We start from the raw sequence: 68,273 nt of genomic DNA on the forward strand, positions 1-68,273 counted from the left end.
AAGAAACATATAACAAAAGTTTTACTAAACATTCTATTTCAGGGAGTCTAGATAATGTAGATGGTAACTACAACTATCTAATCTTCAACTCCATTAAAGACCTGAGAAGTAAAATAATTTTACTCAAGCAGCCCGTAAGTATAAGCGGGAAACTTCCGAAGTGTGGAACGAATGGAAGAGACAACTGAATACCTGGGCAATCACCCAAAGTCTCATATGCAATGTTGAGTCAACCAACTTTGGCTAAGGCCTGATGTAACCGACATGCCATTTTTCAAAGGCAAGAAACCTTTTAGGACTCTCTCACCCTGTCTTGGCAAGATAAGACAATCCTGCTTTTATCCATTTACGGATATTTTGTAATTCTGTCAGTGTTTGAGGTATGGGCTTTTTCTTTGCCCAAATACCAGTTCTGCCAAGAAGAAGACAAGCTCCAGGTGGAGTATCTTTGGTGCTCAACTTTCTCTCAGGAGTAGAGTGGTGATGCCAGGAGCGATTGTGTCTCACTACTATAGAACTATGAGTTAGATTAAAGGCCATTTTCCATAGCTCTTCGAAGAGGTTGAAGATTAAACTATCTATACTAAATATGACCTCTATGCATCTAAATAACCTGATTAGCCTAAATATAAATATAATAAACATATATGACTATGGATTTCTATCTATCTAACTTGAAGACTAAGAGAATGAACAACGGTGCAATGAGTGAGGACAATGACCTCCAAATGTAAACAATGTACATAAATATCTTAATCAGAGGTAGGAATGTAAATATATGTATATATATATTAATGCAAATAGAGGTAGAAGCATACTCACATACAATATTCAATATATCAATGTATAAAAATCAACACCAATACAGTTTTCTAAAACCAATAACTCACAAATACCAATATATTATTATTATTCCAACCAAATTACATAAATATCTTAATCAAAGGTTTGTAAATATATGTATATATCAATGTACAAAAATCAGCACCAATACAATTTTCTAAAAACAATAACTCACAAATACCAATATATTATTATCCCAATCTATCCCCTCTTTTTTTTTTGGTAAACACCCCTGAGCTTTCAAAATACCTCCCCCATTCCCTCATCCCTATATCAACTATAAGCAACCTCTAAATAATGTCCCTAAACCTGAGGGCAAATTCTACTGGGAGAGGGGACGTCATCCTCTAAAATTGCTTCCAGCTGTCACGGGGGCGATGTTTCTCTTAGGGGGTCCTGTGAAAATAATTGATGGTAAAATTCCCATATAAACATTTGGTGTGAGAGAGTTGTAGTCTCTGAATAAGTTGAGTAGGTCTGGCCAGAGTGTTGTCAAATATTGTACATCATCCGGAACTGTTTTGTGTAACTGGTTCCAAAAAACAGGTCTAAAAAATAACACTATCAACATTATGATGTCACAGTAACCAGGTGGAGTTGGTGTTGTGGGGTCCCAGCTTCATCCTAGAAGCTTTAAAGATTACTGCAGGAAAATTTATTGTTTGTCATAAGAAAGTTAAACATTATCTATGAAGACATATGCAGATTATATATATATATATATATATATATATATATATATATATATATATATATATATAAAGATAGAAACAGATGTGGGGAAAGGGAAAGAAAATTTATCAATTATAGTTATTCTGTCCCGTATCTTGGCTCTTGACATGAGACAGAAACTCTGGGATCTCTCTTATCAACAGGATTGGAAATGAAAAGGGACTGAGCCACAGTCCAACTCCAAAACCAGCTCTACATATTTATAAATAAATGCACATTAGTACATGCTAAAAAACTAGTAATACTTACCTACACTATTTGGATTCATTGTTGATCCTCTTTTGGTCGTAGGCAGTTTCTATATTCAATTATCCAGGGTCCCTTGGATCCTTTGAAAATGAGCCTTCTCCTGTGGAGACAAGAAGAGAACCCTGCCCCCAAACTATATATTTTCCTTACCTTTGGTGTGATTATTATCCTTGTAAGTGAGTTATCATTTATCTCTTCCAAGAGGCTTCTCCTCTTCAAACTGAACCTTTATTAATTTTGATGGTATCCACAATTTTTCCTCTCCTGTGGAAACAAGAGCAAAACCCCTTCCCCAACGTAGCACATCTCCTGGCTTCCACTGTGAGGTCAGCACATCCTTGAAATAAATTGGTTGATTTAATTCAGCAGACTTTTCCAATATCCAATGTCTTTCTGCAGCCATTGTCCCCTTCTCATTAGCACTGAGAAAATTCAAGGTTAATAAAGCATTATGTAACCTATTCCTGGGGGTATTTTCCACCCCTTTCTGTTTGTTCAGCATATCTTTTATAGTTCGATTTGATCTTTCTATAACTGCTTGACCTGTAGGATTGTATGGTATACCTGTAACATGCTTAATATTATAATAAGCCAAAAATCATGTCATTTTTCTAGAAACATAAGCTGGACCATTATCTGTCTTTATCTGTGTAGGTATACCCATGATGGCCATAACTTCTAATAAATGAGTGATTACTGAATCAGCTTTTTCTGAGCTTAAAGCAGTTGCCCATTGGAAACTTGAGTATGTGTCAATGTTGTGATGTACATATTTTAATTTGCCAAATTCTGGAAAGTGAAACACATCCATCTGCCAAATTTCATTTCTTTTAATACCCTTTGGATTAGTCCCTGCAGGCAATGATGTTTAGTTATAAAAAGAGCAAGTAGGGCATTTCTTTACAATCTCCTTAGCTTGTTGCCATGTAATAGAAAACTCTTTTTTCAATCCTTTGCTATTGACATGATGTTTTTTATGAAATTCAGATGCCTGCAGCACACTACCAATCAATAAGTGATCAATATCTGCATTACCTTGTGCTAGAGGACCTGGCAGACCCGTATGGAATCAGATGTGTGTTATATACATAGGACAAAGCCTATTCCTAATCATGTCTTATACCTGGATAAGCAATGAGGTCAGTTCTGTATCATCAGGTATAAATTCAGCAGTTTCAATATGCAAGATAACTCTTTCTGCATATTGTGAGTCAGTAATTATATTAAGAGGTTCTTTAAAATCCCTAAGCACCATAAAAATGGCATATAATTCTGCCTTCTGGACAGAATCATAAGGACTTTGTTCCACTTTACCCAATTCTTCTGATTTGTAACCTGCTTTCCCTGATTTATTAGCATCAGTATAAAATGTACAGCCTCCAGTTATTGGAGCATCATGGACAATTCGAGGAAGGATCCAAGAAGTTCTCTTTATAAAGTTAAGTCTCTTGCTTTTGGGGTAATTGTTATTGATTTCTCCCAAAAAATTAGCACAAGCTCTTTGCCATGGTTCATTGTCTTCCCACAAGTTTTTTTAAATCTCATCAGCAGTGAAAGGCACTATAATTTCTGCTGGGTCTATACCTGCTAATTGTCGAAGTCTCAATTTTCCTTTTATAATCAATTCAGAGACTTTTTCCACAAAAGTTTTTAATTTTTTACTTGGTTTGTGTGGCAAAAAGATCCTTTCCAAGATAATATCATCTCTTTGCATCAAGATTCCTGTAGGAGAAATTCTGGAAGGTAATATAATGAGAATACAACTAAGCTTTGGATTTACCCTGTCCACATGAGCCTCCTGTAATTTTTCTTCAAGTATTGTCAGTTCTTTTTCTGCTTCAGCTGTTAATTCTCTGGGACTGTTCAAGTCTTTATCACCATCCAAGGTTTTGTTTAAATGAATTATTAGATCGGGTGTTATCCCAACAGCCGGTCGTAGGCTGGAGATGTCTCCTAATAATCTTTGAAAGTCATTAAGAGTTCGTAACCAGTCTCTCCTGATTTGTGCCTTTTGTGTCTTAATTCTTTGTAAACCTATTTTATAACCTAAATAATTAACAGAATCTCCTCTCCGATTTTTTTCAGAAGCAATTTGCAATCCCCATTTAGGTAACACTATTTTTACTTCTTCAAACAGCCTTTCTAAGGTATCTTTGTTTTAATCAGAGATCAGGATATCATCCATATAGTGGAATATTATAGACTTAGGAAATTGTTTGTGTATAATATTTAATGGTTGGCTTACAAAATATTGGCACAGGGTGGGAGAGTTTAACATTCCCTGTGAGAGGATTGTCCACTGGTACCTCCTTGCAGGCTGAGAGTTATTATAAGTGGGCACTGTGAAGGCAAACTTTTCTCTATCTTTTTCTTGTAAAGGTATAGTGACGAAACAATCTTTCAGAGCAATAACTATAAGAGGCCATCCCTTTGGTAACAGGGAGGGCAGAGGAATTCCAGATTGCAGAGAGCCCATTGGTTGAATAACCTTTTTGATAGCTCTAAGATCTGTCACCATTCTCCATTTACCAGATTTTCTCTTAACAACAAATACAGGAGAATTCCAAGGGCTGGTAGATTCTTTTATATATCGAGCATCTAATTGCTCTTGTACCAGCTGTTCTAAAGCTTGTAACTTTTCCTCAGCTAAAGGCCATTGTTTAGTCCATATTGGTTTCTTAGTCAACCATTTTAGAGGCATGGCTGTTGGTACCTCTGAAGGGCCATCAATTGTGTTGTGTTCTTGTATAGTTCTAATGGCCGGTTTCTGCCATCTGTAATATCTTGTAATATTTTCCTCAGAAATATATGCTCTAGAAGCAGCAGGAATGTTAATTTGAGTATTCCATTGCTGCAATAGGTCACGGCCCCATAAATTCACTGTAATATTGGCTACATATGGCCTTAGTTTTCCTATTTGTCCATCTGGACCTATACAATTGACCCATCTTGTGCTTTGTCTTACTCGAGATAGAGTTCCAATTCCTAGGAACTGAATATCTACCTCCTGAAGAGGCCAATGCGGATGCCAAGATTCTGGAGTAATAATACTTACATCTGCACCTGTGTCCAGTAAACCAGTAATAAATTTGCCATTTACACACACTCTTAGCTTTGGTCTTTGTTCATTTATAGAAGTCTGCCAGAATATCCGTTTACTTTGTCCTCTTAGATTTCTTGATTCATTCACCACATTTAACTTATCCTTCAGGCCGTTATTGCTTTTAACAGCAGGCACGGGGAATTGTAATTTCCCTGAACAGGCATGTTCTCTGCAGTGATCAGAAATGACTTGACCACATTTGCCATGAGGGCCTGCGTGAGGCCCCCCCATTGAGTTTCCCAATGGCAACGGGTTGCCCTGTTTATCTCTTGTTGACCTACACTCATTCATCCAATGCCTGCCCTTTCCACATCTCCTACGTAAACCTGAAGGCTGAGTCCTCCTATTCCTGTTATTCCTAGAAGAGGCATTATTCCTGGAATTTCATTGTCTTTAGTCCCTTTTCATGTGTCCCATTTTGCCACAATGAAAACATTTTGTAATCTGATGTCTCCTTTTACCTTTGGAAATTGCTTCTTGCAACCATGTTTCATTGCCATAATCAAATGTATCAACATTCATTATATGTAAAACCCATTTATCCAAAGGGGCTGATCTGATCTTTAAAGGCCCCAGGATCATTTTGCATTCTACATTGGCATTCTCATAAGCCAAAGACTCAATTACTATATTTCTTGCTTCTGAATCAGGTATCCCAATTTGTACAGCCTTAGTTAGTCTTTGTAAAAAAGTCACTAAAGGGTTCTCTCTGACCCTGTTTGACCCTGATATATGATTCTACTCTCTGACCTGAGTCTTGAACCCTGTCCCAGGCCCTTAGAGCTGCTGTGGCACATATGGATAAAATGTTTTCATCATAAAGAGCTTGTTCCTGAGGATCAGAGTAAAGTCTTTCACCTCGAATTTGATCTAGAGAAACCTCAATTCCTTTCACTGATTCTTGTTGTTGTAAAAGTCTGGCCTCTTGCTTGAATAGGCATTTGAAATTCTATAAAGGTCCGTTCTCCAAGACAGCTGACGTGAGCTGGTTCCAATCTTGACGGGTGGCCCTGCTTCTAAGAGCCCAGGATTTTTACATCTCTCTAACAAAGGATGAATGTAGTCCATAATTCACAATTGCTTGTTTAAATTCTTTCAGAACATTCATATGTATAGGCTCCCATGTATGTTCTTTAATGACCTTAGGGTTTTTGGAGCCGGTTATCTTTTCTGATGTTATTACTGGAAAGGCAGGTATAACTCTATGTAGACTGAGAGTTTTTTGAGGTGAAGGTTGCCTTTCTACCTTTTGCTCCTGTTTATCAGAGTCTATGATTTCCTCAATCTTATTAAATCTGCTCACCATTGCCTTCTGTAAGTCCTGAATCTCCTGTCCAGTATTATGCTCCAAAGCCTTCATTAACGATTCTAAGGCATGGAGCTTGTCCATCAGAGACACTATTTCCTCCTTGGACATAATCCTCATGGCATGTACTGTGCCTTCTTGTATGGAAATCCTGTCAATTAATCTATCATACCCTTTTGATAAAGTCCAGTTTTCACATTCAATGATTTTAATCCTCTCAGCTAATGTTTCAGCACTTACAGTCACGGACTGGAGGTTACGAGTCATTTTGGTTGTCCCTCCTTGAGAACCCCAGACTCTAATCTAGACTCCGCCTTGAAAACTCCACTCTTTTTTGAGGAGGTTGGTGTCAGTCTGAATTGTCCTTAAGGTTTTAATCTCTGCCCTCAGCATTGCAGATTCAATCTGGAAGGACTGCATCATCCTTATAAAATATCCAAACACCAGAAAAGCAACAAGTCCCAGAAATAACCAAGTAAGAGGAATATCAGTAACCTCATGGAGGATATCCTCCATGGCGCAATTAAAAAGGCCATTGAATTTTTGGATAGTAATATTTTCTGACATGTTCAATCAAAAGAAATTGTATTTATTTATGTGTTTTCCTTCTTTGAGTTGTGCTTGTGAAGGGTCGCTAGTTGTCTGAGTTACTGTAGGCGGTGTTGGGAATGTTGGATTCCTTGGGTTGTGATTTTCCTTCTAATATTCTCTTTTTTTATTATCATTTTTTATTTGTTTGTTTATAAAAATTTCCACTTCCTCCTCTCCTCCCCATCCCCTCCCATTCCCCCCACTCCCTTTCCTCCTCCCTCTCCAGTCCAAAGAGCAGTCAGGGTTTTATGCCCTGTGGGAAGTTCAAGTTCCTCCCCCCTCCCTCCAGGCCTAGGAAGGTGAGCATCGAAACAGACTAGGATCCCAAACAGCCAGTACATGTAGACAAAACAAAACCCAGTGCCATTGTCAATGGCTTCTCAGTCAGCCCCCATGGTTTTATCCTGGAATATTTTGTTTTCTCCGTTGATAGTGAATGATAGCTTGGCTGGGTATAGTAGTCTGGGCTTGCATCCATGGTCTCTTAGTTTCCTCTATCCAGGACTTTCTGGCTTTCATGGTTTCCATAGAGAAGTCTGGTGTAAGTCTGATAGGTTTACCTTTATAAGTTACTTGACCTTTTTCCTTTGCAGCTCTTAATATCCTTTCTTTAATCTGAATGCTTTGTGTTTTGATTATTATATGGCAAGGGGATGTTTTTTTCTGATCCAGTCTATTCGGTGTTCTGTATGCTTCTTGAACCTTCATAGGAATATTGTTCTTTAGGTTGGGAAAGTTTTCTTCTCTAATTTTGTTGAATATATTTTCTGGACCTTTGATCTGCAATTTTTCTCCTTCTTCTACCCCTATTATTTTTAGATTTGGTTTTTTTTATTATGTCCCAGATTTCCTGAATGTTTTGTAATGAGAATTTGTTGGATTTGCTGTTTTCTTTGGTCAGAGCATTTATTTTCTCTATGGTGTCTTCATAATCTGAGATTCATTCTTCTATCTCTTGTATTCTATTGGCTTTGCTTGTTCCTGAAGTCTCTGTTTGTTTACCTAGATTTTCCATATCCAGCCGGCCCTCAGTTTGTGTTTTCTTCATTGTCTACATTTCAGTTTTCAATTCTTGAACTGATTCCACTACCTGTTTGATTGTTTTTTCTTGGTTTCCCAGGGTATCGTTTACGAATTTACTCATTTCTTCAATTTTTTTGTTATATTTCTCTTCCATTTCTTTACTCATTTCTTCAATCTTTTTGTTATATTTCTCTTCTATTTCTTTAAGGGAGTTATTCATACCCTGTTTAAGAGACTCTATTGCTTTCATAATGGCACTGTTTTCCACTTCTTCCGGAATAGGGTATTCAAGTCCTTCTGTTGTAAGATCACTGGGATCTGGTGTGTTCATGTTGTTTTTCAGATTGTTGGAGGAATTCTTGCCTTGGCGCCTGCCCATCTCTTCCTTCAGATGCTCTCCAATGGCTCTTCCCTCTGCTGAGTCTTCTGCTACAGGATCAGTGCCCCTTGCTGGCCAGAAATCTCCTTGCCTGCATTCCTACCTTGCTACAGCCAGGCTATTAAAACAAAGGAAATCCCTCCTGCCCATTTGCACTCACCGCCCCCTCCTGGCAGTGCCCATACAGGCTGGGTTGGAGGATTTTATGCCCTGAAAAAGGGAGAGAGGAGGGGAAGGGGTTCCTGGCTGAAAGCGGGGATGGGGTAGGAGGAGAGAGGGTTTAGCTGGGGGAAGCCAACCCTTCAGAATGCCCAGGGAGATAAGGATGGCAGGAAAATTGTGTGTTCCCTTACCGGGCTTGTGTGGCGGGTCAGGAGCACACTTACCCCTCCATTGTATCTTCTGCTACAGGATCAGTTCCACTTGCTGGTCAGAAATCTCCCTGTCTGCCAAGATATCTCCTATTTTTAAAGATACCTTTTCCAGATGGATTAAAGTTTTCCTCACTCAGATGAAACAGCATCAACAGTAGTTTAGAAGATCATCAATGAACTTGTTCTTTTCTAGTGGGGCAGCTTACATCTTTCTTCTCTGGTGGTCTGGGCAGAAACTTGATATTTTTTTATTTAAAAATGGTTTGACAATAGGGCTAGGAATGAAGCATTTTTCAAAATGGTACAGTCTTTTCAGACAGAAACCACACTTCTCAGGAAACAGGTTGGAAATCTGAATAAGGATATAGCCAATTTAGCTAACAAAAGACAGTCAACTGAGATACTTTTGGAAATGGAACAGACTGATAGTAACTTATTTCAAGGAAGATTTAGCACTCTAGGGAAGAAAACAGCCAATTTGGCACATAAAATCCAATCAATGACTTTGGGTGCTGAAACATTATTTGAGAGAATTTACACTGTTGAATGTCTTAATCAGATTCTGTCAGAAGGGTATGATAGATTGATTGTTCAAATGTCTCTCCAGGAAGGTAATATGCATGCTATAAAGATTATGTTCAAGAATGAGACATTATCTCTACTGGACAGACTTCATAACTTGGAATCTTCAATAAGGGTATTAGAGCACAACACTGGATCCAGATATTACAAAAGGCAGTGGTAAACAGATTTGAAAAGATTGAGGAAATTATTGAATTTAATGACCAGGAACAAAAGGTAAAAAGGCAAAGTTTAACCTCGTCAGTACATAAAAATCTCTGAGATAGCTTCCCCTGTTCAACCTGCCTTTCCAGTAATAACATCAGAAAAAGTATCTGACTCCATGTACCCTAAGGTTGTCAAGGGAGCCTAAACATATGACTGATCTAAAAGAAATTAAACAAGCAATTGTAGTTTATGGACTACATTCATTTTCTTTTTGTTAGGGAAATGGCCAAAATATGGGTTTTCAGTAGCAAAGCCATGCTTCAAGATTGGGCTCAGTTAAGCTCAGCAGTCCTAGAAAGTGGACCACGATTGCTTTGAAGGTGCTTTTTAAAAGAGGAAGCAAGAATTTTAGAGCAACAAGAAAAAGCAAAATTACTTGAAATTTCCCTAGATCAGATTCTAGGTAAAGAACTTTACTCTTATCCTCAGGATCAAGCTCTTTGTGATGACCACACCCTGTCCCTATGTACCTTAGCATTTTTAAAGGCATGGGACAGGATTCAGAAGCTAAGAAGGAGAGTTGAATCATATCTTAGGGTTAAACAGGGTCAGAGAGAACCTTTTAGTGACTTTTTTGCAAAAACTAACTAGGGATATACAATGAACCCTGGAAAAGGGCTCATGCTAACTCTTTGGGAGAAATTAATAGCAATTTTCCCAAAAGTGATAGACTCACTTATAGACTTTCTTATAAAGAGAACTTCTTGCATTCTTCCCCAAAGTGTACATGATGCACTAATATCCTGTACATTTTATTCTGATGCAAATAAAACAGGAAAGGCAGGTTTCAAATCAGAAGAATTAAGTAAGGTGAAACAAAGCCCTTATAATTCTGTCCAGAAGGCAGAATTATATGGAATTCTTATGGTACTTAGGGATTTTAAAAAAAAAAACCTCTCAATATAGTTACTGATTCACAATATGTAGAAAGAGTTGTCTTACATATTGAAACTGTTGAATTTATACCAGATGATACAGAATTGACTTTATTGTTCATCCAGGTGTTCATGTTTGTTGTGCATACAGTTAGATCAATTAGTTTCTTTAGATACATAGAGATTGTATTTCTCTAGATAGGTATACTTCAACCACTTCAAGGATCTATGGAACATGACATTTAAATAACTTAGGGATCTGTTGACATGAGACATGATTGCTTCTGACAGCACCAATCTATTCCCGAGAGATTGTTGAGCACTGAAGACATTCCACTTTAAGCTTGTTTTCTTCTTGGCAAAACTGGCCTTTGGCAAGGAAGTGACAATGTCTCAACCACTAACAAGTTACATAGTATCCAGAAATGGATAAGCAGGAGTGTCAAATCTTGCCAAGACAGGGTAAAATGGTTTTGAAAATTTTTCTGCCTCTGAAAATGGTCAGTCAGTTACACTAGGCCTTTGCCAAAGTAGGTTGCAAAATGAGATGTTGGGTGATTGTCTCTATCCTATATTGCTCACTTTGGAAGCTACTTGATTGTACTTCCTGCCTGCTCAAGTAATGTTATCTCCCTTCTCAGGCCTTTGATAGTGTTGAAGATCAGAGAGTCATAGTTATTGAACTCTCATGATCTAGCCAAGCCATTTCCTATACACGACTTAGACTCCTTAGGATAGAATGTTTATTAAAACATTTAACATATGTTCCTTGCTTAACATTGTTTATGCTGGATGTAATTCTAATTATACTTGATATCTGTTCCTAGTGTATATAGTTTTGTATTGGATTTGGAACTCTGTTAATTAAACAAAAAAAAAGGAGGTCATGTGGGAGTACATTCTGCTCCTTCAGCCAATAGTCTTTAAGATTCCAGTCCACTGGGACATAGTCTCTTCTACTTTAAAAAGCAGCAGGAACCTTGTGCAGTCTCTCTTGCTTCCAGCTCCTGTTATGGCTATTAGACTCTCTGTTTCCTGTTTGCTACAAGAGGACTGTTGTTTGGGATGGTGATCTGTCAGTTTTTTCCCTCAAATAAATAACACTTTTTAGTATCCATAATTCTCAACTGGTGTGGGATTGTTTTGCAACTTCAAACAACTTTTTAGTGAGCAGTCTGCCTCGAGGACTCAAATATTACTACCATCATGAGCATAAAAATCAAACTACTGTAACATAATAATATTAACTAAACACAATATAGAAACACTAAAAACCATCTAAAGACTATACCGTCAAAAACAATGGCCATGAAATAAAAAAATAGAAAAAAAGCCATAAGGGATTAAAATTATTTAGAGTAAAAGTATATGTAGTAAATTAATGGAATAAGTAAAAAGGTTAAAAAAAGAGAAATAGAAATGTTAGTTAATGCTTAATAAAGGAAAGAAAAATGATTATAGAAGAATATCATAAGGATCTTGCCCAAAGGGTGAGAGATACATAACTGATCAACAAAAATGTGTAAGAAAAATAAATAAACCTAAAAAGAATGAACACAAAAGCATAAACATTTTTAAACAACAAAATAAATTAAAATAGTACAAATATATAGTAAAAAGAGAAAGAGAAATACATTAGAAAAGAAAAGACAAAGCATTAGTGTTCTTTCTGTACTGGACAGGAGAAAGATATTTAAATTTAGAAACTGCTAAGGATATGATGTTTTGGGAAAGAGGTTCTATTTTCGTCTCCACGGAAAATGAGAGCCTAAGGGTATACTTGGGATTTATGTGGTTTGAATCACCGAGACCTCCTGAAATGTTGTAATGTATACCCCTAAAATGCAATGGCCCAATTCAGCAGGAAGCAGCCAAAGAGACTAACGGCGCCCAAATTCCCTAAAAGATTAGATGAGGTCCTTACAATGATTGCAGAGCAGCAAGCCTGCTTCTCTGAATTCCGCTTTGCTCCGTACACTGGTTTGGGCTCGGAATGGGTGCAGCTATGGCTGGAGGGCGGCTGGAGCGGAGCTTTGCTGGGTGGCTATGGTGGGGGACACGTTACACAGGCTCAGTTGGTGCCTGGCCTGGAGGATGTCACGGCAATACCGAGAATGAGAGCGGTGCCACAAGCAGCCAGGCATGCAGAAGGCTTACAATGTACCTAAAACTGTGAGGGTCTCTGAGGCAAAATGGCTCTGGTTCCATTTGGCTACGCTAAACTATGCTGACTTCAGGCAGGACTGGTCGTAATTATCATAATAAAAGCGCAATTAAGGTTTAGAGGCAATAAACAGGCAGTACCGTGTTACATCTACATAGTGCGACTTAAGTTTTTAAGAAGTGCTTAGCATTTTAAAAACTCAAGTCCTCCTAAAAGATTGCTGTATATACGCTTGGCTTGTCTGATGTTTCGGGTTCCGCAGGGAGATGGATGCGAAGGGCCCTTGGATTTTGGGGTGATTGGGTCGTTGGCTGGATCTGTGAGAGTTTACAGCCGCTTTTGCTGTGGCACAGGTGTTGAGAGTTTGCTAGTAGAGAGGCCCTGTTCGCTGCCTCTCCCGTCGGCCCTTTGAGCCGCAGCGGCTCTGGCGCGGACCTTGAGATGTTACTGGCCTGTGCCGACTCGGTCTGGGTGTCGGCTCCCGCCACACTCCCCCACCAACACAGCCACGGAGGACTGGACTGGCCCCGCGGGGAAGGCGGAGGCACCTGGGGGTGGAGCCGCCACTTCCTGGCCTAGGACACACACGGAGCCGCTGCGCAGCGAGCAGGCCCAGGGCCGCGCACAGCCCTTGGATGGCGGGCGGGCTCTGGAGCCCGAGGCCACTGTACTGACAAGAAATACGGGAGCCAATAAATCTTAAATCTAATATCAACAAACAGGGCCTGGGTTTTTCCTAGGCGCCACTGGGGCAGCACGGCCCATACCGTGAAAAACAGAGACCCCCGTATGGGTTCCCCAGTGGCCACTTACTTCTAAAAAACTAGAAGGTCCAGATTGCAGACACTGGCCAATTTTTAGGTTCTGCTATTCTTCCTGAAAAGATTCTGCCTCAAAAAATAAAAATTTATAGGGATAATTTGCGAACGTTAAATGATTTCCAAAAGTTGTTAGGGGATATTAATTGGCTGCGACCATTCTTAAAAATCCCCTCCACTGATTTAAAGCCATTATTTGATATCCTGGAAGGAGATACTCATATTACCTCCCCTCGGGCCTTGACGCCGGCAACAGAGGCAGCCTTGTTGCTAATGGAGGAATCCATTAAGGAGGCACAGCTGTGCCATATTGATGAGACTCAACCATTTGCTCTATGCGTGTTTAAAACAAGAAAGCTACCCACCGCTGTGCTATGGCAGGACGGACCGTTACTGTGGATCCATCCGCATGCTTCTCCTAACAAAAGTATTGATTGGTACCCCGCCGCTATAGCTCAAATTGCCCTTAAAGGCCTTAAAATGTCTGTTAGTCATTTTGGCAAGCATCCAGAGGCTATGATAATTCCCTATACCTCCTCTCAGGTACAAACTTTGGCCGCTGCCTCTGACGATTGGGCCATTTTGGTTACCACCTTTTCAGGAAAAATTGATAATCATTATCCTAAACACCCTCTGCTGCAGTTCGCTGCATGTCATCCCATTGTGTTTCCCCAAGTTACATCTTCTGCCCCATTAAAAGACGGGATGACGGTTTCTACAGATGGCTCCAAGAATGGTGTGGGAGCCTATGTTGTCGGTTCTAAAACATATATAAAGAACTTTTCTGCCACCTCGCCCCAGATGATGAAATGTATGATGGTTTTAGAGGTTCTTCAAAGATTTCCTTGTCCCCTTAATATTGTTTCTGATTTTGCCTATGTGGTTAACGCTGTTAAATTATTAGAGGCCGCTGAAATTATAAAACCTACTAGTACAATGGCAGCTCTCTTCCAGAGGATACAGGAATGCTTACTAAGTAGGAGAGCTCCATTTTTTATCACACACATAAGGGCACATTTGGGACTTCCAGGCCCAATGAGTTTGGGCAATGACCTGGCTGATCGTGCTACGCGACTTGCTGCAATAGCTCTTGCCTCCCCGTTGCAGACCGCTAAAACTTTTCGTGATAAGTTTCATGTTACAGCTAAAACCCTGCACAAACGTTTTTCTCTTACCAGAAAAGAGGCTCGCGATATTGTAACCCAATGTCACAGCTGTTGCCAGTTTCTTCCTATCAGACACGCTGACATGAACCCCAGAGGGATTACGCCCTTACAAATATGACAGATGGACATAACTCATATCACTGCCTTTGAAAAACTTCAATATGTGCATGTGTCGATTGACACATGCTCTGGCATTATTCATGCCACACCACTTACAGGAGAAAAAAACCTCTTATGTCATTCAACATTGCCTTGAGGCATGGAATGCTTGGGGCAAGCCCACATCTTTAAAAATGGATAATGGGCCTGCCTATACTTCTCAAAAGTTTAAACAATTCTGTACACAGATGCAGGTCACCCACATTACAGGCCTGCCTTATAACCCCCAGGGACAAGGTATCATAGAGTGGGCACATCACACACTCAAATCTTATCTACTTAAACAGAAAGGGGGAATATTGACAGAGCTGCCCACGACGCCAAGGGTGGCCATCACTATGGCTCTGTTCACCATAAATTTTTTAAATTTAAATGATAATGGCCAAAATGCTACAACACGACATTATTCGGATCCGCAGCGGCCCAAAGATTTGGTTAAGTAAAAAGATATGCTTTCTAATAAATGAAAAGGCCCGGATCCCATTTTATTGAGATCCAGGGGAGCTGTTTGTGTCTTCCCACAGGATCAAGAAAGCCCATTCTGGCTGCCAGAGCAATTGACCCGAACAGTAAAGAATGATCCACAACACACGGATTCGCCTGAGGACCTGGCTGCTGTTCCTCCTGCCATTTTATGGATGGATGACAGAGTACCGATGGAGGACACTCTCAGATTTCCCAAAGCTGTTACCAGTCAGCCATAGGATGGCGATGTTTCCTCGATTTTTTACAACCAATAAGACTCTGGGGCCCCTCATACCGTCCTAGAGATGATTTATAAGCTTGGCCGTAGGATTCCAGTCCTGGGCCATGTCTTTCATTCCCCTACCTCAAAGAATGGGTGGGGGTGAAAATGTTTTGGAACAGTCCTATGCTATGGATTAATGTTTCTCCTCTGGATGGTCTGCTGACTCAAATCCCAAAATCGTAGGGACAAAATGGTTATTGCACAAGCATTGGCAGCCCTGAAACAGGGGCCTCTACCGATATGTGGTTATTTATGCTAAAGCAATAAGGTTTATGCCAACCAGCTCCTGCACCCCTAGGACAATGGTCCATTGCACAGGATGGAATGCTTGGCTTAGCTAGCCCTAAAGGTTGTCGAGCTAAAGAGCATCACACAGAGAATGGCCCTCTCTGAGAGATATGTCGTCCTGCATAAGGGTTTCCTATCGTATATTCCCTTTCCCAGAAAAATGGCAGAGGGCAGGCCGGATAGGTTCCAGATGTCATGAACCTAGGGGCAGATTCCGTACAAGCCCATCGTAATGTTTTTGCTCTGGAAAGTGCGACCTCTATCTTTGCCTTCTGAGGGAATTGCCTTTCTGCAAAGAAGTAAAAAAAGGGGGATATGTGGAGGGCCGGACCACATTCTCCATTGCTTCTAGGAACAAAGGTAGAGATTGATCTCTGTGACCTCAAGGTGTAGCGGTACACGCCTTTAGTCCTGATGCCTGGGCGGCAGAGGCAGATTGACCTCTGCAACCTCAAGGCGTGGTAGTACACGCCTTTGGTCCCGATGCCTGGGAGACAGAGACAGGCAGACCTCTGTGAGTTCAAGGTGATGTAGCACACGCCTTTAATCCCAGCGCATGTGCTTGTTAACTCTCTACCACTGCGTCCCTGCCTACTCCCGAGGCATCATCTGGGATAATGGGCAGCGGACCAATCCAAGAGTAACACGTCAGAAGCGAGGACTGTTTCCTTTATAAGGGCTGGGTTCCCCTCATTCTGGGTCTCCGCCATGTTGGCTGATGCTCGCTCTCCCAAGGGACATTAAAGCTTTACTACAAAAGTATCCTAAGTGCCCCGCGTCGTTCTTGCTGGCAAGAAGATAGCGCGGGACATTTCTGACCCCTCTAAATTTGCATTTGGCCAGGAGGAGGGTGGAGGTCACTATAAGCTGGACTCTCTTGGTTTTCCTACCAGTTAGACTTTGTTGTTCAGACAGCTAAGTGTGACATGTCTACCAGTGCTTTTCTACTTCTTTTCTTTGTGGACCAGGAGCAGTCTCTCTTGGCTACCTTTCACATTGCAACATAGGGCTTAGCAGATTCTCTCTCATTCTCAGGACTCTGGAGCTAGCTTGTACATTTCAGGAATGACTAATATTCTCATAAGGAGTTTCTCCCATTTGCAATGGGGGTGAAATAAGGGAATGCAACACTGACATCTGTATATAGAAATTACTATACACTTTAAAAGCACACTCAGCCATTGACATGCTTCAGGAGGGATGAGGTGAAGAAGTCAAATGCTTTGCTGGTGTTTCATAGTTCTCAGTCCCATTGATAGCGCACCTCAACTGACATAGGTGGCTGCAGAGGCTGGCCACCTGGTGATGTAAGACTTGGGCCTATAACATGCTTAGATAAGGGGTTGGAATCGGCATCTAGCTACTGAGGATGATGGTGATTTCTCACCATTGGTCTGGGCCAAACCTTCCACTTGAATTTCTCAGTTAATAACACCAGGACTGCCTCCGCTTTGTGACTAACTCCTTTCCCCATCTCACCAAGGCTCCAGGATATTGAGATAAGATTGTTCACTGTGATTAGGTCACTGGCATGGCTCAATATTAAGCAGAGATTCACTGTCATGATGGTTGCTGACCAAAATCATCACGTCATAGAAGTTACATCTTACCAGAATGTACGACTGGATTCATGTCATTCAGGAGCTGTGAGCTTACCCGTCAGCAAGATTGTCAGTCTCTTTTCTCTAACAAGAAAGCTTAGCTAAGTCTTATGCATCCTCTGTCTCACTATGAATTTGCTACAGCAAATGAGTATCTACAGCAGTGAGTATCTTAACTTCTGACTTCCTGTGGGTCCCATATTTCAGTCTGTCTGTGTTTCTGTCTCTCCTGCTACCCTATCACTTGCTATGTGACTGTCAATGTCTTTCCAATCTTTCTGTCTTGGGAAGAGAGTATACACTTCAGTGACACACTCTCCTTGTTCCCTTGTATATGTAGTGACTTCTGAGTTACTGTTTTAGACAGGGAATTTCAGACTGAGACTTTCATATCTCAGATATGCCATTCTTTTATAAGGAATGGATGAAACTGACATCTACTCATTGGCATCTGTAATTAGTCTGGCAAATAAATATGAGTTTATATAAATGTAAGTATCTAGCAAACTACTAAGAAGTCAAAATTTCAACTGCAGACACAGTTGGAATCCCAAAGATTTTCATGTATTATTTGCAGAATAATATCAGAATATTTTGACTTAAAACATCAAGTTTTATTTAATATTCACTTATTTATCAGAATAGCAAAATCTAAAGAAGATAAATTATGGTTTGAAGAGGAAATAGCAAAAATATGTATATATAAAATATTTTAATATATTATATTTGGCATTTTAAATTCATGTTATATTTAATATCTCATACTAATTATATTTAATTTGTCATATTAATAAAACATATAATTAACATATACATGATTTTATATAATATGTATTATATATATCAAATGATAAAAGCTTTAATAACACAGAAGTTTAATGCAGTTGAGCTCTGGGTGACTTATAAAGAATAAAACACATTGGAGTACAATTGTATGTGTTAGGTTGTTTATAATCAAAGGTTATTCATATATTTTTCCTATTCTTTATATTCAAAGCAAATTGACATTCTTAGAAATTTATCTATTTATATCAAAGTTGTTAAAACAAAACCCCAAGTTTAAAATATTTTTGTTCTATTATAATAGATGCTTAACACTTTTTTTTTTTGTTAAAATTTTCCCATGTTTAAAATGGCTAAGGGCATTTAAATTTCTGTTTGGGTCAAAAACTTTTTAAAGCTCATTTTTGTAGCACTGTTTAAATGGAGCTATTATACAAGTGGGTTGCAATTGTGTATGAGGCAAAATAAACTTATCGATTTGTCATTGATGCTGTTTTAAAGAGAAACTTGTAAGAAATGTAAATTTTCAAAGATTTTAAATTTAGCTCCAAATAATGAATATATAACTGGATGAAAAAATAAACACCATTGCATAGTTATACTGTACACTTTTACTTAATTCTATGTATATTTATTGTAGTCTATGATTTAAGAATGCAAAACTTGAAAGGTTCTGTGAGTGGTGTCCTCCACATAAAATTGGTAAGAATCACTTTTCAAGAGGCACATGTCTGTTTTATCCAGCACCACTATCTGTGTATACCAATAGGGTTCTGAGTAGTCCCAGCTGAAATGACCACTCCCATGGTGTGCAGTATGTACAACTATGTACTGTCGTCAAGATGTGGTGTCTTGTGGGTCTAATTTCTCCTGAAAGATGTTCTATTGCATGATAAATCTTTCTCCTGGGGACCATTTTCTCTTTTGGCTGTCCTGTAACCACAGCCTACAAGTGGTTCTCTACAAGTACAACATTTCTAAGGGCAATCTAATTTCTTGAGGTCTGCTGTTTCAATAGTCTGACAACCCAGGAAGGACAAAAGCATCTTTGTAGAATATCCTAGTTTCTTCAAGGCCTGTTATAATAGCTCATTGTTTCTTGTGTTGTGTGATCAAGCATATGCTTCATCATAACATAAAGCTTTGAAAATTAAACACACAAAAGCTCAGGCAGGAGGTTAGCTCTGCAAAGGACTGGCCCCTGCTTGCCCCCACAAACAGAACATAAATTATAATAGGTATTGGAAGTTGAGTCATCTTAAGTTGACATTTTCAGGGGAGCATACACAGTGAACTTTTCTATTTTATGGGTAATTAAAATCCTATACATATTTTTGAACCTTCTATATCTTAGGTGGAAAGCCAGGAAAATAGGGTCTTGAGAAAAACAAGCCTCTTTCCCAGAAGGGCCCTTCCTGGAGGAGGGAGGGCAAGTGTTACAAGGAGAGGACAAATAAAAGTCCCTGCCTGCCCGTTGCCACGCTCTGCTGCTGGGCTCAGCCAGCTCTTATTCTGAAGAGAGTTCTTACTTCCTTGTTTTCTAAACTGAAACTTGACTGCTCTCTCTGTTGTGTGTTCTTCACTTTGGAATGCAGAATAAACAAGACTAAAGCTAGAGTTGAGACCAGGGGGATCTGGAGACCTGCTGCAGGACATCTGGTGCTCAATACAGGTTCACTTTCTTTAGTTAAAGGGTGCAGAGATGCATTCTCCTCCTGCCAACACCTTTAGCAAGGATTCTGCTTCTGCTTGGCAAGTGTATTGTCTCACTTCCTTCCTATCTCATAAGGGTACTGAAATATTTTTTCTCTTGTTGCTTTTTCTGCTCTAAAAATCATTTAGCTTAAATGACTCTTCTCTCTCCTCCCCCTCTCTCTGTTACTGCTTGTATCCCTAGTTTAATTTGCACTACCATCCAGCCTGTTGGTTTCATTCTTTTCTTTGACCCAAAAGAGCTGAAAGGGCAACTGTGTCTGGTTTGTTGCTTCTGTGACCATTATTTAAAACTTGGAATGGTCAGATTCCTTGTCTTCAGCAAGCTCAAACACCAGGCTTAATTGAAAAGGGGCCACAAATATCTAGGAGAATTTCTTGAATATAGATAGAGCTTTGGATCAAACTGAGCTGGTTTATGTGTAGGGGATAGTCCAGTCATAAAGGGGGACATTTGAGAATGGTTGGCATCTGGAAAGAATGACCCAGAGATTGGTCACTGTTTAATCACTCCATGAAATTTCCCTGGTGATATCTAAAGAAACGCATGATGCCACCTGGAGACTAGAGGATGCATAGGTAAAATGAGAGATGCCTCATCTGAAATGCTGCTTACCTTTCTGATTCATGTTCCCTTTGTTGGGGAATCAGATTCACCTCCATCTCATCAAATGCCCCGCTGGACTGCATCCTAAAGAAGTGGGACAAATTTAACCAAAACTTTACAAAAGGAGGCAACTTATTTTCTTTTGCATTACTACCTGGTACTCCTAAGAACTGGGGATGGAAAGACTTGATATCTGAATGGGAGCCTAAATCCTGAATCTTTGCTACAGTTATTGGCATGCTCTTCAGCGATAACAAATGCAATGAGATCCCTTATGTTTAAGCCTTTTATGTTAATTGCATCATTGTCCTGCTTTATCTACTTTGCATATGAAATAAAAAAGGGGGAAGTCTCCTTTGTCCACATGTGTGCAGTTAAAGGATAATCTACGAATTATGAAACAAGTTTACACACGTGATGTTCAAATTATATTCTTTATTCTCCTTTCTTTTGCTGCAAGGTTTCCAGTTTATATATACGTACAAGCAAAGGTAATTCTCTGGAAATCACAAGTAGCAGAGCTTGAGTTTCTCAGGGTCCAAAAACAGATAAAGCTTGTCCTGAGTGACACTGTCAGTTTCTTTCTGAATCTGGAGAGGCATGGCTAGATGGAAATCTAGGCAACACCTAGGAGACTGAAAGGCTGGTGTAGGAGCTTTAAATTTTAAGAGGGGAGTAGGGGAGTTGGGTGCATGAACTACATTTCTAAGTGTGCTTTCATTAAACTAGGAATAAGTGTAGAGTATTGATAGCTACTTTTAGGATAGAGTTGTAGGTCAACTAGGTTAGCACTTTACCAAGTTGGCTGTGGGAGAATTTAGGGCACTCAATCTCAAATGAGCTTGGACATCCCTTTATCTTTGAAGTTCCAAAATGTGATCTATTTGAAAAACTCCTTTCCTGACTAAGTATTTTGCCAAATAAAAATATTTGTAAGGCATTGACCTCTAAGTTTTATCTCAGGGAATGGAGCAGAGATTTGACTATGGGAATCAAGGTTTTTGATTGTGTGACTAAATTTTCTCATGGGGGGTTCCACAGATTGTGGGAAAGTCACCCAATAAGCGAAAGAACAAGGCATGTTTTTCAGTGTCCACAGTCCTTGTGGGACAAGTAGGTCCAGTTATGAAGCATGTTCTAGTATGTATTATGCATATCAAAACTCCATAGATAAATAAAAAGTAATCTCCCTGACCACTCATAGATATATGTGCCCATTAGACCAAGATGCACCCATGAGATTGCATATACACATTACATGAGAGTACACACTACAATGCAGATATTGTGGAGACACCAAGCTGCTTTAGCCAAAGTAAGCAACAACTTTCAGAGTCAATGTTCTTGCAGACCTTTTCTGGACAGGATTAACCTCCATCAGATAGTCATTCCTCGGATGGGTTTACATCTGAATACTAGTTGTCACCTACTATAACTCCCATGCCCCTGACACTTTTCCTACCAGTTAGACTTTGTTGTTCAGCCAGCTAAGAGCAACATGCCCACAGGTGCTTGTCCACTTCTTTTCTTTGTGGGTCACGAGTGGCCTCTACTGGCTACACCTAATATTGCAACAAAGGGGCCTGGCAGCTTCTTTCCCATTCTCAGGACTCCTTAGCTTGTACACTTCAGGAATGACTAATATTCTAGGTAGGAGTTTCTCCCATTTGCAGTGGGGGTGAGGGAAGTCAACACTGCACCGACATCTGTATTTAGAGATTACTATCAAATTTCAAAACACGCTCAGTCGTAGACACGCTGCAGGAGGGATGAGGAGAAGAAGTCAAATACTTTGATGGTGCTTCATAGTTCTCAGTCCCATTAATAGTGCACCTCAGCTGACATAGGTGGCTGCCGAGGCTGGCCACCTGGTGATGTAAGGTTGGGTTTATAACACACATAGATAAGGTGATGTGGTTAGCTCCTAGCTACTGAGAATGAGGTTTATTTCTGTGGCCTTCAGGTTCTGAGCCAAATCTTCCACTTGAATTTTCAGTCGCTGACACCTTTTGTCTTCTCTTTGTGATTAACTCCTTTGCCCATCTCCCAGGATCCAGGTTCTCCGAATTGAGATTGTTTACTGCTATTAGGCACCCAAGGATGGCTCAATATTAAATAACAGATTAACTATTATGATGGTTGCTGACCAAAATCATCACATCAGAGAAGTCATGGTCTATCCAGAATTCACAACTGGATTCAAGGCTCTCAGGAGCTGTGGGCTTACCCCTTAGTAAGACTGTCAGTCTCTTTTATCTGACAGTGAGCCTAAGTTATGGCTTCTGTGTCTTTTCTCTCACGAGGAATTTGCCTGGTGGTTACAGCAGTGAATACTGTAACCTCAGACTTCCTGTGGGTACCATACTTCAGTCTGCCCATGGTTCTTAGGTGTCCTGTCACCCTATCACTTGCTGTGTGACTGTGAATGTCCTTCCAATTTTTCTCTCTTGGAAAGAAAGTATGTTCTTCATTGTCATACTCTTCCTATTCTCATGTCACATGTAGGTGCCTTCTGAGTTTTTGCTTTAGACAAGAAGTCTTAGACTTAGACTTTCATATTCTAGATAGGCTATCATTTTTAAGGAATGAATGAAACTGATGTCTATACATGGCATCTGTAATTAGCATGACAATTAAATATGAGTTTATATAAATATGAGTATCTAGGAAACTACCTAGGGGGCTTCATTTCAATTGTAAACACAAATGGAAATCTGAAGAGATTTATATGTTATTTGTAGAATTATATCAGAATATTTTGACTTAAAACACCAAATTTTATTTGGTTTTCACTTGTTTATCTCAAGATAAAAATCTAAAGAAGACAAATTTAATGTTTGAACAGAAATAATAAGATAAATATGTGTATGTTGTTATATAAATATCGATAACATAAATGTTTAACCCAGTTGTGCTACAGGAGGCTTATAAAGAAGAAAGTCCATAAGAGTAAGTTTATATGTGTAAAGTTATTTATCATCAAAGGCTATTTATATTTTTTCCTATTCTTTACCTTTAAAGCAAGTTGACATTCTTCGTATGATCTATTTATACCAAAATTTTAAAGCAAAATCCCTAGCTTAAAATATTTATGTTCTTTTATAATAGATGTTTAACAATTTATCTTAAAATATCATAACTTAATAGTGTAAATGTTTATCTAAATTTCTATTTGAGTTGAAATATTTTAATGCTCATTTTTATTACACTTATTTAATGTAGCTATTATATAAGTGTGTACCAGGCAAAGTGAAAACTTATTAGTGGTCATTGACACTCTTTAATTAAACTTGTAAATTTTTAAATTTCAAACATTTTAAATTTCTAAATTTCAAATGTTTTAAATTTAGCTCCAAGTGTATAAATAAATAAAAAATTTCATAATTGTGATGCTAACTTTTACAAACTCTTTGTATTTTTATTGTAGTCTATAATTCAAAGAATGCAAAACTTAAAATGTTCTGTTAGCTGGTGTCATCCACTTAAAATCTTCAAAAATCACTTTTCACGGGACACATGTCTCTTTTACCCAGCACCACTATCTGTGTATCTTCATGTGGTCCTGAGTTGCTCCAGCTGAAATGATTCCTGTTCCTGATTATTTTTGTAACTGACTAAATGATAAAGTCAATTCTGTATCATATAGTATACATTCAGTTATTTCAATATGCAACAAAACTCTTTCTGCATATTGAGATTCAGTAACTTTTGAAAGAGGTTCTGGAAAATCCAATAATACCATAAGAATAGCAAATAATTTTGACCTTTGGAAAGAACCATAAGGACTTTGATCCAATTTACTTTAATTTCTTTTCTTGTAACCTGCCTTTCCTGACTTACTTGGATCAGGATAGCATGTAGGGGTTACAGATATTAGTTTTCTGCATACACTGTGAAGAAGAATTTAATTATTTTTTCTTAAATTGAATTCTCTTGCATTTGGGATATTTAATGTTAATCTTTCCCTAAAAATTCTGTAAGCTCTTTGCCAATGTTCATTTTCTGCCCACAATCAGTCAATTACATCATAAAGAAAAAGTACTACAATTTCTGATGTGTCTGTTCCCTCAATTCAGAATATTTCCAAGTAAATTTATAAATTTTTACTCTGCTTACATGGTACAAATATCCATTCTAAGATGTTATCTTCCTTCTGCTAAAATCCATGTTGAAGAAATCACAGAGGGTCAAATAACCAGAATGCAATCAAACTCTGTATCCGAATGATTCACATGTATATCCTGTAATTTCTTTTCCAACAAAGCCAATTCTCTCTCATCTTCAGCTGATAATTCTCTGAGACTATTTAAGTCCTTGTCACCTTTCAAAGTTTGGAAAAAATTACTTATTTCTGGATTTGTTACTCCAATAGTGGGTTGTAAACAGGCAATGTCCCAGTGGTCTGTGAAAGTCATGAAGAATCTGCAGTTGATCTTTCCTAATTTGTACTTATTTGGATCGATTCTTTTGTAGACCTATTTTATATCCTTAGTAATTAATAGAATCTCCTTCTTGTAATTTTTCATGAATAATTTGCAATCCCCAATAATGCATAATTTTCTTTAATTCTTCAAACACTTTCTCTAGCGTATCTATTTTAATCTGTCAGGAAAATATCATCCATATAATGGTAAACTATAGAGTGAGGAAACTGCTTGCATATCATTTCCAATGACTGATATACAATACAGGGTGGGATATTTAACATTCCCTGTAAGAGAGACAGCCGGTAGGGGCAAATACATTTATTCCAGCACTTGGGAGGCAGCGACAGATGAACCTCTGTGAGTTCAAGCCTAACCTGGGCTACATAAGATTGATCCAGTCTAAAAAAGAAAAGAGGCAAATGGTGGTGACTCACACTTTAATCACAGCACTGGAAGTGATATGGTTGGGTGGAAAGAAGAATACAAGGCAGGATGAAACAGGAGCTGAGGTTTCAGCTGAAGTTTCATAGAATCAATATTCAGTCTTAGGACTTGTGGAGATAGGGTACCCCATTTGGTCTCAGGATTTCATGGAGGTAGGAACTAGTGGCTGGGTGCTTACTTTTCTGATAATTCAGCTTTCATCCCTTAAATTCTGACTCCAGGTTTAATATTAAGATCAATTAGAAATCATGCTACTACTGCCTCCTCCTTTCTGCTCCATGACCATTAGGCAGTAAACAGTAGGACTTAAACAGTAGGCATACAGCAGTATTGGTTAACCATTACTCAGACAATAGCACTAGTTAATCATTTGCTAAGGAGTAGAAATGGTTAAACAGTAGCCAGGATGTAGGAATGACTAACCACCAGAATGGGAGTGACACTTGCTAGTCATGAGACAGGAAGGTATATATGATGCTTCCCATCTTCCACTTTAGGGCAGCGACACCAGAACATCCAGGACGTGCTTAGGCCATGAGTTCCAAACAGCAGTCTGTCAAACTAAACGATGGCCACTTCATTCCTGCCCTGGGTTTTGGCACCTATAAACCCCAAGAGGTAAGAATGCATGGTTCTCAGTATTTCCAGGCTAGCTATTCCATGTACAAGAAGTCAGATATTTAGTCTTGGCCTACATCAGGGCTTGACTGAGTCCCAACCTGGTTATTTTTCCTGTTAAATGGATGTTGGAGCAGTGGCTGCAATTGGTGGCTGTGGGTAGGAGACTAATCTGTTTTCCTGATAGGTTGAGTCAGGATTCTGTCAGAATTCAGTTTTATTCATGCTTGCACTTGTTTTTTTGTGAGCCACCTGGAAGGAAGGCCTAATGGAGAACAAAGGGAAAGCCTAAGGTGTTAGTGTTGTCTATGATGGAGCTACAAGGCACATGCCTCAGAGGCATTGGGACATTTACTATAATTTAGTCAGGGAATTCAGAAATAGGGAGGGAAGATTGTTTATGTTCGCTGGTTTTTCTTGTTTGAGTTTTTCTTGCTTGAGGCAAGGCTCTCTGGTCTTAGCTGAATGTGGCTGTTTTTTTTTTTTTTTTTTTTTTTTTTTCTTTTCTTAGATTTGCTCTTCTGGTCCAGACCTGCCTGTGAATTTAATGTTCTTACTTGGGACCCTTCAGCTCTAAGAGTGAACTTGAAATAAATCTTCTGCCTGTAGGCTCCAGGCTTAAAGGGACATATCCATGACCTAACAATTCTGGGCCCTATGCTTTTCATATGTCTGTGTTTCTCAGCTGGGTAGAAGAGAAGAAAGTCACCAGATAGCATATCAGTGTTCTTGGTAGCACTGACAGGAACTTCTCTGTTTATGTCTACAATCCACAGCACGATATTTCTTTTCAAGAAGGCAAGATCCATGGAAATCCGTGTGATAACTCGGGGTGTCTCCCTGTAGTAATGCAAGAAACAAGTATTTGAGCACTGCCTCACTTTTGTTTTACTGTAGCCTTCTGCTCCACACAGGGAATGAGGCACTTGAGCTAAGTAAGGTCCCCCATATACAAATTCTGAACTGTAGGAGACTTACTGGAATTTATAATATAGCCTTACGATTGGGGAAAGGTGAGCATAGTAAAGATAAATGTAAATTATTGGTCTTCATTAATGCATATTGGGTTTACAGCATGGTGTTCTCCAGAACTGAAACTATCAAGGTATATACTGTTTCTTAACCTAAAGGGAATTTCTTATTTCTAAAGTTCCTGAAACTGGGACAAAGGTTCACTTCCCTTAACTTCAAATTCATCCATTTCTTTCCTATTACATTTATGAATATTTACAAAGATAAAGCTGGAGATACATACAAGATTATTTACTTTTGCAAAGTGACAGAAAGAAAAACAGCAACAGTGTTGGTAACTCACAGAGTGATTTTTATTCTTAGCTAAGTCAGAGGTGGGATTCAGAGAAGGTGGTACAATTCAGAATTTCACTCTCTGTGTTTTATTATGGAAAGAAAACTGTAGAAATTACTAAAATAATCAAAAAAGGCAGTCTGATTTCTTTTTATATATGTTGTATGACTATATGTGTTTGTGTATTTGTGTATGCCAGAGGTTAAAGTCTTCCTCCACTGCTCTTACTTTATTTTTGTGAGATAGGGTGTCCCACTGAGTCGAGAACTCAGTTATTCTGCTAGAAGGCAACCCAGTGATATCCTGGGATCACCCTGAATTTGCTTCCCCAGGCACTGGGATTGCACATGTAAGCCACCATGCCTTACTCTGCTTTTTCATGAGGGCTGAGGTCTAATCTAAGATTCTGAGAGTTGTTAATAAACACTTTATTGATTGAGACATCTTCTCAGTCCACACCTTAAATTCTGTAATAAAGGAATTGTCATATCTTTATCTGAATCTCACAGTCGAGGCAGTGATTTTAGATTTAATTCCAGTCATATCTTTCTAAAGCAAATATCTTTGGATGAAGGGCTGATACGCTAAATGAATAATATCCAACATGATGTTGTCAATTTATTTTTAATGAGAACATATTCCTAGGGTAGATTTTCGTTTCCTGATAGGATTTATGTATGTCAGATAAAGAGAATGGATATGCTGAAAGACAAATATAGGATACTATTGTCTGTTCAAGTTCCTATTATTAACTTAGCTCTGCTTGTTATCTGATATTTTTGCTTTCTCATCCTTTTGGACATTGCTTAGTTTGGGGTCAAAGACAAGTGTCTATGTTATTGTGCTTTGTCCCAAGTAGACTTGTGGTCATTTTGCTTAGTATCACCATACAATAATTGTGTTGACTTTCAAGCAAACATTTGAACCTTTTGTGAGATTGATATTCATAAGTGCCAGTAAGTAACCAGGACTGTGTGGGTATAAAGAGATTCTTGGGTATGAAATTCTTGTTCTTATTTAGAAAAGAAACTCCAAGAAAATGGATTTTGGCCTATTGCCTCAAATGTGGGACAAAAAAATAGGCAAACATGGAACCTGTGGAGATGTTTAGTTTTCTGTGTTATTTATAATATTTCTTAGATATTCATTAATTTTATAGACTAATAGATAGGATTTCAAGTTCTGAGGACTAGGCTCTTGCCTTGTAGTCTGAGGATGACCTTGAAAAAAACAAATTCTTTCTTGCCTAGCAAAGTCCCACCTAAGCTCACTCAGAACATGCATCTTTAAATACCTCTTTTGTTTGTTCCTCTAGGTTCACAAGAGCAAGTCACTGGAGGCTGCCAACCTAGCTATAGGTATTGGGTTCCGCCACATAGATACTGCTTATGCATATCAAGTAGAAGAGGAGATAGGACAGGCCATTCAGAGCAATATCAAAGCTGGCGTTGTAAAGAGAGAAGACATGTTCATCACTACAAAGGTAGCGTGTTTATTTCATGCAAGAGGGTTAATTATTAAAAGATATATAAAGCAGTTAAAATTATATTACTTGATCATAAGTTGGTTAAAGATGTCAGTTGTATAAATGGGTGAAAGAAAGTAACAGTAGATTAAAATCCTTATGAAATTAATTTAGTTATTGACATTATTAGTAGTATGTGTTTTATTTCTTGAGTTACTTCTTTTCGTTGTTCAATAAATGAGCTAACAATAACAAAAATATGTAACTGATTCACATTGTTAAGTCTGAGTACATAAATACTGTGTTAAAGTGAATTATTACTGTTGATTTAGTTTTCTGTCCTGTCTGGTTCCCACAGTCATTAAGTCCCAAGGCAATCACAAAGAGGTTTATGTTAACTATAAATGATTGGCCCATTAGCTCAGGCTTTGTATTAGCTCTTATAATGTATATTATCCCATTATTCTTGTCTATGTTAGCCACATGACTCAGTACCTTTTTCAGCAAGGCAGTCACATATTGCTTCTTCTGTGGCTGCTCAGGACTGCCGAGGAATGGGCTTCCTTCCTTCTTCCCAGAATTATTCTGTTCTCTTTGACCTGCCTCTACATCCTGTCTGGTTGTCCTACCTATCCTTCCTGCCTGGCTACTGGCCAATTAGTGTTTATTTAAAATATAATTGACAGAATATGGACCATTCTCCCACACCACTTCTCCCTCTTTTTTTTTTCTTTTCCTTTTTCTTTATTTTTTTTTTTTAACCAAGGAAAATATCCATAGTCCATTTTTTGGGGGATGTGACATAGTTTTCCAGGATACTTTTTGCTGCTTGGGGGCACTGATAATCTTATGGGGACCTAAAGAAAATTTGTAATTATCATTAAGTCCTGACTGGAGTATCATGTGAGGCTTGATCATCTCAGGCAGCAGTCTTGAATTTGTTCTGGATGCAGAATTCAGACATCCATGCCATCTGCTCCTACCGGAGATTTCTTAGGGGGTCCTCCTTGATCAAACCTGATTTTTCTTAACTTAGAATAAATCCATAGCCTCTCATTTCCTGTGGAAATAAAAGCAAATCCTCTTATCCAAAATAACATATCTTTTGACTTCAATTTTGAAGTCAAGGTATTTTCAAAATATCTATCTTGGATTAATTCAGCAGCATTTATCAATCAATATCTGTTAGCAGCTGTTGCTCTTTTCTCAGCATTCAAAAAATTCAAAGAGAACATAATAGCATACAGTATCCGGGCTCTTGGTGTATTTTTCATCTTTACGTGGCTTTATTTTAACCTCTATTTTTTAATTTTTACTCTTAGTTTTTGGCTTTCTGAGACAGGTTCTCTGTACATCTTTGGCTGTCCTGGAACTCCCTCTGTAGACTAGGCTGTCCTTGAACTCACAGAGATCTGCTTGCCTCTGCCTCCCAAGTGCTGGGATTAAAGGCATGTGCCACCACACCTTGAACTTGCAGAGGTCCTTCTACCTCTGCCTCCCAAGTGTTGGGATGAAAAGTGTATGCTACCACACCTTGAACTCACAAAGATCTGTCTGCCACACCAGATTACAATTTTTCTTCAAGTACAAAAGTAATTCAGTATTAGGATAAATAAGTATCCATGTTTGGGCAATCTATTAACTGATCACAACTTCCTTTCTTCAATTTCTGTAGCTCTGGTGTACTTTCTTTCGACCAGAGCTGGTCCAGCCAAGTTTGGAAAAATCACTGAAGAAACTTCAACTGGACTATGTTGACCTTTACATTATGCATTACCCAGTGCCAATGAAGGTAGGTTATTTTTTCAAATGTACATATTTTTTCATGTGGGCATGGATATCATTTTTATGGATTGCTGAGCAAATTTCTATTATGATTTCATGTAAATTTGTGTTACTAAACTTTTGAGTAGATTCCACAAAGGGCTTACTAGATTATGAAATGAAGTAACCAAGTAATGGTCAGAATTACAGATTAGAAATAACTTCCAGAATTGTATTTACACATCTTTTGAATTTATTTGTGCTACTAGATATTTTCTTGGGTCTTGTGGCAAAAGTGGCCCAAGAGCAACCTCAAGGTCTTGGAACATTGTGGCCATCATTGGCTCATATGCCTGCCCTTGGGCCCACAGGCATTCATACTTATCATTTATCTTGGGAAGGATTGATATAAATTCTTGCTGGTGGTCAAGGCCATGCAATGACTGTGCTTCCCAATGAATATGAAACATTTTTGTTTTTTTTCTAAAAAATGAGTAGACAAAAGAATACAAGTCAACTAGGAGAGCTCAGTTTGTTGTTTGAAAATATTATCTAGGTGCAGGAATTGTGTGTGTGTGTGTGTGTGTGTGTGTGTGTGTCTGTATATAACAACAATTAAAGAGAGGCCATGAATTTGAGAGACAGCAGGGGCATACATAGTAGCTGTTATACTGAGAAAAGGGAAGAAAGGAAATAACGTAATTTAGTATAATTTCAAAAATAAGAAGAAAAATACAAGAAAGAAAAATTTTAATGATTCCTATAGGTAAAATAAGAGAGTATAGCAAAACAGGGCTCCTAAAGATAAGTTTTTCAACTCCTCATACCTTTCACTTATAAGCTCAGTGTGTAAGATGGTGATTCTCTTCCTCTATGTTTGCTTACTGTCTTATTTCAAAGATAGTCCTTATCTTTTAAAGAAATTATTTGTTTGATATTTTTGGGTGTATTATTTGTATGTCTGTGCAGTAGTGTCTTTGGAGATCAGAAGATGGCACTAGGCCACATGGGTTGGCTGACAAATTGTTCTCACCAAACATTTAGGTGTTGACAATTGAACCCAGGTTTCTCTGAAAGAGAAACCAGTGCTTAATCAGTAAGTTATCTGTCAGGGTCCTCCAGGATATTCTTAAAAACATTACTAGAGGTGAGACACGTGTCTATGTGAGATTTCTTCAAAAAAAAAAAAAAACACTTCTCTTCCAGCCAGGGGATAATGATTTTCCAGTAGATGAACACGGAAAATCGCTATTGGACACAGTGGATTTTTGTGCCACGTGGGAGGTGAGTACTTTTCAAAGAGACGGTAAATCAAGATGAGGGAGGGAGAATCAGATCATTTTCTCATGGGTATAGAAATTCATTTATATGCATACATATTTGCTGGAGTGAAAGGAGAGGAATGCATTATTAAAATATACGGGAGGGAAAATGAAAAAGTATTCAGGATAATATGAAAATGTGTTATTTTGCCACCTTATGTAGTAGCATCATCAATTTACTAATGATGTCATAGAAACTCCTCCTTGACGGACACCATATTCACCATTATGACCATTATCTCGATTCTTCATATTTAAGTTCTATGATCACTTGGGTGATACATTCCTCCCATATTTTTAGTGTTTAGGATCAAACTTAGGGTCTTTTACTCAAGGTAAGTATTCTAATTCGGAACTACATGTCTAGCTCTTGACAGTTTTCTTGTAAATGCTCCAACTTCTCTTTATACTGATGTAATGAATTGAAAGTATGACACTTTATAACCTTTTTTTCATCACCAGGCATTGGAGAAGTGTAAGGATGCAGGATTGGTCAAGTCTATTGGGGTGTCCAACTTCAACCACAGGCAGTTAGAGAGAATCCTGAATAAGCCAGGACTTAAGTACAAGCCTGTCTGCAATCAGGTAAGGATTCTCATTCTCTCCCCATCTCTAATGCGTTTCCCCATTCTGCACTTCTAACACTGTTCTATTGCACTCTTCTCAAATGATTTTTATACTGTGGAAAAGACGATTCTGAGAGCAGTATCACTGTTTCAAAAGACATCGGGGATTCTAAACTTTCGCTTGTGCTCTTAAGTATTGGTAAGAATGGGGACACGGTATATAACCCCACTTACGGAGGATGTATAGCTTTAAAGCTGGTCCAGCAGGCAGAAGCTGAGGGCAGAGGAAAGTGGTCTCCCCTTTAACTGAGGGTAGCAGTAGGCATAGAATACTTTTGCTGAAAGACTGAGCTTAGAAATCACTCCGTGAACAGGAATTATGTGGAACTTAGGTGCTTCTCTCTGTCTTACTATTATCCTTCCTCATGATTTTATTAGTTTTAGCAACTAACATTTTTACCCACTGAACTGCCTTGTTGACCACTAGCCGTTTTTTTTGACACAAAAACTTGTCCTGACACAAGTTATTAACAGAACCTTCCAAAATTAGTTCTTTTGTCTTTCAAGAAGAATTGCAACAGTTTGATCTTTTAAATTTAAATGTGATATTGCATATAATTTTCTTAGTCTGCCTTATTGACTTTAAACACTTTTATTTGTCTTAATTTGATCATTTGATATAATCTAATCGCTATTATATTCTTTCACAGGTTGAATGTCATCTGTATTTAAACCAGAGTAAGCTGCTGGATTACTGCAAATCAAAAGACATTGTTCTGGTTGCTTATGGTGCTCTGGGAACCCAACGATACAAAGAATGGTAATTGGATGAAGAGTATTTGTGAAGCAAGACTGTCAATGAGCATCACGCTACTCAGTTTTCAAGTAGAGTGAGCTGTCTTTAAGAGAACCATGTGAAGCAGAAACTGGTAGCTCAGGGACTTCTATGTGGCCCTGGAGTCTTTTTTGTCTTCTGACTTCTCTAATATACACTTCTGAGAAGAGTAATCTTAGGGAGAAAGGGTTGACTATGGTTCACAATTCTAGGGTACAGAACATAACAGCAGGCAAGACAGGGTGTCAGAAACTGGAAGCAGGGGATTTCTTCACATTGCAATCAAGAAGCAGAGAATGACAAATGAATACTAATGATCTGATCATTTTTTTTCCTTTTATACTTTCCAGGATCCCTTGCTTGTTCGCACCCATAATTAAAATGGGTTTTCCTATTCATAACAAGATAATCTCTCACAGTCATTCTAGAGGCTGATCTTTCTGATGATCCCAGAATTTGTCCAGTTGATAATTATATATAACCATCATGTCTAGTCTAGAATGCACTCTCTATTGTGTTTTGCAGCACCATAACCAACCCAAAATCTTGGCCTCTTGAGCTTATTTCTGCTTTTCTACTAGGGTGGATCAGAACTCTCCAGTTCTCTTGCATGATCCAGTTCTTTGTGATGTGGCCAAAAAGAACAATCGAAGTCCTGCCCTGATTGCTCTGCGCTACCTGCTTCAGCGAGGGGTTGTGCCCCTGGCCCAGAGTTTCAAAGAAAATGAGATGAAAGAGAATTTGCAGGTGATGAGCTCTGTTTCTTAGGGTTGTTACTTAGTATCTTCTGTATGCTTTAGGGTTGTTACATAATATCTTTGAACGCTTTCTTCCTTTAAATCTCTGTGAAATTTTTTGATATGAAACCTATATTTCTAGCATTTTCTGTACATATGAACTTTCAGGTGCATGAGAAATGTTTTGCCTATGACATAAACAACAGCATGACTTGACAGAGTTAGTGTTGGAGATGATTTAGAATTTCCTTTGCCTTGTCAGCCAAGTATTGCATGTATCTTTTCATGGACCTTTTCTGTATGTTCTGAAATGAGGGATCTGGACTGGGTAATTTTGATTCTAGACATTTCTATGGTTTTAATTTTATTTAATTACATGTTCAGATATTCTAATACACACACTTACACACACACACACACACACACACACACATACACGCACGCGCACACATGCACACACACTGATTAATTATAAGTTTATGTTTCTCCTTACCCAGGTTGATTTTTTCAAAATTTCAAACAAACTTTTTTATACTATAAAATGTTAGTAATTAATAAAAAAAACCATTCTCAATTAGAAGTTTATTATGAATAACAATTCTTTACCTTAGTGTTCTTCTATTTAAAAAATTGCTTTACTTTAGCCTGGACTCAGGGAAAATCATCTGTTTATGCTAAGTTGCTTCTCATATATTTAAGGAACAATTGTACATTTTTGAGGACAATGAGGCCTCTTAAACTCAGTAGACTGATTGAGCTTCTCCCCAGTTCCATACTGGTTTCATACAATGGCAAATTTCCCAGTTTTTACCTCTACATTTAGTGGTGTTGGAGGTCCTCCTGTCTTTGTGTCCCTTACATTGGTTAATAAAGAAACTGTTTTGGGCCTGTTAATAGGGTAGAACTTAGGTAGGCAGGGAAGACAGAATTGAATCCTGGGAGGAAGAAAGTAGAGTCAAAAGATGCTATGGATCCTCCACCTGAGACAGAGGCTGGCTAGAAGTTTATCTGGTAAGCCACTGCCACATGCAGAGATTTAATTAATACAGTTTTCTGTGTGGTTATTTCAGAGCTAAGCTAGCCAGGCGGCGGGAACATGCAGCCCTCTCCATGTAATAATTTATCCCTAAACCCAGACAGTGAGAAGCCTTTTGTGACAAACACATGGTTAACACATCATTGCTTCTGTGAAGTTCAAATGTCCAGTGCGAGTTACACAGCAGCAAAGACTCAAATGGTTGGAATTAGAAATCGCCTCAGTTTGTAAAGGTGTTAAAAACACTTCAGCAGTGTGTAGATGAAGTGTGGATCGGTTCCCCAAAGCCAGTCAAAGCATTAAGGACAACCCTTGTTCCCAATGTGAGGGGTCCCACAAATACAAAAAGCTACACAAATGTCACATATGTGTAGAGGACCTCAATTCGTCCCATGAAGGATCCCTGGTTGTCAGTTCAGATTCGGAGAGCACCAATGAGCCCAGATTAGTTGTTTCTGTGTGTTTACTTTTGATGTCCTTGACCCTCCTGGTTCACATAATCCTTCCTCCCTCTCTTAAGCAGGATTCCCCTAGCTCTGCTCAATGCTTAGCTATATGTCTCTTTGTCTGCTTCCACCAGTTACTGGATAAAGGTTATCTGATGACCACTGGGATGGTCAAGAACCTTTGAGACTAGCAGAATATCACTAGCGGTATTATTTTGACTTTGTCTTCTCCGAGTCATATTTGGTTCTATCCTAGGTCTCTGGGCATTTCAACCTCTGGGTTCTGGTGCTGCAGGCAGTGTCAGGAGTGGGCTCACTGTTGTTGTTTGTGTCTGAGGCTGGACTGGCTCTACTTGGTCAGTCCCACAATTTCCCTTTCAGCCCACCCATGCGCTTTCCATAGGCAGGCCCGACTGTAGGTCAAAAGTTGTGTGGCTTGGCTGGCATCCCAATCCCTCCACTAGAAAGTCTACCCCAGTCACAGGAGATGGCCAGTTCAGTCTAAGAATCCATCCTTGCTAGGATCCTTAGCTGTGGTTATCCTGTAGATTCTCGAGTTTCCCTTTCACCAGGTTTGGCCTGATCCAGAAACGCACCCCACCAATCGTCTCTTTCAATACTCTCCCCTCTATCTACTCCTACTCAGACCTCTTATGTTCCCATCTCCACTTATCCTAGTCTGCCTGATCATTCCTATTTCTTCTTCACTAGGAGACCCATACCTCCTTTCTTGTACACTCCTTGTTACCTAGCCTCTTTACATGCGTGAATTGTATCTTGGTTATCCTTTTTTTAAAATTTATTTTTCCATTCAAAAATTTACATTTTCTCCCCTCCTCCCAATCCCCTCTTGCTCCCTCACTCACCCTCCTTCCTCACCCACCCTCCTCAAGAGAGGGCAGGGAACCCTGCCCTGTTGGAAGTCCAAGTCCCTCCCCGCTACAACCAGGCCTAGAAGCTTTGCAATCAAATGGACTAGGGTCCCAAAAAGCCATTACATGTAGTAGAAACAAGTCCCAGTACCTTTATCAATGACTTCTCAGTCAGCCCCCATTGTCAGCCACATTCAGAGATTCTGGTTTGATCACATGTTCTTTCAATCCCGATCCAGCTGGATTTGGTTAGATCCCATTAGAACACGCACACTGTCTCAGTGGGTGAACCAACCCCTCCCGGTCCAGACTTCCTCGGTCATCTCCTTCCTCCTTCTGCTCTTCAACTGGACCTTAAGGACTCAGTCCGTTGCTCTGATGAGGGTCTCTGTCTCTATCTTCATCTGTTACCGCACAAAGATTCTATGGTTATATTCTATGGTAATATTATATGGTGATATCTATGGTGATATGGTGTGGTAGTGGGGAAATGTCCCGCGCTACCGTCTCGCCCGCAAGAACGATGCGGGACACTTAGGATTCTTCTGCGGTAAAGCTTTATGCGTCTTGAGAGGGAGAGCATAAGCTTACATGGCGGAGACCCAGAATGAGGGGAACCCAGCCCTTATAAAGGAAACAGTCCTCGCTTCTGACGTGTCACTCTTGGATTGGTCCGCTGCCCATTATCCCAGATGATGCCTCGGAAGTAGGCAGGGACGCAGCGGTAGAGAGTTACCAAGCACGTGCGCTGGGATTAAAGGCGTGTGCTACATCACCTTGAACTCACAGAGATCTACCTGTCTCTGCTTCCCAGGCATAGGGGCCAAAGGCGTGTACTACCACGCCTTGAGGTCACAGAGGTCAATCTGCCTCTGCAGCCCAGGCATCAGGACTAAAGGCGTGTACCGCCACACCTTGGGGTCACAGAGGTCAATCTCTACCTTTGTTCCTTGAAGCAATGGAGAATGTGGTCCGGCCCTCCACAGGGAAAGGCCAGTTCAGGCACCCTCTCCTCTGCTGTCTAAGAACCTAGATGGGGACACCTGGGACCCTCTCTAGAGACAAGTCTTCTGCCAACCCTAAAATGGCTCCCTTTAGTTAGATATCTTCTTTCCTGCTCCTTTATCCGCCCTTCCTTCATCTCCACCCTCCCACTCTCACAAGCTTTCTCCAGTTTTTCCTTTCTCCCTTCTCTCTCCCCACTCCCTTTCCCCCACCCACAGCCCCACCCCTACCCCCATCACCATGCTCCCAACTTTTGCCCGGCAATCTTATTTGCTTCCAATTTCCCGGAGAATCAATATATGATTTTATTTGACTTCTCTAGGCTAGCGGGGCTTAATGTCCTTTGCTTATGACTAGAGTCCACTAATGAGTGAGTACATACCAAATTCATCTTTTTGGGTCAGGGTTATCTCACCCAGGATAGTGTTTTCTATTTCTATCCATTTACATAGCATGGTTATCCTTTACAGCTCATACTTACTTATAAGTGAGTGCATTGCCTTGTGCAGCCTTTAACACAAGGGGAGGATTTTAGTCCTTCCTTAACTTAATATGCCACGCTTCGTGGTCACCCATGGGTGGCCTGTCCTTTTTTGAACAGAAACAGGAGAAGTGAATTTATGGGTCAGAAGAGAGCTGGAGAGGGAAGGGAATTGGAGGAGGTGAGGGACGAGAATCTGCAGTCAGCAAGTAAAATAAATGAATAAATTTAATTAAAAATGATATTAGACCAGAGCAGCAATAGAACCAAAGGTTCCTCTGACACTCAAGCCTGGCAGACAGCTACAACTGCCTCACTGTTGTAGGCAATAATTGCCGGTGTTCCTTGACATTCTGCTGGAGAAGGTGAATAAGCTCATTTTTGTAATAAATGCCTATAGAAGTGTGTAGAAGTGCACAGGTGTGAGCAGTTGATGATTTGTAAATTTACACATACTTTTATACATACAGTCAATAAATATATATGTCAAACATATATGATAAATAATATATTAAATACATGTAATATTCCTCACATATAAACATATATGACATAGCATGATATACATGATCATTTGAAAATAATATGTATATGATCATTGGACAATGATATACATACATACACACACACACAAATGAACATTGGTGGTTCAAGTGTAGAAATCTAACAATGGAATAATTTGTAAATCTAGGTAGTGAATAAAAAGATGTTGTATTTTCTCAAAAAATAAAAAAGTGTGAATTATGTGTTTGCTGCATATACATAGTCTCACTAGTGATTGTTATGCAGATTCAGAAGAGTTTGCTGAATTGCCTTCTCCCAAATATTTCTTGTTTTCATTCTCTTTTTATTACTTAATGAAAGAAGACACCTGGTGGAGTCTTCATGTTTTTACTTTGTGGTTGAGCATCACATCCTATCACTTGTCAGGCAAGAGTTTCCTTCACTAGTTTACCAGAGCTTTGTGTCATTCGCCCCTAAACTCTTCTCAAAATGTATTTTTTATATGTGGTAAAATATTTATCCAGAAGGATATATGTAATTTTAAACAAATTATTCAGAGTAATTACATTTATGAGGTCTTTCCTCTGTTCATTTTATTTACTTACTCCCATTACCCAAATTATGTTTCTTGATAGATTTATCCATTGTTAAACTGTTGATAAATCTCCTTATCCTACCCTCCATGTTCCTCTGTGCCTGTATTTTTGTTTGTTCATTTGTTGTTTGTTTAGTTTTTTGAGACAGGGTTTCTCTGTAGCTTTGGAGCCTGTCCTGGAACTAGCTCTTTTAGACCAGGCTGGCCTCGATCTCACAGAGATCTACCTGTTTCTGCCTCTCAAGTGGGATTAAAGGCATGCCCCTCCACCACCCAGCCTGTCTCTGTATTTTTAATGCTCCTAAGGACTTACCCTGCATGTGTTTAAGATATGAGCAATTATTTTTTTTTTCATTTGTTTTATTTTTCTTCTTCTTGTTTTTTCAAAGCTGAGGATTGAACTCAGGGTCTTGCACTTGAGAGGCAATCACTCTACCACTGAGCTAAATTCCCAAATCTCAGCCTACTAAATGCTCAAAAAAAAATCAGGCCTCTGTACCACAAGTGTGATGGTCAGCATTATAGTCACACCCAGCTTGAATCATTAAACTGGAGAATAAAGTTTAAACACCTCTATCCTAGATCTGAGTGTGTAGCTCCTATTCTATTGAGAATGGATGAAATCAGTATATGACTTCCAGAGAGTAAAGGGTTTCTGTCTTTTATTTAGTTTTCTTCATTTTGGGTGTTTCAAGTGACCACATTGTAATAAATCCCCAAGTGGTGATGAAGCCATTGCAGGGGATGATGACATTTAACTTTTAGATGTAAGAGCCACGTTTAAAATACTTCAGGCTAATTACTGTTCATTTTGGGTGAAAGAACTTTGCTCCACAGTATACATTAGTTTGGTTGTACTTGGAAAACAGTCTTTCATATCGTTCCTGCTGTTAATAAAATTTACATCAAGTTTTTTTCCCTTTTGTGGAGAAGTGATAGTTCTTTTATTTTCCCCAAAGAAAACATGTGGTTTATTCTATATTTCATGACTGGGGCAGAAATCATAGTGCTTTGGATAATTTGTTACATTTAAGGTAATCAATAGCAGCAGCAGTAGCAACACATACCCTAAAATATTTAAACATATTTAATAGAACTTATGCATCTTAAGTCTTCCTATAAGTTAGGTAATGGAAAAAAAATAAAGGGGAATGTAAAATTAATCTAACGATGTACTGATTTTCTCTGGTTTGATGTCTGTACTTCTTGTCTTTTTGTTTTTAATTTATTTATTAAAAATTTCCACCTCCTCCCATTTCCCTCCCCCTCCATCTCTTCCTCCCTTTCCAGTCCTAAGAGAAGTCAGGGTGCCCTGCCCTGTGGGAAGTCCAAGGCCCTCCCCCCTGCATCCAGGTCTAGGAAGGTGTACATCCAAACAGACTAGGCTCCCAAAAAGCCAGTACATGTAGTAGCCATTATCATTGGCTTCTCAGTCAGCCCTCATTGTCAGTCAAATTCAGAGTCCGATCTGAGCTGGACCGGGACTGAATGAGCATGAGGTGATAGTTCTTTTATTGAAATTTTGCCATTAACGTCTTAGGATGTGAACACATTTTATAACTAACCTCTTCCTGAGATTTTTACCTACTGGAAATTCTTAACCAATTATATTATTTCCTTTATTTTGAAAATGATTTGGCTGCTTTCTATTAGATTGTTTGTGATATTTTCTGTAATCATAGTTCATCTAAACACAGCTTATTTTTTTGAACATTAAAGTTTGTAATCTAAAGATAGATTCCCATTTTCAGTGAACTTAAAGAGCTAGCACAGTCTTTCCCTTCCTTATATTGGAAGGAGCTGTTGCCAAAGTGAGCAGGTGGCTGCTTCTTGTTGTATAATGGGAATGTGCTTTGGACAAGGAGGTCAGTGTTTATTATGACATTTTGTCAGTCCCCAAAGGATTCTATTCCGTTCTAGAAGTCTAAAATATGTAATTTGAAATTCTTAATAAAATTGGATCTAATTTAAAAAATGATGTGAACAATTGGTGAAAAATTTTTTGAAGTTGAAGTGTCTCAAATTTTAGAATTTGGACAAATCTTTACATACATCATGTTGAAAAAAGCAATTATTACATTTTAATGATTCATTGACGGAATAAGTATAAATATAAAATAAAACATATAAATATAAAATGTAACTCTCCATGCAAATTGCTGTTTGTTTGATGTATTTCAATTTTTTTTTTTTAGATTTCTTGGAAACTACTTACATGGTGCTGTGGCCTTTAATGTTATGTTAAATGTATTGTTTTTGTTTGTTTCTTTGTTTTTGTTTTTTTCTCAAAATAACTATGAAATTTCCTTTTGTCTATAGCATTCTACAATTTTAATATATCTCAAGAACAATTTTCTTTCATTATTACTTGGTTTTTAATAACCATGAAAGCTTTAGTACACAATGTTCATCATTTTTAGGAGCATACATACTAATCACATTGCTTTTGAGGTATAAACTCTGATTTATTCAAATGCTAAAACACTTGTTTTTTTCTGAAGGTTTTTGAATTTCAGTTGTCTCCTGAGGATATGAAAACCCTTGATGGCCTGAACAAAAATTTTCGATATCTTGCAGCTGAGTTGTAAGTAATGTTGATAAACACCTCACCTCAGTTTATTTCATGTCCAAGTATCTGCCTTCCTTTTCCATTCATGATGGTTCAGACACCAAATACCCTATTTGTCCTTAGCAAGTTTCCCATGGAGATAGGTAATACAACATTTGTTTCTGAGTTTTTGAAAATGTGAATTTGTCATTTTAAAACATGGAGAAGGTTTTCAATTCATGCTTAAAGTAAGAAAAAAACCTTTTAAGAAAAGCACTACTGCTTGGGAGAATTAATAACTAGTTAATGATCTTTAGTTTTTTTCTTCCTCTATGGTTACAAAATTTGATACTAGAAATAGGTTATGAATTACAAAGACTTCATAAGTACTTATAGGTGCATATTCTTTTATCTTTCTGCTTATCTATCTATCTATCATGTATCTATCTATATCTATCGTTTATCTATATCTTCTCTTGTTGGAATTTTATTTCTCAATATTAATAAATATGATAATGCTTGAAGGAGGTTTAAAAAATCTACAATACCATGTAAGTTGGTATATATATATATATATATATATATATATATATGCATTGTTAAGATTTTTGTTAGTATATAGCAGAATAAAGTCAATGAAAATATACAACTCAATGAGTCAATCATTGTTGCAAATAATAAATAATTCTTGCCAACTTTAACAATTAATTATTTTTATCAATGCATATTTTGGAATGTTATTTATATAGAGAGGTCTACAAATTATACAGTTATCTCCTTGTATATGGAAGACCATCTTAAAATTCTGTAACTGAATCTAATACATTACTTCTTAATTGATGGGTCGTGAGTGAATAGTTAATGGATTATTAATAATAAATGGTAGTGAAAGCAGTAGACATAGTGATACTTTAATGTATATTAAGATATTTTTGTGTTGATCTTTATGTACAGTTACCTTGAACTAAAGATGACTTATACCTTTCTTCTTTCTCAGGAGACTAGAGTTGGGAAGGATTTTTAGCTCTTCATTGACTGATTCATAGATGAAGCTAAGGGAGTTGAATGTTAATGAATACAGGTCTTTGCATGTTCTTTTCAAGATCAAGGGACATAACTGAAAAATAATTTATAAGTGACATTTTACAAACATTTCTTATACATACTTGTATATGATGCCAAGGATATCACCTTCTACAACTGATCAGGGAACAAAATGATTCACTTTTACCTTGAGAGTATCTTCCTAGATGTCACAAATTCCACTGTAGAAATTGATAAAACAGCATGTGTTTGTTTTTATTTCCTATGTTAGATTTGCTTACCAGACTGAATAACCATTTTCTGAGAAATATTGACATGGGGGGGGCTGTCAGTCACACCAGGGTCTATCTAAGATGTATGAATTAGCTTTTTGGAGTCCATTCCCTAAAGTGGAATACCTTGCTAAGCCTTGATAAGAGGGCTAAGGGGAGGGGATTGGTCCTGTCTCAAGTTGATATGCCAGACCTTGTTGACTCCCAAAGTAAGGCCTTAATGCCTCTGAGGAGTAGATGGGTAGGTGGAGAGGCAGGAGAAGGGGAGGGAGTGGAGGAAGAACTGGGGTTGGTATGTAAAATGAAAAGTAATTTTTAATAAGAATTAAGAAAAAAGAAGAAAATTCAAAAATACAAAAATTATAAATAAAAATTAGGCAACAGAGCCAAAAAAGAAAGAAAGAGAATAAAAAATACTTTGAAACTGAGGTTTGAGTATCATTGCCAAAATTTTAATTACTTACATGTAAGGATTTTTGTTTGTTTGCTTTGTTTATTTTGTTTTGAGAGAACATGAAGATTTGCGTATGTTTCAAATAACATGCAAGTAAAAATAAAATATTCTGTTCTCTGTAATAAAGGAATGGTTCTCAACAACAACAACAAAAAAGAATATCACCTTTTTCAACTAATCAGCAAATAAAACAATTAACTTTCTCCTCAATAGTGACATCTTAAATGTCACAGTTTACATTGTAATTATGGATCAAACAGTTCATGTTTGCTTTTATTTCCTATTTCAGTTTGACAGACCACCCTGAATATCCATTTTCGGAGGAATATTAACATGGGGACCTAGTCATGACTGCCTGAAGTCACTGTGTGCAGTGATGTTGGTGATATAACTCAGATGCTGTTTGGTGGATGCCTCATTTCCAGTCAACCTAAACTGCTTAGTGACTCTCACATTCAACTATAGCTCCACCTTTTGGTCTTGAAGGAAAAGGATTTAATTTTCATGATGCCTCAAAATAAATATAACATATTTTCTCAAATGAACAAAAAAAATTTGTTTGTTTTTTAATGAATCATTATGACACAAAACTGGTTTTGTTGGAAGTCTGTGGTTGGTATTTGGAGATGATGATTTCCAATTTATAAACCTTTCAGACTTGGGCTATGTGACTTTTCCAGACGAGGGAATGACTCTCAGCAGTTGTCTATGAGTCAGCGGTCCTCTAGGTCTGAGTCAACAAGAAAATTCTGCACACATTCTGTGATTCTCAGTCTGGAAGATGAGACACCCATAGGAAGGTTGACCAACAATTCCCAGACTCTCTCTAGTTGCTTAGCATCAGAGTCTCGGAACTGGAGAGTGAAGCATCTCTGAAATAGGTTAGGCTAAAGAGGGGACATGAGAACCAGCGTAGGAGCACCTTTAAACTCAGGATGGGAGACTTCAGTCGATCATAGGTTTACCTAGAAATAATGCCAAGTTTGTTTTTTCAGAACTTTTTTCTTTTTCTTTTCTTTCTTTTTTAGAAATATAATCAGATCTTGAAAACAAAAGGAGTTTTTCACAAAGTTAATCCATTGATGCAGCAGAGTTATTCCTTGCATTATTTTTGAAAAAAAATAAACAAAGAACCAACTTTAATTTTAATACATTTAGAAATACTTATAAGAATTGTGATACATTGGTCAGTGTGGTCTGTGAATGCCTGAAAATTTAGTGTGTAAAGATATCAACACCATGTTGGAGTAGCAAACATCAAGTTTTCACATGGGAACATGAGAAACCCCATGTAACCTAGGCTAACTGACATATAGGTTCTGCTAAGGGGTCGGCTATCTACAGAAACCAAATAAAGAGGCAACAATTAGTAACAACAGGATCCTCAAATAGGTAGTTTTACTGTGTTTTATATCTCACACTGGGAAGAACAGCCTGCATGGTACCATGTGGTCTTGGCGTCAACAGTTACCATTTAATTTTTAATTCAAAACAGTTGTAGCATCTAAGCTTATAGTTCCCAATATATCAAATACATGATTTTTAGTTCATATTTCCATTCTCACATGAAGCCTAACTTCATAAATAGCAGTTGGCATTAGCTAGCAAGTTTCCCACAGAATCTTTGTGTACCATAGAAGATAAATTTTATTTTCTTTGCATTTGAACAGCTGATTAAATGATGACAAACAACCTTTTCACAATGCTTAGAAAGCTGTCCAGAATTTAATATTTTAGGAGATAATTGAGTGCTTTTTAGTATATCATTACCTTTTTCATATTAATTCTTGTTTACTAACACTCAATATGTTTTTTAAACAAATTTTTATTTTGTGTTACGTGTATTTGTCTGCATATATGTCTGTATACCACATGAATGTCAGGTGTTTAGGGAGCTCAGAAGACGGTATTCATTCTTTAGAACTGGAATTACAAAGGGTTATAATTCGATCATGTGTGTGTTAGGAATCTAAGCTAAGTCCTCTGAAAAAGAAGCAATGACTCCAAACTTCTAGGCCATCTTTCCAGCCCCTGTTACTCAATATTTTGTTCTTCATTTAGATTCACGGGGCATTTAATCTCATTATGGATTTGCAAAGGTTCTGAAATTCTAGGTGTTTTTGGATGTGTGGAAAAACTGTAGTGGCAGATGTGTGTCAAAGAGGAATTTTTACCTTCTCATGAAGTTGAAAAAAAGTTGGAAACAAGGCTGTACCTATGCCCACAAAATAAAATAAAATTGTGAATAACAGATGATAGAGAGAATGATCCGAATCTACTCACCTGTTCCTGAGCTCATAATTTAGATTAATGTGAACACTTAGACTTACATGGGAACTGATCAGTTTGAGAACATGGAAAACAATTCTACATTAGGCAACTCAAAAGCTTGATAAAGCATGAGAAATAATGTTTAATGACTAGAAGACCACCAAGGCCTTGGTCTTCATCTTTGAGTCACTAAATTTATTCTTTGACATCTGTCAAAACAGCCCAATGTGAAAATAGTAAAGTTATGATTGATCACAACACAAGAGAGAGCCCTCCTCACAGTTAAAAGGGCTTATGGATGGAGTTTTATGTATATAATAAAGTGATGGCCATGTACACCGGAATAATTGCTGTCCTATTAATTCTTAGATATTAAAAATTCATTACTATATTGTATATATAAAACTTCACCCATAAATTCAGTTCAGATGTGACACAGTTTTAGGCACAAAGGAAGACCTAAGAGTTAATAGTATAAGATTATGAGAATTTTGATAATTTATAAAAACTCTTTATAATAAAGATCTTTGGTTACAGGCATAACAGTTTTTATGTTGTAATCTCATTTAAATTTTGTTTAAATTTGCTTCCAAATTATCCCCATATTTTCAAGACTCTAAAATGAGGAACATTAACCAATGTAGATTGTGAGTAGGATGCAGTAGGACCTTGAAATTGCCATCCAAGGAGCACAGTAGTTCTTTTTCTGTGCCCAGGGCCTTCAAACAGATATGTAGGTATATAGTACAATGTCTACATAGATCAACTGGGTGCCAAGATTTAAAAAAAATATTCATATCTCCAGGGAGATTGACAATTGAGGCAGTGTACTGTAGTCCATCCAAAGAGTACTCAGAAGTTACAATAATCTATATTTACATTTATGAGAGAAGGCTAGAGGACTTTAAAAAGAATAAGAATGTAGTAAAATAGACAGAAGAAAACTGAGTTTGTGTTATTTTTTTTAAGTAATTTTATTAAATTATAAAAGTTTCCATTTACGCCCCTCTTCCCAACACCCTCCCACTCCCCCTCTCCCTCTCCTCCTCCCTCTTTGTCCCTAAGGGCAGTCAGGGTTTCCAGCCCTGTGGGAAGTTCAAGTTCGTCCCCCCTCCCTCCAGGTCCAGGAAGGTGAGTATCCAAACAGACTGGATCCCAAAAATCCAGTATATGCAGAGGAAACTAGTCCCAGTGTCATTGTCAATGGCTTCTCAGAAAGACTCCGGGCCAGCCACATCCAGAGAATCCGGCCACATTCAGAGAATCTGGTTGGATCACGGGCTCGTTCAGTCGCAGTCCAACTGCCCTTGGTAAACTCTCATTAGATTCGACCCCTTGTATCAGTGGGTGATAGCATCCCTCGCAGTCCTTCGTCATTTTCTCCGTCCTTCTGCTCCTCATTTGGACCTTGGGGGGCTCAGTCCGGTGCTCCAATGTGGGTCTCCGTCTGTATCGCCATCCACCGCCAGATGAAGGATCTATGGTGATAAGCAAAATATTCATCAGTATGGTTATGGGCCAAGGCCGGTTCAGGCACCCTCTCCTCTGTCCAGAGAACAATCTGGGGATCTCTCCTTGGACCTGGGATCCCATATATAATCAAGTTTCCTATAAACCCTAAAATGACTCCCTTAGTTGAAATATATTCTTCCCTGATCCCATATTCATCCTTCCTCCCTTCCCCCCATCCCGGTCAACCGAGCTTTCTCCATTCCTCCCCTACTCCCTTCTCTCTAACCCTCTCCCCTTCCAACAACCCTCCCCCCCCCCATGCACCCAAGGTTACCTGGGACTCTTGACTATTTCCTACCTCCTGGCAGATAGCTAAATAATCTTCATCAGGTTCGTCTTCTTATTTAGCTTCTCTAGGATCACGAATAATAGGCTCAAAGACCTTTAAATTATGGTTAGTGTTATTAAGTGAAGTTGAAATAAAGTTATTTATATATGTATGTGTATATATATATATATATATATATATATATATGTCTATATCCTTGTCCAATTCCCCTTTCATTTCTTTAAGCTTTCTATATACCCCTCTCTGGTCTCTTTCAAATTTATGGCCTTTAAAATTAATTATAGAATACACACTCATACATGTATATTTCTAAATACATAAATACCTTTCTCTGAGTCTGAAGAAAGTTCCATATATGCTTCAGGGACTGACCATTTGGTACAGCATACCAAGTAGAATATTTCTACTTCTGTCAGCTCGCCTGACTTGCTTTTAAAGAGCTGTTCTTAGAGTTGAAATAATAAAATTTTCTTACAATTACTGAAAAGCACGTAGGACATTAAGTAACCACACTCCAAACTTTCAGAAATAGACTGCTTAAAAATTCCAGTCTTTCCATTTTTTATTACCTATGTCAAATAATCATACGACAGTATGGATGCTAACATATCCCCCCCTCTTTGAGAGAAATGCACAAATCCTTAGTCCTTATTTAAACATTTTATATTAATATGAATTCTTTAGGCTTCACTTACAATTATTTTAAGGTATTTTAACACAAATATTTCAAATTCTATTTAAGTCCTCTAAAATTTACAACCATGAACTGCTTCCAAATTCCTCTTCAATGAATAATTTTGATCAAGGTCACACATTAAAGGAAATAATCTTCTGCATTTTGACCATACTCAAAGATTCTCATAGTTGTATAACAAGTGAAAGATATAATGAGTCCTAAGGTTCTGTCTGTACCTTTGGCCTATGATTTCCAACAGTGGTTAATCATTCTACATCTAATCAGTACACTGCTACACTGTCCTTTTTATTACACAGTGCTCTAACTCCACATCATGATTCAGCAAAACTCTTACAAAGCAAAATATATTTGTTAAAGAGAAATTTGATATAATTGTTTCTTTTCAATTTTCAATTTAGCTCTTAAGAGTCAAAAATGAGAAACAACAGTTGTCCTGTTTCTAATGCTGTCTCTGTGTGTTTTACTGTGTGCATAGTATAAGACATCTGACTGTTTTAAAGAATGTCTGATTAAGAAGAGGCTTCATGTGCTGGGGAGATGGCTCAGTGGGTAAAATGTTTGATGTGTTAAGTATAAGATCTGAGTTTTGACCACTGGAATTCCTGTAAAACCTGTATGGCAACCTGTGTCTGCAATCCCCATGTCTCTATAGTGGGATAGGAAACAGACATGAGAATAAATCCTTGGATGTTTGTGGGTGAGCCAGTCTGGCATATTAAGCAGTGAACAGCAAAAGATCTGTCTCAACCAAGGCAGAAGTTATGGAGCTAGAACTAGCTCTTGAGGTTGTCCTTTATTCTCCATTTCGAGGCATGTGTGCACAGTTACACACATGTTCATGAATATATTATGCACATTCTAACACAAGTTGTCCCATCCACATACAAAGATAAGACAAGAGTGTCATAGTGACAAAAAATGTCACCAAGAAAACAGGGACTAATGTATCCTAGTCTAAAAATAGTAACTTATCCAATAAATAAATATATTGCATAGTTTACTATGATTTTAAGATTTGAAAAAGAATCATAGTAAAAGATAAATATCTTTCTCATGATATATTTAGATATTTTAATTTTCATAAAATAAGCAGATGGTTTCAAACTCAGTGGTACATGTGGTAGACTACTGCTTTAACCTCAGTTCACCCCCTGTTATCGGTTTAACCCAGAAACAGTTTTAGATGAAATTATTTATGTGTTTGGGAAGGAAAAAAAGAAACAGCATTGGTTTATCTAAAAGAGTGACAGGAGATAAATTCCACATGTCAGTTTGTGGAACTATGTGAAGCAAGAGTAGTGGTGTTGGTGTTGCAAGATCCATGGGAAATGGGTGTTAAATGAGTGCGGACTCAATTGCTTTACCCAGTCACCTGCTTCGGGATCTCAGTTTCTTCATGCCAGAACTAGTAAATGAACAGGAGGCAAGGTGGTTAGGGCTTGTTCAGCCTCAGAGTCTGATCATGTCATCACCTATCGAATAGTCTGGGTACCATTTATCCAGCTTTGCAGAAAAATACAATTATCCGGTGTATACTACTGCTTATGGTCTTTCTGGTTTCGATATTGATTGCAATGGGATGGTGGTAAATTCTCTATTTACATGGAGTCAGAAAATATTTCTTCTTTCCAATAAGGCCATATTAAGAGAAATTAAATGTTAATGAAGACAAGATACATGAGCCATACTGCATTTTTGTGGAGTAGCCCCAAATACTCTCACTGGATGCTGGACCTGGGCTAAGTGGACTCACATGTGTCTCTCTCAGTGTTGGGTTTCAAGTGGTAAAGTTGATCCTCAGAAATGACATGACCAAAGTGAAGCGTTACCCAGACTGGGAAGAAGTATTTATTCAGCTATTTTACACAGAACAATTAGTTGTGTGATAAAGGGATAGTTTAATTGACTTTGAATTATCTTTCTCTATATGATATGATATGTTATATAATAGGTTCATTACTTGAAATCAAAATTCTGCATATGAGAGAAAGCAAGTATGTTTGTTTTTCTAAGTCTGGCTTATGTGCTTAATATAATATGGCAATCTCAGTTTCATCTATTTTCCTGAAGGTGACATACTTTATTCCTTTTTTATGGCCCAATAAAATTCCACTGTGTATGTATACCATGTCCTCTTCAATTCATTCATCAGTTCATCAAGCAAACACTACGGGTGTACAAGTGCTTCTGTGGAATGCTGACTCAAGGTTTCTTCAGTTTACAAACAGGTGTGAATTTGAGGGATCACATGCTTGATCTATTTTTAGTAGTTTATTTTTAATCTCCCTACTGAACTAGAAACAAACTGCTGTAAGTCACAATTGCAATAGTTGTATATAAGGGTTTCCTGATGCTTGTCAGCATTTTTTTAAATACCCATTTTCCATGGGGTCAGAGGGAATCTCAGTGTAGTTTGCATTTTCATGTCCTTAATGAATAGGGATGGCAAATACATTTTTAAAAAATTTATTGGGATTTTATGTTTATTCCTTGAAATCTATTTGGTCAGTTCTATTTCACTTTCATTAATTAAATACTTTTTGGTGTTTAATTTAATGAACTTTTAAAATTTCTGCATATGAATAGTCTATCAGATGTATTCTTGGGGAAGATTTTCTCCCTTTCTGTTAGACAACCCTTTACTCTGCCAGTTTTCTTCCTTGCTACGAAGAACTTTTTAAGTTTCTTCCAATTCCATTTGTCTGTCTTACCTCATTTTCTAGGCTCTTTGAGTTCTTGAGCCCTTACCTTAATTACTTACTGAAAAGCTCCCTAGGGTTTCTCTACGCAGCAAGTATTATGGATCTCCTCGAGTGCTGACTTATGGTCATGAATTTAATTTGTACTGGCCTTTGAATATTTTGTTTCTCTTGGTTAGGCACTATTTACTTCAAAGCTTGAAATAGCTCTCATACTCTTCTGGATTTACAGTTTCTTCTCATAGGTCTGATGTTATTCTGATGGTTTTTTGTATAAAAGTGAAGTGGCAGCTTTCAGTTGCAGCTTTTACATTTGTTGTCTTGGCATCTCAAGTACAGTGTGTCATGGTCAGCTTCTTGCCTGTTTATGTCTCCTGGAGGTTTAAATGTCCCTTGTGTTCGAATGTTCTAGATTTGAATGATTTTCTTTTATAACTTCATTGAGTAGATTCTGTATGCCTTTAATGCTGATCTCAACTCCTTCTGTCAAATGGAGTCTCATGTTTGTTCTTTTAATTTCTAGAATGTTATGATCACTCTAGTTTGCACTTCATTTATATCTGAATGTAGCATTTTGGCAACTTTGTCTCCTATCTCTGATATTCTATTTTATTTTTTGTCTTACAAGTTTTGTACATTTTGACTGTATATTTTATTTTATTACAACATTTCAATTTGTTTTTTATTCTCAAAATTTGTTTCCTCTTGAAATTTATTCATATTACTGATTTTTCTTGTACACTACTGATAGATTTTTTTTTGTTCAGCAATTTAATCATTTCATTAGTTTTTGATTCATTAGTAGAGGTTTATGTGGTAGGATACTTAAAGAAATGCCACACTAGCTCACAATTGAGAAATAGACATTTATTTAGCGGTAGACTCACAAATCAGAATTCTCTGCTGAAATGAAAATCTGAAACCGAATCCCGCAGCTAGAAAAGAGGCCGGACTCATGCTGTACATTAGCATAATAAGTCTAAGAGGCCACACCCCAGTTGGCAGGTAAACACTGGCTGTAAGACTTTCTACAGCACCTCCACCTTTGGTTTAAATAATAGAGTTCTAAGCCTAATACAAAATTATATACAATAAGAACACATGTATTCAATAATTAGCCTATCATAACTAGTTTAAGTCTTGTATAACAAATAACTTGACCAAATCATGAGAAGAAATTAACTACAACTATCTAGTCTTCAACCCCATCGAAGATCTGAGAAGGAAAATAATATTACTTGAGTAATCAGGAAGTGCAATGAAGAAACTTCCAAAAATGTGCCACAAATGACAGAGACAACCTGCTACCTGGGCAATCACCAAAGGTCTCATTCGCAACATTGAAGCAACCAACTTTGGCTAAGACCTAGAATAACTGACATACCATATTCAGAGGCAGGAAATTTTCTAAAACCATGTTACTCTGTCTTGGCAACATTTAAATGTCATGCTTTTCCATTTGTGTATACCATGTGCCTTGCTGGTGGTTGAGGCATGGCCAGTTGTTCCCAAAGGCCAGTTTGGCCAAGAAGCAAACAAGCTCCAAGTGGAGTGTCTTTAGTGCTAAATACTGTCTCAGAAATAAATCGGTGCTGCCAGGAGCAATCATGTCTCACTTCAAGAGAACCCTAACTTACTTAACACTATATTCTACAGCTCATTGAAGTGGTTGAAGATTACCTATCTATGCAGAATATAATCTCTATGTATCTAAAGAACCTATTCATGGGATGGAGAGATGACTCAGAGGTTAAGAGCACCAACTGCTCTTTCAGAGGTCCTGAGTATGATTCCCATCAACCACAGGTGGCTCACAACCATCTATAATGAGATCTGGTACCCTCTTCTGCCCTACAGGTATACATGCAGACAGAACAGTATATACATAATAAACAAATAATTCTTTAAAAAAAAGAACCTTATTAGTCTATCAGTATGACAAAAATTGATGACTCTTGATCTATAAATCTTAATACTTATATAACTTAAAGACTAAAAGTTCATATTAGAATATTATACAATAAATGTGCAACAAGTGCAGACAATGACCTCAAAATGTAAACAATGTATAAATATCTTGATTAGAGGTAGAAATGTACATTGCAATATGATAAATATATATCAACATATAAATGTGATTTAAGCAGAGATAGAAGCATTCATGCATATAATATTCAATAAAATTTAATTTGTATCAATATACAACAATCTATACCAATCTAATTGCCTATAAATAATAACTCACAAGTATTCACTCTATTACTCACTATTATTATTGGTATGAGTATGCTCATACTAATCTATTATCTATTGTACAATTTTCCCTTTTTTTCAAAGAGATCCCTTAGCCTATAAAATTTCCCCATTTTGAAATAAACCAGTTGATTTAATTCAGAAAACTTTCCTATTAACCAATTTCCCTCCTTGCTGTTGTTCTTTCTCATTAGTGTTAAGAAAATTCAAGGTTAATAAAGCATGATAATTTATTTATGGGGTCATTTTCTACCCCTTTCTGTTTGTTTAACACATCCTTTATAGTTCAATTTGATCCTTCTATAACTGCCTGACCTATAGGATTGTGCAGTATACCTGTAATATGCTAAATAGTATAATAAGCAAAAAATGGTTTCATTTTCTTCGAGACATCCACTGCACCATTATCTATCTTTATTTGTTCAGGTATAGCCATGATGGCCATAATTTCTAATAAGTGAGTCATTACTGAATCAGTCTTTTCTGAACTTAAAACAGTTATCCACTGAAACCTGAATAAGTGTCAATGGTATAGTGTACATACCTTAAATTTCCAAAATCTACAAAGTGATACACATCCATCTGCAAGATTTTATCCTTTGAGTACCCTTTACGTTAGTTCCTGCAGGTAACAGTGTTTGGTTATAGAAAGAGAAAGTAGGGCATCTCTTTATAATGGCATTAGCTTGTTTCCATGTAATAGTAAATGCTTTCTTAAAGCATTTGCTATTGACATGATGTTTTTTATGAAGTGCTGAGTCCTGCAACATATTTCCAATCAATAATTGATCAATTTCTGCATTACATTGTTCTAGAGGACTTGGCAGACACGTATGGGATTGGATGCGTGTTATGTATATAGGACAAAGCTAATTACTGATTATATCTGGCACCTGGATGAATAATAAAGTCAATTCTGTATCATCTGGTATAAATACAGTGGTTACAATATGCAAGACAACTCTTTCTGCATATTGTGAATCTTTTAAAATCCCTTAACACCGTGAGAATAGTGTATAATTCTGCCTTCTGGATAGAATTATAAGGGATTCTTTCCACCTTATTTAATTCATCTGATTTGTAACCTGCTTTCAATGATTTATTTGCATAAGTAAAAAATGTACAGACTCCAGTTATTGGAGCATCATGTACAATTCAGGGAAGAATCCAAGAAGTTCTTTTTATAAGTTTAAGTCTATCACTTTTGGGATAATTGCTATTAATGTATCCAAAAAATTAGCACAAGCTCTTTGCCATGGTTCATTGTCTTCCCATAACTTTTTAATTTCATCAGTACTAAAAGGCACTATGATCTCTGCTGGATCTCTACCTGGTAATTGATGAAGTCTCAATTTACCTTTTATAATTAATTCAGAGCCTATTTCCACATAAGTTTTTAATTATTTACTTGGTTTATGTGTTAAAAAGAGCCATTCTAAGATAATTTCTTTCTGTTGCATTAAACTTCCTGTTGGAGAAATTCTGGAAGAGAATATGACTAGAATACAATTAAGATTTGGATTCACTCTGTCCACATGTACCTCCTGTAATTTCTAATCACCAATTGTCAATTCCTATTCTGCTTCAGCTGTTAATTCTCTGGGACTATTCAGGTCATTATCCACATAAAAGGTTTTGTTTGAATGAACTATTAAATCTGGTGTTATCCCAACAGCTGGTAATAGCATGGAAATGTTTCCTAAGAATCTTTGAAAGTCATTAAGAGTCCACCACTGGTCTCTCCTAATTTGTGCCTTTTGTGTCCTAATTTTCTGCAAACTTATTTTATAACCTAGGTAATTGACAGAATTGTAGAGGTCGTCCTTCCACGCTACCCATATCCCACAAGTTTCATATTGTCCTAGGGGTTAAAGCACAAGACGCACACACACAGATACAGAGTTCCAGTCATCCTCAAGAAGAGAATGCCCCTTTATTCAACTAAATCCAGGGTTAAAATACCTTTGGCCCCAGTAAGGAAAACTCCTCCCACCCAGAGGGGGCTGGGGAAACTGGCCTCTGTGGGAGTTTTTTCCCAGGCAGGTGGTCGAGGGTATAAGACAATGTCAGACAGGTTAGATGGGCCTTGGCGCCTGAGCTTCTTTGAGGCAGGTTGAGAAATTACCATTTTAAAGTAAAATAGATCCCTCAGGCTAATGTACCAGGCTGTAGCAGAACCAAGGACAGAACTAGCAGGAAGCTTAGCTGGTTAGTGTAAACATTATATGCATCCAGTATTTTGGTCTCGAGGATCAGGGAGGACAGGGTCCCACAAGTCCCCCTTTTATATAAAATATGATGACTAGCACCTTGTCTTAGGTGGTGATGGCCAGGCAGACTCTTTACCCGTCGTGGAAAAAGTATTCCAGGTCAAAATACCTTTCTGTTTTAGGTCAGAGTCTCCTCCCATTCAATCCTTACCCGTTTTTGGTTACTAGTCATACATTGAGTCCAGCCAGATTATGCTGAAAGATATTTTGAGGTGAATGCCAAAAGGACTTGACCTGAGTAGTCCTGACTCCAGCTTCATGAGATCATGAATGTCATGCTCCAGCATATACAAGCATTCCCAAAGGAGATTGTGCTTTGGCACAATCCTGAAAACTCTGCTCAGAATAGAGCCCCTTTAAGTAAGGTCTCAATAGCACTGGTGTAAGGTCCCTGGAAAGCTAACTAGAATAAATGACAGCCAATTAGTAAATTTTGTATTTCAGGGACCATGAAAAACAGTAAAGATCCTATTCTGTGACCAGCAAAGGTCAAAAAACCATATCCAATCTGTCAAGATTAAAATCAGTATCCAATTTTTAATTTGAACAACCATGGCATTTTGCAACCTGCCTTGAAGATACCCATAGTGCTCAGCAGAAATAGCTGACAGGATAAGAAAAACTGATAGCAAGCAATAACTGACAAATCAAGAGGAAATCCAGCAGTACAGCAATTGTACAGCAATAACAATATAGCAATGTACAGCAATAACAGTACAGCAATAACTGATAGAACAAGGGTAGGAGGAGCTGGATCACTTTTCAGGAACCCGCCAGCTCCGCAGCAATCAGGTCAGACAGCTCCATAGCAGAGACTTTGTCCTCAGGCCTCTGGACAGATGAATCCACAGCATGAATAGTACCCAGATGCATGTCAGCATTCCTAGAAAAAACATAAACAAAACTCTTTTCCCAAATTAACATTTAAGAGTACTAAAAAACTCAGTGTAAAAATTTAGCACAGTCAGTACTGGAAGTAGGCTGGTCTTGAACTTAGAGACCTGAAGGTCTCTGCTCCAAACAGCAAATTTTATTGGCCTGTGCCATAGCAACTGGCCTAAATATAGGCTGAATTGTCAATCTCAAAATATTATTTTTTATTGGCCTGTACCATCATAGCAGGTCTTGAATTGGGCTGAATGATCAGCCTCAAAACATCTTTTAGAATCAGCTCCACCTGGAACTTTTCCAGGGGCAGAACATAATTATCTGATCCAGCACATGAGCATTTACATAACTGGACAGGATTATAAAAATTATCTTTATGGGGGCATATTGCCTCCTGCCAACATTAGAGAAATAATTAATAGGATCGACATATCCGGCTATAGATATGGAAATCTTTATTAGTCATCAATCCATATAAAAAATATTAGGACTTCATAAATTAGTCCTCCAAAGAGCAATTAATCAAATAAAAATATATGTAACAAACCTAAACTGAAAACTCTCAATAGACAAACTTAAAATGACTGAAAGACATTTTAAAAATCCTCAAACATAACATCTTTAATCATAGGAGAAGTGTGAATCAAAATAACTCTTGACTCTACCTTATCCCTAAAACATGATCAAGATCAAACATTGTTCATAACTTTTTCTTAAGAGAAACTCCTCCACCACTGGTGGAAATGCAAACTGGCACAGTTTGGACTTTTAGAAAATTAGGCAACAAACCATCCCAAGATTTAGCTAACCTCTTTTGGGTCTGTAAAACCTTTGAATCTATCACAGTCTTTACTTAAAATTGCCTAAGCTGCGCTGCACAGCAGGGGGGCGGGACATAGACCCTTCCACTTGGCTGCAAATTGTCACCTGAGATTTGGCAGGTGGAATTTAACTATTTTTTATACCATCAAGGCCTGCTATTGTCGCTTTTTTCCGTTGCCTCTGTAGTCCAGGCAAGCCCTCCAAGCCAGCCCAGGTGCCCACCAATAAAGCCGTGCCCTGTGTGCCCTGCACCTTTTTCCCGTAGCCCCCGCCCGGGAGGTGTCGGAGTTTGTGAGGCGCCTAGCACTCTCTTATTTATCTGTCTGTTCGGGCTCAGCCACAACCGGCATAGCCCTGCCCCAGGTACCTGCAGCCCGCCGTTCATTGGCTGCCTTGGGCGAGGAAGCCGTGCGACTGCCTTTTTGTGTCTGGTGAGTGCGGATGTGCCTCCCGAACGAGTTTGCACCCGCGGCTGAATGTACCGGCACACCGCTGTGTTTACCCTTCTTGGCCTGTCTGAAATGGCCCCGCCATTCACAGGCAGGGCCTGGCGGCTGCGCTTTCCCCTGCGCCATCCAGCAGCCTGTTTCTCCTCAACCAAAATTAAAGCCCCGTGCTAGCAAAGCCAGGGATTGAATTCTCTCATAAAAATTAGGCAAAATATCACCTCAAGAAGCAAACTGTCTTAATGAACTCTCATGTGGTGTCATCTACCTTAAAATATTGGTGCTTTTCCAAAAGCACTGTCAATTGACCTCAATAGGCCTCCCAGTTCCAAACAAGAACAGAGATACTTACATTTTAAAATCCCAATATACCCTTTTGGTTAATCTTTTTTTTTTAGGGTGACCCCATAGGTTTACCTTTTTAGAAACTCGTGGCTGTTTTTTTTTTGTATCCCAGAGGGGCCTCCATCTGTAGGGGCCGTCCTTCCACGCCACCCATATCCCACAAGTTTCATATTGTCCTAGGGGTTAAAGCACAAGACACACACACACAGATACAGAGTTCCAGTCATCCTCGAAAAGAGAATGCCCCTTTATTCAACTAAATCCAGGGTTAAAATACCTTTGGCCCCAATAAAAAAAACTCCTGCCACCCAGAGGGGGCTGGGAAAACTGGCCTCTGTGGGAGTTTTTTCCCAGACAGGTGGTCGAGGGTATAAGACAATGTCAGACAGGTTAGATGGGCCTTGGCGCCTGAGCTTCTTTAAAACAGGTTAAAAAATTACCATTTTAAAGTAAAATAGATCCCTCAGGCTAATGTACCAGACTGTAGCAAAACCAAAGACAAAACTAACAAAAAGCTTAGCTGGTTAATGTAAACATTATATACATCCAGTATTTTGGTCTCAAGGATCAGGGAGGACAGGCACAAACTCTTTGCCATGGTTCATTGTCTTCCCATAACTTTTTAATTTCATCAGTACTAAAAGGCACTATGATCTCTGCTGGATCTCTACCTGGTAATTGATGAAGTCTCAATTTACCTTTTATAATTAATTCAGAGCCTATTTCCACATAAGTTTTTAATTATTTACTTGGTTTATGTGTTAAAAAGAGCCATTCTAAGATAATTTCTTTCTGTTGCATTAAACTTCCTGTTGGAGAAATTCTGGAAGAGAATATGACTAGAATACAATTAAGATTTGGATTCACTCTGTCCACATGTACCTCCTGTAATTTCTAATCACCAATTGTCAATTCCTATTCTGCTTCAGCTGTTAATTCTCTGGGACTATTCAGGTCATTATCCACATAAAAGGTTTTGTTTGAATGAACTATTAAATCTGGTGTTATCCCAACAGCTGGTAATAGCATGGAAATGTTTCCTAAGAATCTTTGAAAGTCATTAAGAGTCCACCACTGGTCTCTCCTAATTTGTGCCTTTTGTGTCCTAATTTTCTGCAAACTTATTTTATAACCTAGGTAATTGACAGAATCTCCTCCTTGTATTTTTTTCAGGAGCAATTTGGAATCCCCATTTTTGCAAAACTTTATTTTCCTCTTTAAACATTCTTTCTAAAGCATCCATGTTTGAATCAGATCACAAAATGTCATCCATGCAATGGTAAACTATTGACTTAGGAAATTGTTAATGTATTATTTCCAATGGTTGATTTACAAAGTATTGTCACAGAGTGGGGCTATTGAGCATTCCTTGTGGGAGGATAGTCCATTGGTGTCTCCTAGTAGGCTGAGAAATATTATATCTAGGCACTGTGAAGGCAAATTTTTCTCTATACTTTTCCTGTAAAGGTATAGTGAAGAAACAATATTTCAAATCAATAACTATAAAAGGCCAATCTTTTGGTAATAGAGAAGGCAGAGGATTTTGAGATTGTAGAGGGCCCATAGGTTGAATTACCTTATTGACAGCTCTTAGACCTGTCACCATTCTCCAGTTACCAGATTTCTTTTTTACAACAAATACAGAAGAATTCCAAGGGCTGATTTTTTCTTCAATATGGGGAGCATCTAGTTGCTCTTTTACCAGTTGTTCCAAAGCCTGCAATTTATCTTCAGCTAGAGGCCACTGCTTTACCTATGTATTCTCCTCAGTTAACAATTTTAAAGGTAAGGCTGTTGGTACCTCTAAATTTTTGCTAGTTGCTTTATGTTCTTGTACAGTGTGAATGGTTGGTGACCTTTGTGCATAGTACCTTATAATATCCTTCTCAGAATTATGAGTTCCTGGAACCGAAGGAATGTTAATCTGGGTATTCAATTGTTGCAGCAAGTCATGGCCCCATAAATTTACTGCAATGTTAGCTACATATGGCCTCAGCTTCCCTCTTTGACCTTCTGGCCCAATACAGTCAACATATCTCGTGCTTTGTTTAACTTGTGATATGGCTCCAGTTCCCGTAATTGAACATCTGTTTCTTGAAGAAGCCAAGTTGGATATAAAGATTCTGAAGTAATGATACTCACATCCGCACCTGTGCCTATCTAACCAATAATTACAATGCCATTTATATACACTCTTTGCTTTGGTCTTTGATCATTTATAGAAGTCTGCCAGAACGTGTGCTTCCTATTTCGTATTGGAATTTTTGACTTATCCTCCATGTTTATGCCATTATCTAGAACAGTTTCTACTTTTGCAGAAGATTCTGGACATTTTAATTTTCTTGGTGAGACATGTCCTTCACAGTTACTGGGAATGACTTGGTCACTTTTGTCTTGGGGGCCTACAAGAGGCCCAGATGGAGTTTTCTGATGGTATCAGGTTGCCTTGATTTAAAAATGCTTTGTTGCATAGGGACAAGATTTGTTCAATGTAAAGAGCTTGAACCTGTGGGTTAGCATAAGGGCCTTCAACAAGAATTTGATCTTGAGAAATCTCAAAGCCTTTTGCTTTTCCCTGTTGTTCTAAATTTTTTTGCCTCTTCTTTGAAATAAATTTTAAACATTAATTGAGGCCCATCATCCAGGACTGCTGAAACTAACTGAATTCAATCATATGGTGTTGCTTTAATGCTAGAAGACCATGTCTTTTTCTTCTCCCTAACAAATGCAGAATGCAAAACATAATTTACAACAGCTTGCTTAATTTATTTTAGATCATTCATTTCTATAGTTATCCATTTGCCTTATTTGGATGTTTTTAGGTCTTTACAACTTGGTGCTTTGTCAGAGTATATTACAGGGTAGGGAGCTAAAATCCTGGGTAAGTTACCTCTGACAGCTACTGGCAGTGTTGAATCCTGTCCTTATGTGTTCTATCCCTGTTCATCAGCTCCAATAACTTCCCCAATCTTTTAAAATATTTTTATTACTGTCTTTTATAAAGCTGAATCTCCTGGCCTGTATATATATCTAGGGATTTCATTGAGGTACCTAGCCTCTGATCCTCATTCTGCACATGTGATTCCAAGGTCTGAAGTTTCTCCTTTAACGACAACATCTCACCCTTGGACATTACTTTAATAGCATGCATACTGCCATCCTGGAGAGATACTCTATCTGCTAACTTATCATAACTTTTTAACTAATTTTGATTGTCAAAGACAACATTATGAATTATTCAGATAACTTCTTAATACCCTTAGATATGGATTCAATTTTTTTCTGTCACACTAATATTGTCCTTTTTAATAGTATTAATTTTTCATGTAACATTTGATTTTCAATGGTATTAGTCCTGTCAACTAGCTGCTCATTATTAATCTGTAAAGACTGTATCATTTCTAAAAGTTCCATATTCTTTCTTAATGATAAAATATGGAGAAGAAAACTGAGTCCCAATACCCAATAAACTGAAGTATCATCATAACCATTTAAACCTTGCATTATACAATCCATAGGATTAGCAAAAGAGTTACTAAAAGTTTCAATATTAATGTAGTCTGCAATATTGATTTATTAATTACATGTTTTGTGATCTGGTAAACTTCTCTGTGGTCCTGCTTGTTTAATTTTCACAGAATTCCATGAAGCAGTCCAGGCAAGAACAGTTCTTGCCCAAATGGTTAGCAAACTCTATAAGGAGCCTCTTCGATACCCATCATCTTCTTGAAGTAATTGGGAGCAGACATGTCTCATTGTCATAAGTCCTAAATTCTTAAACCTTTTTAAAGTCCATTTTTTGTAGCTCTGTTTAAATGGAGCTATTATACAAGTGGGCTGCATTTGTGTATGAGGAAAAGAAAACTTATTAATGGTCACTGATGCTGTTTTAAAGAGAAACTTGTAAGAAATGCAAAATTTCGAAGATTTTAAATTTAGCTCCAAAATAAATGAATAAATAACTAGATGAATAAATAAACAGCTTTGCATAGTTATGGTGCACACTTTTACTTAATTCTTTGTATACTTATTGTAGTCTATGATTCAAGGGTGCAAAACTTGAAAGGTTCTGTGAATGGTGTCATCCACCTAAAAATGGTAAGAATCATTTTTCAAGAGGCACATGTCTGTTTTATCCAGCACCACTATCTGTGTATCCCAACGGGGTTCTGAGTAGTCCCAGCTGAAATGACCACTCCCATGCTGTGCAGTATGTACAACCATGTACAGTGGTCAAGATGAGGTGCTTTGTGGGTCCAATTCCTCCTGAAAGATGTTCTATTGCATCATAAATCATTCTCCTGGGGATCATTTTGTCTTTTGGCTGTCCAGTAACCACAATCGTTTTTTCTTCAAGTTCAACATTCCTAAGACCTAAGGATAATGTAATTTCTTGAGGTCTGTTGCTTCAATAGTCTGATACCCCAGGAAGGACAAAAGCATCTTTGTAGAATATCTTAATTTCTTCGAGGCCTATAATAATAGCTCATTGTTTCTTATGTTGTGTGATCAAGTTAATTCTTCATCATAACAAAAAGCTTTGAAAATTAAACACACATAAACTCAGGCAAGAGTTTAGCTCCGGGAAAGACTGGTCCATGCCTGCCCCCACAAACAGAACATAAATTATAGTAGGTGGTGGATGCTGAGTCATCTTAAGTTGGCATTTTCAGGGGAGCATATGCAGTGAAGTTTTCTATTTTATGGGTAATTAAAATTTTTTACATATTTTTGAACCTTCTATATCTTAGTTGGAAACTCTAGGAAAATGGGGTCCTGAGAAAAGCAGGCCTCTCTCCTAGAAGGGCTCACCCTGGAGAAGGAAGGGCAAGTGTTATAAGGAGAGAACAAATAAAAGTCCCTGCCTGCCAGTTGCCAGGCTCTGCTGCTGGGCTCAGCCAGCTCTTATTCTGAAGAGAGTTCTTACTCCCTTGTCCTCTAAAATGAAACTCTTGGCTGCTCTCTGTGCTGTGTGTTCTTCACTTTGGAATGCAGAATAAACAAGACTGAAGCTAGAGTTGAGACCAGGGGGACTGGAGACCTGCTGCAGGACATCTGGTGCTCAATACAGGTTCACTTTCTTTAGCTAAAGGGCACAGAGATGCATTCTCCTCCTCCCAACACCCTTGGCAAAGACTCTGCCTTGGCTTGGCACCTGTATCTTTTCACTTCTTTCCTAGCTCCCAAGAGTACTGAAAAATTTTCCTCTTGTTGCTTTTTCTGCTTTAAGAATTATTTAGCTTAAATGGCTCTTCTCCCCTCCCCCAACCCTGTCACTGCTTGTACCCCTGGTTTAAGTGCCATTGACATCCAACCTGTTGGTTTCATTCTTTTCTTTGACCCAAAAGAGCTGAAAGGGCATCTGTGTCTGGGTTGTTGCTTTTGTGACCTTTATCGAAAACTTGGAATGGTCAAGAACCTTGTCTTGCACAGTATCCCACGGTATTGCTGAGATGAAACCCTTTTGCTTGCTCTAATATTGCCTGGAAAGACACTGGAGTCCCGTGAGCTGATTATTCTGATGTGGCACTTGGTTGTCTGGGAAAATTGCAAGACTTTAAGGATGAGTTTAGAGGATCCTTGTTCTGAGGGCTACAGAACAGGATGTCTTTTTAACCAAGCAACCTTCTTTTCTTATGAAACCCTAGTATAGCCTTGGAGAACATCAAGACTGTTGACAGGGAGTGACCTTAAATCACCCTCATCCCTTTTATGGGGATCCTTGCCCCTATTGCTTGAATTCTTTGATTGTCTTTAAAAATATTTTTTAAATTGTTATTTTATTGTTATTATTGTTAAAATGTGGGACCCTCACCCCTTAGTCACAATGGGGCAAATTTCCTAGCAGAATGTGTTCCCAGCAAGATAGTGGCCTTCTCCTCTCCCACCCAGGAGATTCGGAGCACAAGGTCACTTAGCTCAGCCCATCCAGCCACCTGCTACAGGCTGATAATGATGGCCTAACTCAAGAACAGTGGCCTTGCTCTAAAAGCAAGGAAAAAGCTGACTTAACAGAATGGGAAGGAGCAAAAGTCCTTGTACCCGTGCCAAAGCATCTTCAAAAATTCTCTTTGTAGTTATGCCTTTAAAAGCTTATCCCACAGAGGAGATACAACTCCTCTGTACCTTTTTGTGGTAACGGGGATGGAGATGAGTTCCAAACATGTTTGTATTATGTATATGTCATGGCATTCATTGAGAGGTATAAATATAGCTCTACAAATTGGTTTTCTGCTCCCACCTTTATGTAAGTTCTGCAAGTCAATCTCATGTCTTCAGACTTGCACAGAAAGTGCCTTTACAGGCCAAGCCACCTCATAGATTCAAGGAAACTGTTTATTTTTTCTTTTTTGTATTGACATACAAAAGTGTTTTCTTTGTATTTTGTATTTTGAGTTGAGGCCAGGACCCCGTACATATGAAGCATGCACTATGCCACTGAGTCATGCTCCCAGCTTGTGTGCATTCTTCAAAAAGCCTATATGAAATCCTTACCCCTAAACAAAGCAGGGACTTTCTCTGACTCTGTTGTTTGGTGACTGGCTCCAGCTATGTTTTCAGGAAATCAGCAAGCTTAAACACCAGTTTTAATTGAAAAGGGGCCACAATTATCTGGGAGAAACTCCTAGCTTAGAGATAGAGCTTAGGATCGAACTGGGCTAGTGTGTGTCTGGAAAAAATGACCCAGAGTTTGGTCATTGTTCAATCTCTAGATGAAAATTCCCTGGTCATATCTAAAGAAAAGCATGCCTACCCCCTGCAGACTAGACTATTAAGAAACACATGACTGCCCCCTGGAGACTAGATGATGCATAGGCTATGAGGGGCATCTCATCTGAATTGCTGCTTACCTTTCTGATTCATGTTCCCTCTGTTAGGGAATCAGGATCATCTCCTTCTCATCAGATGTCCCCCTGGACTGCATCCTAAAGAAGTGGGACACATTTATCCCAGACACTCTCAAAAGGAGGCCACTTGTTTTCTTTTGCATTAATGCCTGGCTCTCCTAAGAACTGGGGGTGGAAAGTCTTGATCTCTGAATGGGAGCCTAAATCCAGAATCAATGCTACAGTTATTGGCATGCTCTTTAGGGACGGCAAATTCAATGAGATCCCTTATGTTTAAGCGTTTTATGTTAATTACATCACTGTCCTGCTTGATCTACTTTGCAGATGAAAAAGAAAAAAGGGGAAAGTCTCCTTTGTCCACATGTGTGCAGTTAAAGGATAACTCCGACTTCTGCAACAACTGCAAATTAGATCACAATTCCAAGCTTTTATTCATATGAGCTAGTTTGCTTTAGCACTAGCAGACTTGATATTGATTCAAAAATTCTGTGGGGAATGGAATTTAGTAAAATCTGATCTTGTTGCAGTATGAAGATCATTAAAGCATTTGAAATTTTAAAAAGACAGTTGGTAGGCCTTCAACATCTAGTCTCTTCTCAGGCAGTTTTTCCTTATTTTGGAGTGAGAGAGGTGGTTTTCTATTGATTGTCACTGCCCATTTCCAATGTCAGAGGAAAGATTTTGTGAGTTAGAACTAAGGTAAGGGTCCTGGGTACAGCCTGCTCTCACTTAAGGCAAGTCTCCTGTGCAGTAGGCACTAGTGGTTTCTCTTTCCTCCATTGGTCATTTATGAAAAAGAAACCATTTGCAATCTTTCCTAGTCCTTTATTGGAACAGACACATTTTGTGTCTCTAACAACAACTGCAAGGGTAGAATACTCACAGTTTTGGCTCTGTGTGCTTTCTTTCATGCTTTTTCTTGTTCGATAATTCACTGAGGTCATTGGAAGTTGCTATCATCCTTGTCAGAATCCACCATTCTGAAACACTCAGAATCATATGAGACCAAGTATAATTATGAAAAAGAAAAATTCTAAATTATCTAAGCAGAGATTAAGTCTGCCTACGAGTTAGCACAAACAAGAATCTTACAGTTTAAGAACATATGGGCCAGTACTATGGGTTATCTTAAGCTATGAAAATAATTTCGATTCAGTTCTTTTTGAGCAAGTTGATATTTTTGTTTATGTTACTGTTTCAAGGTAAGGAAGGGAATTAGACAGAAATGACTCTGTAATTAGGAAGGAGAGACTATAAAGTAGGATGCAAGTTACAAAGATTTGGGGAGGAAAGATTTACAGAAGGCATATACTTATTATAAGTAAAGGTTATTAAAATTTCTAAGGCCAGAATTCAGTGCACTGATATAAAGCCTGGGGTTAGCTCAGTGTAAAAGTATCTGATTTATATCATTCATAAAGGCTGGATTAGGAAAAAATTTATGTTTAACCAAGATAATTATATTTTCTGAATTATTTGTTACAGATCTTTTCTCATCTAAACTTTGCCTGCCACAGAAAGGTTAGCACTAAGAAAGAAAATCATCTGTCACTTCACATCTGAACTCTAAGGCTGTACATATTCTACACGTATAGTCAAAGAAAATAAAGTGTTCTTTGTGCTTCTATGTTAAGCTGTATGGTCTGCAAGAAACTTTCCCATTCCTTCAGATGGTACACTTGGTAGATGAAAATATACACAATTAAAAGTCCCTAGAAGATTCACTGACTCTTTAAGGAGCTTAATTATTTGACCTCCCATATGGTCTTAAATGCTCCACAGTACAAAAAGCAACAATAATAACTTCTGCTCCAACTAAGATTCTTATTTGATCTCATTGAGCCTGGGAATCCCTGTGCTCCTAAACACACGTAAAGACAAATAAAAACCAGATGACTGGTTTTAGCTAGTATAAAAGAACAGTGTTCAAAAGGCTGTCAAAATGCATGGAATTAATAACTGGATCCACAGCTCAGGATAATTTTTCAGTCTTATTTTTCAGAAAGACTCAGAATTAGAAGGGGAGGACCACACTGAAGCAATAAACAATTACCCCATGTGCTTTCTCATCTAAGGACACCAAGGTTCAGATAAGCAAATCTATGGACTATGTCCCACAGCTCCTGCTGCTGAAATTATTCTTATGGAAGGTGTCTTAATGACACATTCACTCTCACCTCTGGCCTCCTCAGATAAATCCTATCTTGACTCCCATAAAAGCATTTCCAAAGGTTTTTCTAACATTGTTTAAACAGGTATGGCCCTAGTTAACCTCTCACTAAGATACTAAACATTATTCTCCATGCTCCTCCTTTAATGTTCAATAAAATTTGTTTGTTCCATGAACCAACAGATTATTTTTCAAATAGATGTGCAAAAGGTAGTGCTGCACCTCTTCTGGACCAGATCCAGACACATCACCGCTTGCTTGCACTAAATGACCTAAGTCTTCTTTAGAATTTTCAAATAAAAAAAATTGCATGTTTCTTGTACCAACAGTCTCCCACAACATTCACGGTTTGATTTTTGTCTTGTGCCTCTGGTTCTTATTCACTTAGCATCTTTGTAAAACTGATATCTTCAAGTCTATACACCCCAAAACTTTAACTGACAGTGACAATGTAATGCTAAGCTTTGACCCCTATAATTACTTTAAAAAATATGGATTTTTATTGAGTTCTACATTTTTTTATACTCTCCCCCTGCATGTCCCCTCCACTTTAACCATCTCTGGCTCCAATCTACTCCCTTGGAGGTCCCAGACTCAGGTGCACCCAGACCGGCAAAAGACCTGGCTCAGGCTTACTTCCTCAGAGGTCCCAGACTCACGCCTGACCTGAAGAAATGTTTGGCTTCTACCTACTTCCTCGGAGGTCCCAGACTCACACCCAGACCCACAGAGGTCCTGGCTCAGGCCTAATTTTTCGGAGGTCCTTGACTCATACCCAGACCCACAAGGGTCCTGGCTCAGGTCTACTCCCTCAAAGGTTTCAGATTCAAGCCCTCACATGCAGCAGTCTCTGACTCTGGCCCACTCACTCAGTGGTTACTCACGTGTACCTACCTGCTCCTGTGTAGTTTGCTGTCTCAAGGCTGCTCTGGCCCAGGCTGCTGGCTCAGTCCTGCCTCTACAAATGTCCCTGGTTTGAATCCCCTTTGTCTATTTTTATATGATATGATGGTATATCATATGTTTAATGATTTGAAATATAGATTCTGCATATGAGAGGAAATAAACAAATATTTATTTTCCCGAGTCTGTCTTATGTGCTTAATATGGCAATCTCAGTTTCATCTATTTCCCTGAAGGTGACATACTTTATTTCTTCTTTATGGCCCAATAAAACTCCACTGTGTATATGTACCGTTTTTCTCCTCAGTTCATCAAGCAATCTACATAGATTGGATGCACTAGTATTTCTGTGGAATGGTGACTCAAGGCTATTTCAGTATACAAGCACCATTATTTCTTGATTTATCAGTGAATGTGTTATGGTATCTTGGAGACATGTTGTCTTTTATTGTTCTTAGGGGGGTTTTGTTGTTGTTTTTCTATGTGTTGATATGTAGATTTGTTAGTTTGGGTATTTTATTTATTAGTACATCTTTTTAGTGACAGTATACCTTGAAGACTCAATTCCTTATTTGTAACTTGATATTTCTCTCCCACCCACAAGTTCCAGTTTGGTCTATTAGCTTAGAAAGCAAGATATATAAATAATTGATCAACAAGAATGTTTAAGAAAAATTGATAAACTTAAGAAGAACCAAAATAAAAACACAAGTTTTTTAATGAAGTAAATTTAAATACTTCTAACATATAGCAATAAGAGAAATGTAGGAACTTTTTAGGAAAGAAAAGATAACGCATTTACAACCAC

General features: G+C 38.1%; 1 protein-coding gene and 1 long non-coding RNA gene across 4 annotated transcripts; one reads left to right on the forward strand and one right to left on the reverse strand.

The window, feature by feature from the left end:
- The first annotated feature begins 19,507 nt into the window (after nucleotides 1-19,507).
- LOC125417302 (aldo-keto reductase family 1 member C13) lies at nucleotides 19,508-43,610 on the forward strand. 3 transcript variants are annotated; one of them, XM_087896405.1, is made up of 10 exons: nucleotides 19,508-19,663; nucleotides 25,680-25,800; nucleotides 28,422-28,589; nucleotides 30,247-30,363; nucleotides 31,542-31,619; nucleotides 32,120-32,242; nucleotides 32,934-33,043; nucleotides 33,640-33,805; nucleotides 41,236-41,318; nucleotides 43,342-43,610. In XM_087896405.1, exons 2-10 carry the CDS (start codon nucleotides 25,717-25,719, stop codon nucleotides 43,382-43,384), a joined length of 972 nt encoding a protein of 323 aa, XP_087752531.1. In that variant the 5' UTR covers nucleotides 19,508-19,663; nucleotides 25,680-25,716; the 3' UTR covers nucleotides 43,385-43,610. The 3 variants fall into 3 exon arrangements, with proteins under 3 accessions (XP_087752531.1, XP_087752533.1, XP_087752532.1); XM_087896407.1 differs by having other exon boundaries at nucleotides 19,511-19,650; XM_087896406.1 differs by having other exon boundaries at nucleotides 19,553-19,743.
- An 11,058-nt stretch (nucleotides 43,611-54,668) lies between these two features.
- LOC148119773 (uncharacterized) lies at nucleotides 54,669-57,761 on the reverse strand. The gene is made up of 2 exons (XR_015734831.1): nucleotides 57,617-57,761; nucleotides 54,669-55,926 (listed from the first exon to the last, which is right to left on the reverse strand). It is a non-coding gene; the product is annotated as an uncharacterized LOC148119773 (long non-coding RNA).
- Between the last annotated feature and the right edge of the window lie 10,512 nt (nucleotides 57,762-68,273).

This window comes from Myodes glareolus, chromosome 14 (assembly GCF_982192425.1).
Source record: "Myodes glareolus chromosome 14, mMyoGla1.1, whole genome shotgun sequence".
NCBI classification, from domain to species: Eukaryota; Metazoa; Chordata; class Mammalia; order Rodentia; family Cricetidae; genus Myodes; species Myodes glareolus.

Excerpts from the sequence above, each read along its gene's own strand:
- LOC125417302 (XM_087896405.1), top strand. The coding sequence starts at position 25,717 with ATGAGTTCCAAACAGCAGTCTGTCAAACTAAACGATGGCCACTTCATT. Across the intron at positions 33,044-33,639 it reads ACCCAACGATACAAAGAATG|GGTGGATCAGAACTCTCCAG; the intron begins GTAATTGGATGA and ends CTTTTCTACTAG. Across the intron at positions 41,319-43,341 it reads CGATATCTTGCAGCTGAGTT|TTTGACAGACCACCCTGAAT; the intron begins GTAAGTAATGTT and ends TTCCTATTTCAG.